At 43.7% G+C, this 70421-nt stretch overlaps 1 protein-coding gene across 2 annotated transcripts; it reads left to right on the forward strand.

Annotated features, from left to right (window-relative positions):
* Positions 1-20689: 20689 nt before the first annotated feature.
* On the forward strand, positions 20690-60312 carry asl (argininosuccinate lyase). Of its 2 annotated transcripts, XM_073053547.1 has the most exons (17): positions 20690-20866; positions 20961-21050; positions 23371-23565; positions 26816-26899; positions 28349-28405; positions 29282-29379; positions 33297-33374; positions 35384-35461; positions 35723-35775; positions 38136-38198; positions 39455-39569; positions 43481-43565; positions 46544-46603; positions 49875-49958; positions 54868-54948; positions 55816-55922; positions 59870-60312. In XM_073053547.1, exons 2-17 carry the CDS (start codon positions 21036-21038, stop codon positions 60015-60017), a joined length of 1401 nt encoding a protein of 466 aa, XP_072909648.1. In that variant the 5' UTR covers positions 20690-20866; positions 20961-21035; the 3' UTR covers positions 60018-60312. The 2 variants fall into 2 exon arrangements, with proteins under 2 accessions (XP_072909648.1, XP_072909647.1); XM_073053546.1 differs by having other exon boundaries at positions 20690-21050.
* The last annotated feature ends 10109 nt before the right edge of the window (positions 60313-70421 follow it).

Here is a 70421-nt window from a genome sequence, read left to right on the forward strand (position 1 = left end):
AGCTAGAAGAGGAGAGAGAGTGAAGGTGGGATGGGGGAAGGGAGAGGGAGGGAATTACCAGAAGTTGGAGAATTCAATGTTCATACCAAGGGGCTGGAGACTACCCAGACGGTATATGAGGTGTTGCTCCTCTACATCGGCAAGTCCCGATGCAGATTGGGGGACCGCTTCGTCGAGCACCTCCGCTCCGTCTGCCACAACAGACAGGATCTCCCGGTTGCCACTCACTTCAACTCTGCTTCACATTCCCATTCAGATATGTCCATACCTGGCCTCCTCTACTGCCATGATGAGGCCAAACTCAGGTTGGAGGAGCAACACCTCATCTACCGTCTGGGTAGTCTCCAGCCCCTTAGCGTGAACATTGAATTCTCCACCTTCCAGTAATTCCCTCCCTCTCCCTTCCCCCATCCCAGTTTCACTCTGCCCCCTCCTCCAGCTGCCTATCACCTCCCTCATGGTTCCGCCTCCTTCTACTACCCACAGTGCTTTCCCCTTACATTCCTTCTTCACCTTTCCTGTCTATCCCCTCCCCTACCCCTTGATCTTTCCTCTTACTGGTTTTTCACCTGGCACCTACCAGCCTTCTCCTTCCCACCCCCCCCCCACCTTCTTTATAGGGCCCCTGCCCCCTCCCTCTTCAGTCCTGACGAAGGGTCTCGGCCCGAAATGTTGACTGCTCGTTTCCACGGATGCTGCCCGACCTGCTGAGTTCCTCCAGCTTGTTGTATGTGTCAATGTGTTTACTGATTTCTTTCTTCACTCCAATTTAACCTCATCTGCCTGGCCTCTGTTTCCTGCTTCACCAAGAAGCAAAAATGGAAAAGAAGCTTAAATGGTAAAAAGAATAAATCGCCTTCCAATGCTTCTCTCTGAAGCGCAGATGGAACCCACGATGACACTTGGAACAAAGTGATGGCATCGAAACAAAAAGTTGTGGAACACGGTGTTACTTAATTTCAAAATTAAATCTAGGTGCTTTCAATTCTCCACTCGTTTTCACAGTGCTTAGCAATTCATCTCACACCCCTGTGATCATGGACGGAAAAAGACCAGACAGGAGCGAAGGAAACTGGTCGGTGTGATATCACGGCTCGTTTGCAAGCGCTGGCCTAAAAATGGACTCCAGCTTTTATTGAGCAGAAGAGGGGGCAAGGTGGTAAATCCCCAGCATTGCACATCACCGCCTCACCTAGTCCTGGCACTTGCTTGATTAACGCCTTTAACACTTGGCTCCTCGGCCGTAAATTAAGCAATGCTCTATCTACTGGTTTTCACAGAGAAGATGGCTAACTTCCATTCAAAGTCTCTGTGAAGCCTCAGTAAGTAGCCAGGGGACATGAAATCCAGGTAGCTTATGCTGTAGTCACGGGATGACACAGTGACGTGGTGTTTAGTGCAAAGCTACTCCAGCGCCAGTGAACCGGGTTCAATTCCTACGACTGCCGGCAGGGAGCTTGTATCTTCTTCATGTGGCCACATGAGATTCCCCTAGTTTCCTTCCACACTCCAATGACGTAGAGGTTACCAGGTTATTTAGTCACGTGGATGTAATTTGGCAGTGGGGGCTCGTCACACCAAAAGGGCCTGTTACTATCCTGTATCTCTAAATAAATAAAAAATAAAATAAAATAGTCAAGTCCCATGATTTAGACAATGTCCAAGTCTGGTCCTGCCCTATGGTCACATCTATCTGTTTTTGATTGGGTAATTGATCGGTACACAACTCAACCAGCTTGAGGCGATCAGGGGCCGTGATCCATCAACACAATAGACCAAAAGCTGAGAAGTTGAATTTGTCGGGGCTTGTTTCCAGGTGAAACTGCAGATAAAAACTATCTTTCCCAGGGTAGATCGCGTCAGGGATCAGCTCTGGATGAAACTGCAGCAAATGGCAAATTGGCCTGGGATCTCCCATGCACAACGTGTCTCAGTGTAAAAGGCGCCATTCCCTCAGCATCATTCTCGTACCAAACGTCACCACACATTGTCCCCCAACACCAGCAGAAGCTGCACTTTTCTGGGCCAGTCTGTAATCTTTGTTGTACACTCAAAGAGAAAAAAAAACAAGAGAGGCACTGTGGAAAATATTGAGGGTGCTTTACCAGAAAATAATGAAGAGGGCAAAAAGGGCGCACAAGAAGTCCTGGCAGGCAAGATCAAGGAATATTTCAAATCTTTTATGAATAGGTTATGGGCAGGAGTTGGACACTTTATGGACTAAAGGGGTAGTCACAGTTTTAGTGCAAATGGAAATGGGTAAGATCCATCTTCTTGGCATCAATCAGGGCTGAGATGAGAGCATCTGCCTAACTGTAGCCAAGTGTGGCCCACAGCTATACACAGCTCCAAAAGGGTAAATCATTCCTGTCAGATTACACTCTGGGGCCACAGTGGCAGCCTTGTAACATCTCAGACAATGAGCTTCTGTGCTAATGTTTACATAAACTAAGAAAATGAAACAAAAAATTATACCGCAGCTTGATCTAATTACAATCTGCTTCAATTATCCGAAACCAGATTATTCGATAGCAGAACCGTGCCGCGCATTCTTCAGCTTCAGCTCCCATCCCTCAGCTCCAGCTGAAGCAAAGTCTCATTAAAGCCATTTTGTCACATGTTCTGATTGCTTACTGTTTATAGGAGGAAATCAGACGAGTAAAAATGCTGTTGAGTACTTATCCCTGTGGCTTTGACCAAGAAGGTTATATTTTCACAATGCGGGGCACCGTGGGCCACAGTGCTAGCACAGAATAGCTATGACACAGCCACCTAACCAAGAATGCTTTCTGTGGAGACGCTGTGAACTTAGCAAGCCTCAGGCAGTGGTAAGGCCACAGCACTCTCACACGCTGTTCTCATGAAGCGCTGGAATCCCCAGAGCCAAAGTGGCTTTTGGCAGATGCCAGCGGAGCGAGCAGCATCATTCTCACAGTGACGCACACCTCTGGTGCAGGAGGCCTGTGGGGTGTCGGCCTTCGTCAGTCGGGGAGGAGACTGACTTCAAGAGTGGCGAGGCATTGCTGCAGCCCGATAAATCTCTAGTTAGACCCCACTTGGAGTATTGCGTTCAGTTCCGGTCGCCTCATTATAGGGAGGATGTGGAATCTTGCGAGAGGGTACAGATGGAGATTTACCTGGACTAGACAACATGAGGAAAAGCTGAGTAAGCTAGGGCTTCTCTCTATGAAGCGAAGGAGGATGGAAGGTAACTGGGCTCAACATCGAGGGCCAGAGGGCCTGCACTGTGTTATAAGCACCATGTTATATGAAGCCAGATGACAACAGGAGCGCAGCTTGTCGAGCTGCTGCCTCAGAACTCCAGTGACTCAGGGTCAATCCTGACCTCTGGAGCTGTGCGCATGAAGGTTTCCTCCGGCTGTTTCCGTTTCCTCCCACATCCCAGGGTTCGGGAAGCTGCACCCTGGCACTCCAAGGATGCATAGGTTGGAAGCCACTGTTAGTTGCATGGATGGGTGGTAGAATACTAGGGGAGCTGACAGGAATATGGGAAGAATACACTCCATAAGACCTTAAGATATAGGAGCAGAATTAGGCCATTTCATCACGGCTGATCCATTTTCCCTCTCTGCAACAATCTCCTGCCTTCTCTCCGTATCCCTTCATGCCCTGACTAATCAATCTCTGCCTTAAATATACCCAGTGACTTGGCCTCCACAGCCACCTGTGGCAACAAATTCCACAGATTCACAACTCTGGCTAAAGAAACTTCTCCTCATCTCCGTTCTAAATGGATGTCCCTCTAATCTTAGCTAAGAGGCCCAGAACTGCTCACAATACTCCAAGTGGGGCCTCACCAGTGCTTTATAAAGCCTCAACATTACATCCTTGATTTTATATTCTAGTCCTCTCGAAATGGATGCTAACATTGCATTTTCCTTCCTCACCACCATCTCAGCCTGCAAATTAACCTTTAGCGAATCCTGCACAAGGACTCACAAGTCCCCCTGCACCTTAAATTTTTGAATTTTCTCTCCAGTCAGAAAGTAGTCAACTCCTTTACTTCCTCTACCAAAGTGCATGATCATACACGTCCCGACAATGTATTCCCTGAGGCAGTGTCTTAGACTCCCCGACCATCACCTCCGCGTCCACTCCGTTGAGGCCTTTCGACGGGCTTCAGTGAGATCCCCAGTCATTCTTCTGAGTTCCAGTGAGTACAGGCCCAGAGCCATTGAGCGCTCCTCAGCCAATTGGCCTTTCGATCCCAGAATCACTTTCATGAAGCTTCCCTGAACACTCTCCATGCAGCACACCCTTCCTTAAACAAGAGGCCCAAAGCTGCTCTCAAGATGACATTTGTGAGGAGTTAATGAGAATGGATGTGTTGTGGTCAACTTTCCGACTCGGGTGACAAAGGGAGGGAGAACACGAGTGAGTGTTCTGAATCCAGGTGGTTATTGATCTCAGCAGCTTTGCCCCCACTTTTTATCTAAGCTTTGACTGGAAGAGAGTTAAGTAAATGAAGCATTGTCCCAGCGACAGAAGATTTAGGTTTTGATGACTTTTAAATTGTCGGGAAACGAACTGCTGGTAAGAGTCAGAATGCAGTACATCTGAAGTTCCCTTACAGAATGAGTTGGTAGGAGTTGGACCAAGCTGACTTTTTGGAAATGAAATTATTCCACACCCACGCAAGGATCGGATGCGAAGTCTGTTCTGGGTTTCATTGTCCCTGAGCTCAGGAATGTGATTATGTTTGCGGCCATCAAACTTTAGAACTCCTCCCTGGGAGTGTCAGACACCCTGTGCCAATAGTCTGGTCCTGGACTTATTTCCACTTGGAATAACTTACTTATTATTATTTAATTATTTATGATTTTATATTGCTATATTTCTACACTGATCTTGGTTGGTGCGACTGTAACGAAACCCAATTTCCCTCGGGATCAATAAAGTATGTCGTGTCTGTCTGTCTATGAGAAAGCCTCGAAGAGAACAACCCCACCTCCCGGAATCGGCCAAAAAGATCGACAGGCTTTGCCAGCTGCGAGCGCGGTAACCAAGGTGAGAGGCCTGACTTGCAGATACTTCTGAAAACTGATGGACTGTTCAGAAAGTTCTCATCCTGATCCAGATGCGAGGAGTATCAGGAGCGAGGGTGGCGAACTTAGACCACGGGATCAGTACGTGAAACTATAACGTTGTGGCCATTACAGAGACTGGGCTTTCACAAGGGCAGGAATAGCTGCTGGATGTTTCGGGGTTTAGATGTTTCAAGAGGGACTGGGAGGGAGGCAAAAGAGCTGTGGGAGTGGTATTGCTAATCAGGGTTAGCAGAAAGGGAGGACATTGCGGAGGGATTGTCCACTGAGTCAGTGTGGGTAGAAGCTAGAAACGGGAATGTAAGCTATCACTCTACTGGGAGTATTCTATAGACTCCAGAAAGCAACAGAGACACGGAGGATGCAGATTCTGGAAAGGTGCAAAAATAACGGAATCGTTGTCATGGGTGACTTCAACTTCCCTAATATTCATTGGCACCTCCTTAGTGCAAAAGATTTGTTAGGAGCAGAATTTGTTCGGTGTGTCCAGAAATGACTAATATGAGGGTGGTAATTTTAAGCCGATTTGAGGGAAGTATAGGGGCATTGTAAGAGGTAGGTCTTCAACACAGAGAATGGTGGTTGCGTGGGAAGCACGGGCGGGGGTGGTGGCGGACGCAGAAATATTGGGGACACTTAAGAGACCCTTAGACAGGCACATAGATGAAAGAAAAATGAAGGACTATTGGGGACGGAAGGATTAGATTGGTCTTAGAGTAGGTTAAAAGATTGTGAGCTGAACGGCCTGTACTGCGTTTTGTCGTTCTACGTTTTATGTTTTAAATCTTTTTGACAGGAAATGTGAACTAGATTACATAAAGCATCTGCCATATAATAAAGCAAAGTTTTAAACTAAAGCTAAATAATTTTTGAAAGTAATATACCTATTAATCAAAATCACTGGAGTCCCGGACAAGGTGAACTCTGCTGTAAAACTAAGGAATTCCAGCAAAGACTGGGACAACATTTGATTTTAATTGGGTGCCTGGAGTTCACTTTTACACTGGAAGTAACCACCAGCACTATCTGACCGTGCATTAGAGAAGACACCATAGAACCATAGAACACTACAGCACAGTACAGGCCCTTCAGCCCTCCATGTTGTGCCGACCCATATAATCCTTAAAAAAAAGTACTAAACCCACACTACCCCATAACCCTCCATTTTTCTTTCATCCATGTGCCTGTCCAAGAGGCTCTTAAATACCCCTAATGTTTTAGCCTCCACCACCACCCCTGGCAAGTCATTCCAGGCACTCACAACCCTCTGTGTAAAAAAACTTACACCAGACCCATGGCTGCCCAGGAAACAAAATGTAGGAGATCGTAGCTTCACAATGCACCCCCTTTAATAATCATGTTGATATTGGCAGAGGAGAAGAAGGCAATTGGCAAACCACTTCTGTCGGAAAATTTGCCAAGCGCAATCATGGGCATGGGCCCACATCGTGCCACACGGCACATTACGAACGAGCGATGGGCAGAGAGAAGTATTGGACAGATATCCTTTTGGGGAATGAAATGCTTGCGAATAAAAATGGGTCATCACAGTCCTGTGCAAGTGTTCTTTAGATTGCCAATGACCATTGGAAAACCTCTTTAAATGAATGAGTCGTGTTCCCTTTAGGTCTTAAAATAACTACATGATAAAATGCTGGGTCCTTCTGCAGTCAGCCGCAGTTATTTCCAGTACAAGAAGGACAACGCTGCCCCCATGTGCTGGAATGTGGGATTGCAGGCAGATGAATACAAACTGAGACCAGTGGCGTGCCTGCCCTCACCAATTATTTACAGCTCAGCAAATCTGATTGTAACCTCAATTCCACAATTGCATCTACTTGAGTTAACGTTTCGCGCCATTGCCTGTCTTCCCTTGCTTATCTGTCCACCTTCTGCTTCCATCACCCTTTAAGTTAGTAACACAAGAGATTCTTTCAACTGCCTGTAAGGAGTTTGCACGTTATCCCTGCGACCATGTGGACTTCCTCTGGGCGCTCCGGGTTCCTCCCGCAGTCCAAAGACGTACTGGTTAACCTATCCCATGATTAGGCTCAGATTAAATGGGGAATTTGCTGGCGGTGAGGCTGGAAGGGCCTATCCCACACTGTACCTCGATAAATAAACAAACGATAGATAGATAGAGAGAGAGAGAGATAAATATTCTGTAGATGTTGTAAATCCAGAGTAACACGAGTAACACATACAACACACACAAAATGCTGGTGGAACACAGCAGGCCAGGCAGCATCTATAAGGAGAAGCACTGTCGACGTTTCGGGCCGAGACCCTTCGTCAGGACTCCTGCGTAAATAAGTTTACTTTGACTTTTAACATAAGGCTGTCAAGTTGAAAATAGATACATACACCAGGCTCCCCACCAATGAAGCTTGAGAGGAAAGTCCTAAATTTAGTTTATCTTTCAGGAATATTGGAATCAAAATTTCCTCTCTATAACTTCTACCATTGCACATTTTAAAAACAGAAATAACTCTTCAGGGGTGATTAATGAGTTTGTGGCCTAAGGTAGAAGGAGATGAGTTATTAACTTCAGACTTTCTGCATCATCACTCAAAGAGTTTACCTGCATGTGCATGTAATGAGAGCTGTATAACTCATCTCCTTCTACATTAGGCCACGAACTTATCAATCACCCCTGCTGTGAACACTTTCTGGAGGTCCAAGATCCGTATTCTCCACGACAGCTGGACTAAGTGTGTAAATGTAGGAGGGGACTATGTTGAAAAATAAATGTGCTAGGTTTTCTAAAATTGACTCCTTCTACCTTAGGCTACGAACTTATCAATCACCCCTCGTATTGTGCAACATGTTAAGGCAGTGAAATGAAAGTGTATTAGATATTAATAGTGTAACATCAGTAATCCGGAAAATCAAGTTGTCTGGTATTGTCAAAGTAACAAGTCTGAAGGATTGTTGGAATTTTACTGCAATGTGCTTTCGGCTGACAACAGGGTGGAACATCTGACCTGCACAAACTGCTTGCAGCTGGCCAAGGCCTTGGTTTACCTGCTGACCACCTTTGGAGTTTGGCAGTTTCTCGCTCAGCTACACTGAGACCAAAGCCCAAGAAAGGAAAACGCTAGAGAGTGTGGTGGGTACAGCCCGTCGGTCTCAGGCAAAGCCCTCCCAGACGTTGAGGACTTTTACATGGAGCACTGCCACAAGACAGTGGCATCCGTCGTCAAAGGCCCTCCACCATATGATAGCCGTGCTCTCTGCTCACTGCGACCGTCCCGTCCCGCTGGAGATACTGAAGCCTTAGGTTCAGGGACACTTATTACCCTACAAACTTCCTGCTCCTGAACAGGCATAGATAACTGCAATCTCCACTACTCTGATCTGATTCTACAACCTACAGACCTACTTTCAAAAACTTTTTACAACTTCTGTTCTCAGTGTTAATTTTATTTGCAATTTGTCTTCTTTTATACTTCGGTTGTTAGTCAATTTTTGTTTATGTATAGTTTTTTTTTTGTAAAATTGTATTACACATATTTCTTTCCCCGGTGAATGTCTGCAACAAAATGTATTGCAAGGTGGTATATGGTAATATATATGTACCTTTACAATAAATTTACTTTGACTTTTAACATAAGGCTGTCATGTTGAAAATAGATACATACACCAGGCTCCCCACCAATGAAGCTTGAGAGGAAAGTCCTAAATTTAGTTTATCTTTTAGGAATATTGGAATCAAAATTTCCTCTCTATAACTTCTATCATTGCACATTTGAAAAACATAGAAAAAATGTAAATTTTAAACATTATGCACAGAATGTCACTCTACAAGTTTAAGCCCCACCTTCTAATGGCTCAAGTTTAAACAATTTTAATGAGTTTTTCTGCACAATAGTTTCTGCTTTTTTGATAATGATAGTTTGCTGACTATTTCACAGGTGCTGCATTTTTCTGAAAAGACCATGCCAAATACGCTCTACATTCTGTGTCTGCAGCTGTTAATCCTGCAGGTTTGAAACCCCTATGGCGTTTCATTGTACAATGAATACACACCCACACACACACACACACACACTCACTCACTCACTCCCACCCCCCCCCCCCCCAATCAGTTTCAATACTAGGCAGAGACTGAAACCCTTGTCCCAAAATGCTCTTTCCTGGGGTCCCATCTCACACCATCACCCGTCTAAACCGTTAATGACCAGGCTGAGTTCCTCAGTTCTCCCTGACCATCCAGCTAACCCACTCTTGTGAAACCCTCAATAATCTCTTTCCCAAGCTCCCTCTTTGCCCCACAGTAAATAAAATGCTGCTCTCCTTGCTGGAGTAGTAATTGTGTCCCATTGCCCCTGTGCTTGTCATGTTGGATTTACAAAAAGGAGCTGAGACATGCAACCATGCCATCCAAGTTTATCTCTACTTCAGCAGAAACTTTGGGAAACTATCAGATTGGCCCGAACTATCAGTTTTTTCCCCTCGAATTGTTGCACCTGATGAAACTGCAAGGCACCCTACAGGCAAAGCCGAGTTGTGTCTGAAGTGACCGTCCCACGAACTTCAGTGGAACCTACATCTTTCTGAGTTCTCCCTTCCAGAGGTGTAACACGCACGCCCTGGTATTCCGGAGCGTAATTGTTCTAGAGTCGAAATTCAGTCGTTTGTTTTTGAGTCAGAAGAAATTTTGTGTTTTCTTTGGTTTGGGAAATTACTGGAAGTCAGAAGAATATCAGCAAAGGGACAATTGGTTTCTTCTTGTTTTATTTTTCAAGTTGCAACATTTATACGTTCATTCCTCATATTCAAGGCTTTTGAGTTTTGTTTCCTCCTTCCACCCTCACCTCGACTCACTCACTCAGTGTACTTATAATCACACAACTCTCTCATCTTCTCTTGTTGGGATTATGTGGTGAAGTTACTAGAGAGGACTCTGAGGAACAGGATCTACCAACATGAGGATAGATGAGTCCCATTGGGAAGGGTCAGCATGACTTTATACATGGAAGATTATGCTTGACGAACCCTCTACAGTCTTTTGAGGAGGACTTCTAACCAAAAGATTAGAAGAGGGTAGGGCAGTGGGTGTTGTCTGTCTGAACTCCAGCAAGGCTTTCGACAAAGTGGTCTGGTCCGGAAGATTGGATCCAGAGAGAGCTAGTTAGGTGGATGTAAATTTGGCTCAGAGGTAGCAAGCAGAGACTGTGTGCCCAGAGACCCGAGTTCTTTGGGCGCACTGCGAAGCATCGTAAATCAGCGAGTTGTTTTGTTATGTCTCCCCTCTCGCTGTGAAACGGTGACACCTCTTTTTCCCTTATTAGGGAGAGAGAGAGCCTGTGGTATGTCAACTACCGGGTGAACGAGTAGTCTTTGAGGTACTACTTCTTTATTGATGCTTTGCTGCATGGTGGGGGGGGGTTGTTGCCGATGCTTTTTTGCTGGGAGGGGAACATTGCTATGCATGGGAGGGGGGAGCTGGGGGGGGCTTTGGGGTTCTAACATTTAACTGTCATTCATTCCTTGGGGCACTCCTCTGTTTTCATGGGTGGTTGTGAAGAATAAGAATTTCAGGATGTATATTGTATACATTTCTGTGACATGAAATGTACCTTTGAAACCCCTGAAAGTTGCTTCTGGAAATGGAGGCCAGTGAGCTGCAGGGCTCAGTGTTGATTTAGATAGAAATGATCTGTAAGTTTGCGGATGACACAAAATTGGGAGATGTTGATAGCGATGAAGGTTACTGTAGAGTAGGCGGTGGTACATTACACTCAGAGGCCACGTTATTATGTACCTCCTGTACGCAATCAAGTGGCTACTGTGTATATATTCATGGTCTACTGCTGCTGGAGCCCATCCACGTCAAGTTTCGATGTGTTGTGCGTTCCGAGTTGCCTTTCTGCACACCACTGTTATGAAGCGAGATTTATTTGAGTTACTGTCACTTTCCTGTCAGCTTGAACCAGTCTGTCTTTCTCCTCAGACCTCTCCCATTAACAAGGAGTTGTTGTTTTTCACGCCATTCTCTGTAAACTCTAGAGACTGTTGTGCGTGAAAATCCCAGGAGATCAGCAGTATCTGGGATACACAAACCACCCTGTCTGGCACCAACAATTATTCCACGTTCAAAGATATTTGGATCACATTTCGTCCCATTTTGATATTTGCTATTTTCCATTCACTTACTTCCTCTGTCCATTACTGTTTTAATGATGCTGGTTAATGTTTCTTCTCTTCTGTTATGATAGACAAGTGACGTGACCTTCATAGCTGCAACAGGTTCTAACGTGAGGGGTTAACTTACCTGCCAGCTGAATGCTGCTTCCGCCATGCCGGCTTCTGATTGGCCTGTTTGATATGGGAACTCTCTCTCATTGGCTGGCTTTCACACCACGGCACCGGCTTCTGAATTTGGGCAACCTAGGGGTATAAAAGTAGTGCTTGCGATACCCTGTGTCACTTTTCACTAGGGGCTCCCCTTCAGACCGGGTCGTGACCCGGGGTTGAAGAGTCATTGTGTAAGCGTGCAGTAGGGTGAAGGGTCAGCATGCTCACTTCGATCAATACATGCTTGTTGAATGTTTAGTGCTGCAGTTGTGTAACTTGGGGCCTGTTAACAAAGTTCTTGTTTGAGTTAGAAGTGTTACTGAATGCTCAGTGATGTCGTTTTGTAACTTAGGGGAGCAGAGGTAAGCATTTGTTTAACTTAGATGTCGGTTGAAAGTTTCACTGTTTGCAAATAAATAGCTAATGTGCTTGCTCGCAGTCAGTGTCTTCTGTCCCACTTACCGGATTCGCAAATCTGCTTCTGTGCAACACACATTGCACGTACTTTGGTTCCCTTTTGACCTAATCAACTCACTCGACCACAGGATAACCGCAAATCCACAATATTGGTCTCACTCTATCACAGATATTACTTTGGTCACAAGAACACGGGGGGGGGGGGTGGAGTAGGACTCTCACCCCTACAAACCTGATCCACCGTGAGATATGCTCATGGCAGATCTTCCCCAGGAGTTAACCCTTCTCTGTGTCCATCCGGCATATTCCCCAGTTCCCCTGTATCTGCCTTTCCTTTAAATAATTCCAGTGATCTAAAGTCTACAGCCCTCTGGGGAGGCGAATTCCAGTGATCTAAAGTCTACAGCCCTCTGGGGAGGCAAATTCCAGTGATCTAAAGTCTACAGCCCTCTGGGGAGTCAAATTCCAGTGATCCAGCATCTCAGATTTTTAATGGATATATAAAGCTTGCATTCCTACATAAAACTCCTAAATATCTGTAACCATGAATCTTTCATGCTGCTCTGGACAAAATACTGCAAGGTGTAAGTCACTGTTCTTGAAATCAAAGGGATTATTAATGGCCACAAGCATCAAGGAAGAATACCCATTTCAAGGAAGGAAGTCCTCAGGCAGCTACACAAATAAGGTCAAAGGTTACAAAGGTACAATTTAAGGTCAGAGAAATGTATACAATATACATCCTGAGATTCTTTTCCTTCACGACCATCCGTGAAAACAGAGGAGTGCCGCCAAGAATGAATGACAGTTAAACGTTAGAACCCCAAAGTCCCCCCCCAACTCCCCTCCCTCCCGCATGTAAGTGGCAGCGAGCAACAATCCCCCCCCCCACCGGCGAAAATGAAGTGCACCCGCTACCAGCACTCAAGCGTGAGCAAAGCAATAGCAAAGGCACACAGACTTGCTGTTACCCCAGAGACTACATCGTTCACCCGATAATTCGACATGCTGCCGGTTCGAATTATACTGGGATATACTGAAAAGTTCAAAGAAAGCAAGTGCATGTTCAGACAGGAGAAAATAGCGGACCCCGCTGAACGTGCCCCTCTCTCCGCTGCCAGCCTCATTTCTCCTCCGATTCCTTTCCTGTGGTCTCTCAGGGTGGAGTGAACGAAGGGAAGACATTTGGAGACACGGGCCCCGACCCACAACATCGCTGCTTTTGACACTCGTTACTACAAACCTGCCATTGCAAGCCCTGGGGTGTAACAATGCTCTCATTGTTTAAACTACCACTGTAGTCAGCTCACCAGTAACAGTTTGTTGCTTTGCGATATCCACCTCCTTCCTGCTTCATCAGCTCCGGCCTCGACATCACTTTGAAGTACAGTGGATTCCGGTTCATTGGAGTTAATGGATTAATCGGGGCTGCCGTGTATTTGCGACAACTCTTAAAGAACAAAAGCTAAATCAAGAAAATAGCCGGGATTCCCCTTGTTTGTTTGGAGTCAGAATCAGGTTTAATATCACTGGCATATGTCGTGAAATTTGTTGTTTTAGGTGGCAGTATGTTACAATACATAATATTAAAAGCTATAAGTTACCAGAAATGTATATTATATAAAGCTTAAATTAAACAAGCAGTGCAAAAAGAGAGCAAAATATACTGAGGTAGTGTCCATGGGTCCATTGTCCATTCAGAAATCTGATGGTGGAGAGGAAGAAGCTGTTTCTGAAACATTGTGTGTGTGTGTGTGTGAGGCTCCTGTACCTCCTCCCTGATGGTAGCAATGAGAAGTGGGCACGTCCTGGGCGATGGAGGTCCTTAATGAAGGATGCCACCTTTTACAGGCATCGCTCCTTGAAGATGTCCTGGATGCGAGGGAGGAGAGTGCCTATCATGGAGCTGACTAAGTTTACAACTTTCTGCAGCTTACTTTGACCCTGTGTGGTGTCCCCCACCCACTCAATACCAGCTGGCAACACAGCCAGTTAGAATCCTCTCCATGGTACATCTGTAGAAACTTGCAAGTGTCTTTGGTGACATACCAAGTCTCCTCAAAGAGAGTAGAGCAGCGGGCTAAGCAGAGTAGAGAGCCAGTGAGATCGCATCTGCTGTGGACCTATTGTAGCGACAGGCAAATTGCAGTGGGTCCAGGTCCTTGCTTTGGCAGGAATTGATTTTGCCATTACCAATCTCTCAAAGCACTTCATCACAGTAGATGTGAGTGCCACTTGCCGATAGTGAGAGCTCACCATTCTCTTCTTGAGCACCCTTTTGAGGCAGGTAGGAAACTCCGACTACAGCAGTGAGAGATTCAAGATGTCCTTGAACACTCCCACCAGCTGGTTGGCATGGATTTTCAGAGCTCTACCAGGTACACCAGCAGGGCCTGACGCCTTGCGAGGGAGGGTTCACCCTCCCGAAGGATGTTCTGACGTCGGCCTCTGAGACAGAGATCGCAGGGTCACCAATGCTGCAGGAATTCACACAGGTGCCGTTTTCCTCTTCCTTTTAAAGCGCATGTAAAACATGTTGAGCTCATCTGGGAGTGAAGCATCGCAACCATTCATGATGTTAGGCTTCACGTTGTGAAACCCTGCCAGAGCTGACGTGCATCCATTTCCATCGCCAACCTCAATCAGAACTGGTTTTCACCCTTGAAAAGTCATACCTGAACTTCTTATGTCATTCTGGATCTCTGGTCTTGAATGCCACAAGTCTAACCCTCAGCAGACTACGAATCTCCTGGTTCATCCACGAACTTTGGTATGTTCCTGAAGGCACACACTCATCTACACAGGTCTTGATGAAGCCAGTAATGACGATGCCTCTTAACTGGTGCAGGAAAATGCTGCCAGACAAGTTCTAACTAGCTTCAGTCGCGTGCACTTGCGTGGCCGTCGGACACTACACTGTGCTTAGAGCGGGCAGTTTTTAAACAGCCGTGTGTGTTTGTGTTCAAAAACCGGTGATCTTTGTCACTGATAGCTGGCAAGCAATAAGCAGTAAGACAATTCAGAACTGCTTTGCTCATCATGGTTCCAAGCATTCAGGCTTGGAGATGACAAAAATGGCAGGGAGTGAAAATGAAATGATTTTACTACTTCAATAGGCTAGAAATTATGAAGAATTTGAAGGTATGAACAATCATCTTGAATGTTACAATGAGAATGAAGATCTGGTGGATGTCACTGTCTAAAGCATTGTATGACGATTTCATTGCCTGCACTGGGTCTCTGCGTTGATTTTGTTCATTGCATACACTGGATCAACTCCTCCGTCAATAACTATTAGGAACTAATACACAGTTTTATAGTACTGTGGTAGTACTAGTAATGTTCTGATTTATTCTGTACTTCATTTAAATATATGATTTGCTACTCAGTTTGGCTTTTTTATACCTTTTTAACTATTTCCATGAAACTTCTGCTATTTGGGGGAGTTGCTTAATCGGGCTGAAATGTACTGGACTCGAAATGTCCCAATTAACCAGAATCCACTGTATACGTGGGTATGCACATGTTCCTTTTCTAATTTTGTGTAGTGAAGTAAAATGACGAAACACAGACAGCTCTTGGAACAGATGAACTTCTTCAAAAATGATCATTTAACTACATTGGGTATCTGTCAAACAGTTAGACAAAGAGTTGTTATGTACCCCTCGGGTTCACATATTCTGTGGACAATCACTGTAAAATGTCTGGAGAATGAGACTGGTTTTTGGACACTGTTTGAGCTGTTACAAAGAGAGAGAGGGAGGTGTCCAACGCAGTGAGAGAGAGAGAGACAGACAGACAGAAACTGCTCGAAAGATTGATGTTATGGTTTCTCTACAAGTTGTTTACCTTTCCACAAGGACACTTGCCTGCTTGTAAAACTCTTACAGAGAGAGGAGGGCAGAGCAGGTTGATGGACAGCTGGTGTCCAACATGTGGAGATAAAAACTAGGTCTGCTGTTACACAGACAGACACACAGTTTCGGACACTGAACGAGCTTTATTGCACCCACAGGCAGGTGTGGTTTTTGGAGGATCGATTCGGGGAAATCGATCAGTGGCTCCAGCAGTGTGAAAAGGTGCGACCGGTGGGGAATTATTTGTGCGTCCACCCTCGCCTGGATGGTAGTTCCACCACTGAAGAACGGTCGTACGTGTTATGGTCATAGTCGGTGACCACAACAGGATTTCGGAAGACAACGGGAAGATCGATGGCATCACCCCTCACCTCTCTCTCTCTCCAACATTACTCAACTAACTACCTCGAACTGAACTGAACTCTCTTCATCATCGTAAGACTGTATCCATTCACCCCTGGGTTTGAAAGAGCCTAGTTTTGTTCCTATTTCCACACTTATGTACATATATATCAGTGCTAACCCATTTAATATATTTGCATTTATAGTACTGTATTGCGTAGTTACTAATAAACACTATTAGTTTATAGCAATACCAGACTCTTATAGCAATTTCCATTTCTGTTGGTTCTTTAACCCGTCACAGGGTACGTGACACAGTGAATACAACACAATTGTGTAAACTGAATGTTCCATCCAGTTAATAGGTCAACAATACCCTTCCTCTCATTCCATGATCTACTGATGACGCAATATGATAACAAGCCAAGTTATTGGGTCTCCAGTACTGCTCTGGCTTCTCAGTGAGACCATGATTGGTGAGTATTCTTCCTTCATCTCTTTGCCTTTTCCCCCATATTGCTTAATTGATTGGGGTACTGAAATTGCATCAATCCCAAATTTAAAATTAGTTACTTGCATCTGGAAGAAAGCTCCTAATTCTTATCGCCCTCTGTATTTAGAAATCTTCCATCAGCACCTGACACTCAGCAATTGCTATGGTCCGTGACTGAAAGTAGCTCCTAGTCCCACACTCCACTTTGTATAAAATGTTCATAGACTCGTTCATTTCCCTTCATGGTTCCATGTAAAATTAACCATCTCTGCAAATCCCTTTAGAATAATGGCCTAGAGATTCTAATAGCTGCAGATGAGTACTGAGACGACAAGGTGGTAAGTGCTTTGAGTAAGAAGACACAGTCTGATTTTCAGTAGCACGAGGCTGTCGTCTGAGGATCATACACTGCTCTCAGGTGGGAGGCCGAAGTGAATGGCTGGTAGGAGGAAGGGAGCCAGTAAGAAGGACTAGGGTTTGGGAATGAAACCCCTCCACACTCATTAGAGATCTTCTAACCAATACCTTCCCAAAGGAATTGTCATCTTATTCTCGCTGATCTGATGATTGCAACCCAACTTTGACACCTCAATTCCATCCTTTGCCGCCGACCTTTCATCTCCTGCTCTGATCTCTTCCGAGTCTCTTCTCTCCGGTGATCTGCATGACCCTGATTTCATTTGTGTAGTCTCTAATAGTGGACTGGGCCTATTCCACAGCGTCAGTGGGTTAGGCTACTGTTCCCATTGAATCTTGCATCATCGACCTGAGGAAAAAATGCCTTTTCTTGACTCCCCACTCACTAGCGCTGCACTGTTCCAGGGCCATTCCATGTTAAAGCAGCTATTTTATACTCAACCTCCCACTTCAGCTGAACAGATCTCAGAGCACTGTTCAGGAAAGTCTACAAGCAAATCCCCCAACTGTCCCACTAATGCTGCCATCAGGAAGAAGGTACTGGAGACTTAGGTCCCACAACACCAGTTTTAGGAATAGTTATTACCCCTCAACCATCAGGCTCCTGAACCAGAGTGGGTAACTTCACTCAGCTCAACACTGAGCTGATTTCACAACCTATGGACTCACTTTCAAGTCTCTACAACATGTTTTCAATAGTATTTATATATTTGTTTGTTTTGATTATTTATTTATTTATTTATCTAGCTAATTAATTGATGTTTTCCTTTGTATTTGCACAGTTTGTCATCTTTTGCATATTGGTCGTTTGCCCGTCTCTCTCGTGTGCAGCTTTCATTGTATTTCTTTGTTCTTCTGTGAATGCCCACAAGAATATTTCATAGTGACAAGTACACACGTACTTCGATAGTAAATTTAGTTTGAACTTATTCCATAGCCAACGCTTGCAACAGATGTTTTCAAAACTATGTGAGAATTCTTGCTTTGTGCTCATTAGTGACCTAGGAAATATTTTAACATCATCTGAGAATGAAAGCTGCTATATAAATGCAGAAGGGCTTTTTCTGTTCTTCTTTGACCCATAATATCACTTCTTGGTCTCAGGTTTTCTTCGATTAACTTGTGAGGTTCTGTGGAATATTTTCCAATATTGAGGATGCAGGGTCACTGCAAGTTGTTCAGTAAACCATGTAAATAACTGATGCTATCGTAATTTCACAGTATCACAGGATAATTCTTATTTGCTATATTTTTTTAATTTAGAGATACAGTGCAGAACAGGCCCTTCCTGAACTCCAGGCCACAGCACCCAGCAACCCTTGATTTAACCCCAGCCTAATCACAGGACTATTTACATTGACCAATTAACCTACTAACCAGTACGTCCCTGGACTGTGGAAGGAAACCAGAGCCCTGGAGAAACTGGAGCCCACACATTCCACAGGAAGGTCATACAGACTCCTTAGAGAGCCCTGAACTCCGATGCCCCAAGCTGTAATGGCAGCATGCTAACTGCAACGTAACCATGGCGACCATACTCATAGAAACAGGCCCTTTGGCCCCAATGTTGACCATCAAGCACCCATTTACACTAATCCTACACTCATCCCATTTTTTCTCTTCACACTCCCATCAAACTCCGATAGGAACTTTTACTCTCAGCTATACAGTTGGGTCAGTTAATGGTGGGCAACTAACCTACCAACTCACATGTTTTTTAGGAAAGAGAGATGATTTTGCTCGGTCTCCCCGATTGTCACTGCTCTCTCCATGACACTGAGGTGATGAAGACAGCCCTAGCTGCTGTGCTCCATGCCCACTAATACAATGAACTGAAAAGTGAGGCTTTGGGCCTACTCCATGCTTCTCCGGGGTTCAGATCTGAGGCTTCTCTTTGGTTCAGAATGTTGTTGTCTACTTCAATTGCTTACATTTTCAGTGTTATTTTTTTCCTCTTGGGCATCGTGTATTGGTCTTTTATATTTTTTTCTTCAATTGGGTTCTTCCAGGTTTCTTGCTTTGTGGCTGCCTGTAAGCAAACAAATCTCAAGGTTGTACAACTTACACATTCCTTGATAACAAAAGTAGTTTAAAACACACACACACACACACACACACGCGCGCGCACGCACACACGCACGCACGCTCGCACACACACATGCACGCACATGCACACGCACGCGCACACACACACGCACACGCACGCGCACACGCACACGCACACGCGCACACACACGCACACGCACGCGCACATGCACACGCACACGCACACGCACACACGCACACGCACACGCACACACACACGCACGCATGCACGCACGCACGCTCGCACACACGCACACACACACACACACACACACACACACACACACACACACACACACGTACGTCACTGGAGCCTGAGGCAGCAGCTCCAGAGCTGCACTGTTGTGCTTTCCTCTTGCTCCGTGGTGATGGGGTTAGCAGGAAACAGATTAGCATGATGGCCAGAAGTACTGCCGACTGCAGTAGAAACAGGAGATGCAGGAAACCCTCAGTAAGTCTGATAACAGCTGTGGAATGCCAGAGTTAATGTTTCAGGTAGAATGTCCTTTCGCAAGACTGGAAAGAGAGTAAAAGGTAGTGTAGTGCGTAGTATTCCTGGAATTTACATCAATGCACTGTGCATGAACAGTAGGCACGGCTTTCCACTATACGTCATTACACGTGAGAATATTAAACCAACTCCAACTCCTGGCATTAAGTGTGGCCAGCTTTAGCGCCAGTCGGCTGTCCTGCGTGCAGCCCATGTTGCTACCGGCGCAGAGCTCAGTCAGCGCACACAGCACAAGAGCGCAAAGATACACATCCCACCTCTCCCCAAAGTTCCGGCAGTCTCCCGCATATTGATAGCGGCTCCCTAATGCCTGCAAATTATATTCAATATCCCAGACATTGATGAGGGAGAGGGAGAGGGAGAGGGAGAGGGAGAGGGAGAGGGGGAGAGAGAGAGAGAGAGAGAGAGAGAGAGAGAGAGAGAGAGAGAGAGAGAGAGAGAGAGAGAGAGAGAGAGAGAGAGAGAGAGAGAGAGAGAGAGAGAGAGAGAGAGAGAGAGAGAGAGAGAGAGAGAGAGAGAGAGAGAGAGAGTGATAGATGTAGCAAAAGAGTGACAGAGAGAGAATCCTGATTGGTCTCTCTTCGTGCTAAGTAGGCCTATCAGTTTTCTCTGTGGGCAGGCTTTACAGTCGACCTCTCTCTCTCTTTCATTGTCCATCAGTTCAGTTTAGTGTCCTGCAGCGCCATGGCAGAGTGTTCCAAAAAGTGAAAATATAAAACGTACTTCACCCCAGACTACACTAAAGTGTACCCCTGCCTAATAGGGGTCAAAAATAATGAGAGTGTTGCTCGCTGTACTGTTTGCAACAGTGACTTTTCTATTGCCCACAGTGGGTTAAAATGTTGAGGTGAGTTTAACAGGTGTCATTCGTTCATTAGCATAGCTAACGTTATTTAAACTAGCTGGCTGGCTGCTAAGGAGTTACTCTACAAGGAATATATATATATATATTCCGAACATCACCTGGAAGGGTTGTCTTAACTGTTGGGCGTTAACTGCACAGAGTGTCCGTGTCAGAATGTGTGTGTGTATATATAAATAGTTTTAATATGTGATCAAATAAATTGTTGAGTTCTTTCATAATCAATGTCCTGTGTACATACACCCTTGAAGGTCGACCCCGGGGGGGGGGATACGGGGGAGGGGCGGTGCTACCTCCCTGAAATGAGTTTTTGCAGGGTGGGATGTCTGCAAAGAGGTGCCGATTGGCAAGGGCACTTGCCCCGGCGGAGAGCGGGTAGAATCGAGTCAGTGCGTCCAGTCAGGACTACGAATCCCAGCAAGCTCTGTTGATGGTCGCTTGTTCCGCTTCCTGGCACTGCGACTTTCCAGGTTGAAATCGATCCAGCCGGAGCGGAGTGAGCTGCTATCGTACCTGGTACTAGTACTGTACTTGGCGAGAACCCGTCCGTCCAAAGATCGGCGAGGCTACTGAACCTTTCTGAGCGGTGTGTGATCTGTTTACTCCACAGGCAGGACGAGGATTCCTTCGGCTACCTTGAGGTCTACCTCCACCTCCCCGGACACCTTGAAGTTCTGCACGAGAAATGGCCACGCCAGAGGTGAAGTACTTTGCTAAACTGCTCAGTGTAAACAAAAACTTCAGCACGCGCAATAAGAATAATTCATGCTCTTTTGTTTTCTCCTCCCCCGCGCTCTGTCCCGGGACGGTACGGGCTGGTGGGGAGCTGTCCCGGCACGGCACAGGTGGGTGGGGTCCTGAAGAAGGGTCTCGGTCCCAAACGCCGACTGTTTAGATGCTGCCTGACCTGCTGAGTTCCTCCAGCGTTTTGTGTGCGTTATTCTGGGGACTGTGAACGGTGCAAGACAGGCTCCCCAGCGCAAACATCACCTGGAAGGGTTGTCTTAACTGCAAGTCTACCCATGGTGAACGCTCGTACTAATACCGTTTCTCTATTTTTATTCTTCGTCAAAGCTTGCATCATTGGCTTATGTCAGAATGGATCGCCTCCTGTGCCAAAGACGCGCTTACATTTTAAACTCTCTTGCTTTGTTCCGCGATAGTGTTTTTTTGACCCAGAGCAAAACAAATGCAAGTTGCACACAGGTTCCAGGATTGTGCTCTGTTTAAGTATTTTTGTTCCTGCCTCTCCCCGGCCGTTCAAGGATGTGAATGTTTCATACAATTACACCACGGAAGGGAATTGGGTAATGGGACATTCCAATATGTTGAAATGAGTGTTATTTTTTTTAAAGTTACCGAGAAGCTGCTGACTATTCTCAGACTGGGTGGTGAATACACCCTAGGAGCAGAGAGTTAACCACTTGGTCCCTTGACAATCTGCAGATGCTGGATTCCGAGCGCCACACACAAACCGCTGGAGGAAGTCAGCAGGCCAGGCAGCAGCTGTGGGGGGAAAAAGTACAGTCGACCTTTAGAGCTTGTTTAGTTGCACACCGAACACTGCAGTTGTGGAAACACACATAAAGCGCTGGAGGAACTCAGCGAGCCAGGCAGCGTCTATGGGGGGAAAAAAAGTACAGTACAGTTGACTTTTCCAGCCGGGGCCCTTCATCAGGACTGAGGGGAAAAAAGATGAGAAGTTAGAGGAAGGAAGTGGGGAGGGGGTGGAAGAAGTACAAGGTGGCAGGTGATAGGTGGAACCAGGAGGGGGAGGGGTGGAGTAAAGAGCTGGGAAGTTGATTGGCGAAAGAGATACAGGGCTGGAGAAGGGGGAGTCTGATAGGAGAGGGTGGAAGCCCATGGAAGAGAGGGAAGAGGGAGGAGTACTAGAACACGAACACACACACATACTCACTCACTCTTTCCAGCCAAGACCCTTTGGTCTTAAACTTCCTCTCTGCTTCCATGCTGTCAAGATCCACCGGGGTCTTGTAGTTTTTGGTCAAGTCACCTTTCGACTTCTTCTAAACTCCAACAAATACAAGCCTCACCGATCCACGCTTTAGCCAAGTGATGTTTGAATTTCTTCCAGGGCATGAACTAGGAGGACTGATGCTGTACGCAGCTTTGCAGATGTGGTCTTACCAATGCCCCATGTAACTGAATAAAGCCATTTATCCAACTATTACAGAATAATCAGTTATTTAATTAACTTATTTAGTGATACAGTTAAATACCTTCCTTATATGATAGGAGCGCTTATATGGGAGTGTAATATTGTAACATTAGAAATGATGATTTGAAATCATTAGAGAATGTTACTGAAAGTAATGAGTAAAGCCTAGACTCCTGATTCCCCGTTCTATATTTATGTACTTTTCTGTATGGTTCCAGTCCCATACATGTGAAGGAATGTTACTGCATAATACTAACTTTGCTTAATTCATGTGCAAGTTACGTATCTTCCACTGCAAAATATAGTTTTAGGCAAGAAAGAAGCAAAAGGTGTAACAGTGCCCAGTGACAGTCCAGTGGGCTGGTTGCAGGTTATTCTGTACCCCTTGTTTAAAATTTACCAGGGTGACAGAGGAATCGTGATCCCAATGTATCGTCTGCATTTACTCTGTAACGTGAATTGGAGAGCTGCACAACACGCACTTTGTGTAGATTCTGACTCCCCCCATAAGACACAATCGTGTAAACATGTTACCTTTTGATGCCTTGGGTTGTTCCAAAGTGGATCACGGCTAATAAAGTGTGTTTTTTTTTTAATAACTTAAAAAATGGCGATTCCAAATTATTTGACAGAGGTACTGAAAGTAATGGGAAAAGTGTAGACTTTCATTTCTAAAATAAGTGTAATAAGTTACTCATTTTAATCTGCCCCTTGTTGCAGTAATTAACTGGCATTCAGGCTTCAACTAAAGTGGTGGAAAAATCCATGACTTGGTTGGATTGGTCACTTAATTTGCTTATGTTTTGCAAGTGAATCGTAATAAAACATTTTGTATCTTTAGGGTACTAAACTATGGGGTGGAAGATTTGTAGGAAGCATTGATCCAATTATGGAGAAGTTTAATGCTTCTATTTCCTATGATCAACGAATGTGGGCTGCGGATATTCAAGGAAGCAAGGCTTATGCCAAGGCGTTGGAGAAGGCTGGGCTGCTCACAAAACCAGAACTGGATCAAATTCTAAGTGGAATGGACAAGGTAAAGGAGGTTTACCTACCTTCAGCTATATTCTGTATCCCAGTGACTGAACTAGTGCACAATAAAAAGGTCTAATGATTAAGCAATTCCATCATGGAGTTGGGTGGAATTTTGCTTTCTTCCAGCAATTCTTGGTTTAAATGGGTAGCAGAATCCTGGGACCCCACAGGTAGAAACCCTCCTTCGTTATCTGTCTGGGTTCTGTTTTAGCAATTCCCATTTCAAATAATATTTTACTTCCTGACATTATTCAGTGTGTAATACCTTGGTTTTAAAATGGGCAAACCATTGTCTGAGGGCTTAATCCTTGAGAAATGCCATGGGAGGTCAATGTAGTTCACAGCACAGTCTGTAGAAGGTAGGACAAACAGACATAGAATGTTACAGCACTGTGGAGGTCATCTGGCTCATAATGTTGTGCCAACCTTTTAACCAAGATCAACCTAACCCTTCCCTTCTACATAACCTTCCATTTTTCTATTATCTATGTGCCTATCTAAGAGTTCCTTGAATGCCCCTTGATGTATCTGCCTCTACCACCACCTCTGGTAGCATGTTCCACACCCCCACCACTCTGTATAAAACAAAACCTACCTCTGACATCCCCCTATACCTTCCTCCAATCACCTTAAAATTATGCCCCTGGTATTAGCCATTTCCCCCCCCCGGGGGGAGAAAAATCTCTGGCTAGCACTTTATCAATGCCTCATCCTCTTGCGTTGCTCTATCAGGTCACTTCTCATCCTCCTTTCCTCCAAGGAGAAACACTCTCGTTTGCTCAGCCTGTCTTCATAAGACTGCTCCCTGGTCCGGGCGGCAGACTGGTTCTGGTAAATGTTTAAAGGTTTAAACATTTTCTGTACTTCCATTACAGTTGTACAGCTTAAACCAAATGAGCTGTAAGTTTAATGTTGATTTTTCTTATGACCAGAGAATATGGACTATGGATTTCCAAGGAATGATGGTCTACAGTAAGGTCTTGGAGACTACACATTCTCAGACCAGGTCTGATGAAATACCCTGATATTCTATTTTACTGAGTTTGGGTCTCAAATCCAAAATGATTTTTGATCATTCTTTTATACATAGGCATCAACACTTGCATTTTTGTGCATGTTTGAGACGTCCTTATTGATACACAACTTCTGCACCAACTTTGGTTCTAATTCCAATCTTATTTGGTGAATCCCTTGTTCTATCTTTATCATTGATTAGAACATTTTATGAGTTTCGTTATGCTTACATCAAGACACAGGAGCAGGGATCCAATCACAGACCCAGTACTGTGCACACAGTGATAATAATTGAGTAACAAATCCTGAGGTGCAAACAAAGTTGGCATCAAAGTTCATGCAGAGATCAAAACATCCAGAGAAATCCGAAAACCAGAATCAGGAAACAGGCAGAGTCAATATTCAGACAGAGCACAGATACAAATGCTGAAAAGGCTCAGGAACACTCACTGGTACAATCTGGCAACAAACAGGTGGAAACAGGACTGAAATACACTGAGCAATAAACAGAGAGGCAGATGATAGGTGGAGCACAATGAGATACAGGTGGCAGCAATACAGGTAATAATGAGAAACAGATGAGAGATGGAGTACTCAGTAATACAGGGGCCGGAGTAGAGCAGGAGTGGGGACAGGAGCATGTGGCAATACGGGACCGCAGACTGACGGCTGGGGGAAAGCAGACAACAAGACAGAGTTCAACCGGAGGTACTGACAGCTTATCACTAACTGGTGCCATGAATCTTAATTAGTATTTATGTTAATTAATAATGTCAATTAGTTCATATTAATCAATTGACATTATTAGATGCGAGGAGGACTCTGCAGAGTGTCAAACCCCAAAAGGCTGCCAGGTTGAGTACCCAGGGTGTGTGCACACCAGCTCATTGACGTCATCACGGACATCTTCAACACTTCACTCATCCAGGCTACCATCACCACATGCTTCAGATCATCCCTGTACCAAAGAACTCTACACCTTCAGAACTAAATGACTATTGCCTGGTGGCACTGACGCCAATTGTCATGAAGTGCTTTGAGCAGCTGATGTTGGCACGTAATGAAAACTCCATTCCTGTCCAATGCGGGACACTCACCAATATGCTAACTGGCAGAACCACTGTACGACATCTGTCAGCAACCTGGCCCTGTCACACTTAGAAAACAAGGACGCTTATGTCAGAATGCTGCTTCTGGATTCAGCACTCTGGTCTCACAGACCTTAGTGAACAAACTCCTACTCCTCAGTGTGAACACAGCACTGTGCAGCTGGGGAAGATGTGCAAGCTCCTTACAGACAATGCCGGCACTCTTTTGTGTTTTTATTTTGCGCTGCATCGGATCCAGAGCAACAGTTATTTCATTCTCATTTACATTTGTGTACAGGAAATGACGTCAAACAATCCTGAGACTTGAATCTTAATGTTAATTAATAATTCACAGAAAGGTGTTAGCAAATAGCCATAGAATCATACCCCACAGGAATACCCCACTAAGCTTCTTTGGAAGAGCAAAACACTTAGTCCTTCCTGTTTTGTCCTGGACATTTTAATGTGTCCAAGTATATATTCAGTGCTCTTTGAAAGTTACCATTAAATCATCTTCCACCACTTACACAAGCAGCGTATCTCAGAGTTCTGCAATATACGGCTTTAAAAGGTTCTCCCTTCACTTATTCCAGTTACCTTAAATCTGTTTTCTCTGCTGATCATCTTTGTTATTGCAAACATTTTCTCATTTTGACTATTAACAACCTTCAAACGTCTGTCCGCCAGTACTGGATCCCCACTTAAGATCCAAGGAGAAAATCCCATCTTTTATGTTTAGAGGGGATGTTGGGGTTAAGTTTTTCCACACAGAGAGTGGTGGGTGTGTGGAATACACTGCTGGCGACAGTAGTAGAGGCGGATACAATGGGGTTTTGTAAGAGACTCTTGGATAGGTACATGGAGCTTAGGAAAATAGAGGGCTTTGCGGTAGGGAAATTCTAGGCAGTTTCTAGATAGATTAATGGTCAGCACAACATTGTGGGCCGAAGGGCCTGATTTCTATGTGCCTCGTTCTATGTTAAATTAGATACCACAGAACTGTTAAGTGCAGAATTTGTTTTCTTAAAAATAATAAGCACCATTATTACTGAAAGTCTCCCATTTTGACAAAGAGGAATGGGAATAATTTTGGTACAAATTGCACTTTATAATTTGTGCTTAAAACTTTTGATTTCAAACTATTTTCAGATTCATGAAGAATGGAGCAAAGGTGCTTTCCTTATTAAAGAAGGAGACGAGGACATTCATACTGCCCACGAGCGAAGACTGAAGGTAAGATGACCACAAAACTAATCTGTTCAAAGTTCAGTAATCCTTTTTTAAAAAAAAAGGATTCAATGAATTGATATTCACAGGACTATTTGGATATAATTTTGGGAGTGCAGCTAGAATTTACTTCTACTAATGTCCAGATTCTATCTGGTTCAACACCCACAGGCCACAGGAATCAGAAATCATTTTGGAGATGGTCAAACCAACCTACACAGCTCCAATTACAATCTCAGTATGGCAAAACCGTGATAGCTTTGCAGTGCAATGGACAAAATGGTAGAGAAACTCAAAACCACTTGGTTATCTAAGGATTTGTAAACAGTGCTGAACATAGAGCAGTAATCAGCGCACATACCTACTTCTGACCTTGTGAATGAAGGAGGATTATTGATGGAGCAGCTGAAGATAGTTGGGCCAAGGACACTGCCCTGAGGAACTCCTGTAGAGATTTTGAAGGAACTCTCCTAATGTCTTCAGGATCATGTGACCAAAACTGAGGATTTGTGATAACGAATCCAGAGTAATTCTCAAAACCCTTGGAGCCAGTCATGAAAAGTTAAAATAACCTTTGGCAAATGCGGATACTTGAATCAATGAGTTAAATTGTCACAGAAATGATGACTGTACTCAAAGGGAGATCTGGTAGCCATTTGGGAATCCTTCCACTTTAGATAACTTGCCTATGCCAGGTTACTTGTAACCATTGTGGATTTAATTCTGTATCTGGGAGGATTCCATGGAATTCCAAGCCAACATAAGAACTATGAATCCTGACTTGCTGAGCCTTTGCAAAATTTCCTGCCCTGAGTATCTGAGGAAATCCAGTTTTCCCAGTCTAATTACCAGGAACATTGGCCTCACCATTACATTGCTATCTATTGACTTGAACAAATGCCAACAAACTATTAAATATATTTCAATTCAATATATTAATAAGTTCATGTGTAAAATTAACTCTCTATTAGATCTTGTTGATTCAGCCTTCTTTTAACTGCTTGACCAACATCTGGGAGATTTATTTATTGAGATAACAGTGTGGAATTGGCCTTTTTGGCCCTTCGAGCCACGCCACTCAGCAATACCTCGATTTAACCCTAGCCTAATCATGGGACAACTTACAATGACCAATTAACCTACCAACCAATACCTTTTTGGTCTGTGGGAGGAAACTGGAGCACCTGGAGAAAACCCATGCGATTACGGGGAGAACATACAAACTCCTTACAGGTAGCAGCAGAAACTGAACCCGGGTCACCTGTACTGTAAAGTGTTGTGCTAACCACTACGCTACCATGACAGCCCAATAAGTGGTAAACTTGTAGCCAACATCCTGTAGATAATCTAATCTCTGACCATTATCCATTATGTAACTATAAAGTTATTGTCTGACTATCATCAGAAATGATGAGGGTTTTTAATATATTATTGAAATACAGTTTTTTATTTCAGGAACTGATCGGAGAACCAGCGGGCAAATTGCACACCGGTCGAAGCAGAAACGATCAGGCAAGTTCAACTCCTATGCTATACTGAGCAACTTCCAACTCGTAAGCTGGTTGTATTCTTGCCAATTACCTTCAGTATGTGTCATTTGATCAACTGGTGTGGTGTAGTCTCTTTGGTGTTGCTGCTTCTTCGAACAACAGTGATATGCCAGTATCTGACGCAACAGTGTATCAGAAATCACATGATGTACTTCTATGCTTTCATGCCCTGCAATGCCCACAGTATTTATTCAATCTAAACCTCACTAAGGAAAATAATCCCACTGTTTTTTTAAATCTATGGTCTGATTTTGTAGTAGAGCTGCACACTTTTGAAGACCCTTTTCCTAAAGGAATGTTGTGTAGAGCTTATTCCAGTGCTGATCCTGAGGCATAAACATGATTTATTCGAAACCTTGTCTTTCCATCCATATCCCAGGAGTTCTGAGATGATCTAAGGCACCTGAACTGAGCTAAGTTGATCTTACAAAGACCATGCTTCACGTTTGAAGACCATCTTGGTTTGTGTGGCTGACTTGTCTTCTACTAATTACTTAATTCACCAAATATTCATGGATTGAAGTGTACAAACTTGAGTTAATATTTTAAATTTCTCCGTGTACACATGCAAGCACTTTCTGACGTTTCTGACTTTTGTCGGTGAGTTCCCATGTCAGGCCGAGTTAACTATCTCTTGCTCACATGCCGAGGTACTTTTGGGAACAAAAGGACACTACGTTGCTGCAGCAGATCCCAATGTCCTCTAAAGACCAGCATTTGCTCACAATTGGTGTGTGTGGATTTCTGTACATCTGTGTATCAGAATCCTGCTTGATTTTGGGCAGTTTTGCAACTCTAAGCTGTAATTAACTGCATGCAATGAACCTTTTTTTTTTAGACGGTGACTGATTTGAGAATTTGGCTGCGAGATGAAATCTCTGCTCTGATGGGCCACCTGCACTTGCTGATTAAAACAATGGTGGAGAGGGCTGCTGTGTAAGTTCTTCACTCTGTCCAACACTGTTACAATCATTCAGAGACTCCATTAAATCATCTACAATGGGAGCTTATTTTATGCTGTGACATGTTAGACAGGATCTCTGCTGGGGTATTTCTTTACTCAGAGAGTGATAGCTGTGTGGAATGAGCTTCCTGTAGAAGTAGTAGAGGCCAGTTCAGTTGTGTCATTTAAGGTAAAATTGGATAGGTATATGGATAGGAAAGGAGTGGAGGGTTATGGGCTGAGTGCGGGTAGGTGGGACTAGGTGAGATTAAGAGTTCGGCACGGACTAGGAGGGCCGGAATGGCCTGTTTCCGTGCTGTGATTGTTATATGGTTATATGGTTCAGTATGGAAAATGTTAGTAATCCAAGTAAAATCTGGGATTTTCCTGCTGTTTTCTGCCTTTGCGTTGATTTTTCAGCAACATGCACAGAATGACATTGTACAGATCTGCTGTTATTAATTGCATATGTGCTTAGGATATGGACTTGCTCTCCTGTGCACTAATTAGAATCTGGTTCTACAAGTATAGACAGCCCTCCCTTTCCCCTCCGGCAGTTAGAGCGGAGATGCATTCCCTTTCCGATATGTCCATCCATGGCCTGTACTGACATGTTGAGGCCACACTTGGGTTGGAGGAACAACACCTTTATATTCCGTTTTGGCAGCCTCCAACCTGACGGCATGAACATCGATTTCCCAAACTTCCAGTGATGCCTTCCCCCTTCACCATTTCCCATCCCCTCGTCCCTCTCTCCTTGCCTGCCCATCACCTCCCTCTGGTGCTCCTCACCCCTCTTTTCCTTTCTTCCATGGCCTTCTGCCTCTTTCACCAATTAACTTCCCAGCCTCTTTGCTTCATCCCTCCACCTTCAAGTTTCACCTGTCCCCTGGCGTTTCTCCCTCCCCACCTTTCAAATCTGCTCCTCAGCTTTTTTTTCTCCGGTCCTGCTGAAGGGTTTCAGCCTGAAATATCAACTGTACTTTTTTTTTCCCCACGGATGCTGCCTGGCCTGCTGAGCTCCTCCAGTATTTAGTATGTGTCACTCTGATTTCTAGTGCCTGCAGATTTTCTCTTGTTTGTGAAGGAACTGGGAAAACATGGTCATGGAGTCAAAACAGCACAGACACAGACCCATCAGCTCAACTGGTCAATGCTAACCAAGACTCCCACCTAAGCTAGTCTCCTTTGCCGTGAAACCTTTCCTATCCATGTACTTGTCCAAGTATCTGCTGAATGTTGTTAAGGCCTTACACTTCCTCTGGCAACTCATTCCATATATTGAGCACCCTCATAGTGATAAACTTGTCCCTCAGGCTCCTGCTCAATCTTCCCTCTGATCTTAATCTCACGTCTCTTGTTCTTGATTTCCTAACGCTGGGGAAAAAGACTGTGCACATTCACCCTTATCTACTGTTCCCTCTAAGCTGTGTGGGTGCACAGCCGCACACTAACTGAAATGCTGCCAGGCACGCAGCCTTTGTTACCATGCAGCAGGAACTTTATAAATTATCAAAGTAATTTTGAAATCTGTGTTAATATAATTATGAAATACTCTGTGATTTACCCTGTAAATTATGTGTTTATGGATGTAATCCATACATTTTCTAAAGAGTAAATGTACCACAACTTTAAAACATTTTAGAGCTTCAACATATTTACATTATCGGTGTTTCAAGTCACAACACGGTTACAAATTGTAAGAATAAACACAGAATGGAAGTCAATAGCTGATTGTTAACAGCCTGCTGAACATCAACGTTGTCTACTCAAATCATTTTACTTTTACCATTGTGCCTAGTATTTGTTTTGACTGTCTAACGTCATTTATTAGAAACATAGAAAACATACAGTACAATACAGGCCCTTCAGCCCACAAAGCTGTTGTGAACATGTCCCTACCTTAGAACTACCTAGGCTTTACCCATAGCCCTCTATTTTTTTAAGCTCCGTGTAGCCATCCAGGAGTCTCTTAGAAGATCCTACGTTTCCGCCTCCACCACTGCCGCCGGCAGCCCATTCCACGCACTCACCACTCTCTGTGTAAAAAGAAAAAAAAACCTTAACCCTGACATCTTCCCTGTACCTACTTCCAAGCACCCTAAAACTATGCCCACTCATGCTAGCCATTTCAGCCCTGGGGGAAAAGCCTCTGCCTATCCACACCATCAATACCTCTCATTATCTTGTACACCTCTATCAAGTCACCTGGCAATTTGTGTTGTGAATTGCTGTTTGTGTTTGTTTGGTGTGCACATTACATAACAAAACTTTTAAAGTACCTCGCAGTTTCAGGCTGTGAAGTTTCCTGCTCAGAGCAATGGTTGTTCTACATAGCTGTTTTTTTTTTAAAAAGAGGGAAATTTGCCCCTATCTTTACCCCTCTTCGTTTTATACACCTCTGTAAGATCACCACTCATTCTCCTATGCTCCAATCAAAAAAAAGTCTCAACCTGCTCAACCTGTCTCTGGAACTCATGCCCCCGAGTCTGGGCAACATCCTCGTTAACCTCCTATGCATGCTTTCTGGTTTAATGGTTACGTTCCTATAGCAGGGTGACCAAAACCGAACACAATATTCCGAATGTGGCCTCACCAATGCCTTGTACAACTGCTACATAACACTCCAACCTCTAATATCAATGCTATGATTGATGAAGGCCAAAACCCTCTAAAGGTTTCACCCATGTCTTTCTGCAAATGTCTTTTAAATGTTGTGATTGTGATGGATAGAGATAGATTAAATGGATGTAAATTCTTCCTGTATGCTGGCTGATAGTATTCTCTGACACAACCCTGTGAGAAGAACTGCTGTCTTTTAAATCAGTGCTGGCAAATTCTTGATATCCTTTCCCTGGTGATAAAAAGACTGTATTAACCCTATGTATACCCCTCATACTTTTATACACCTCTATAAGGTCACCCCGCAAGTCTCCCACAATCCAAGTAATACAGTCCTAGACTGCCCAACCTCTCCCTTTGACTTAGGTCCTCAAGTCTTGGCAACGTTCTTGTAAACCTTCTTTGCATTCCTCCTTCATTTTCATACGGCAGCAAAAAAATACAGGAGAAGGTTTGGCTAAGATATGGGTCCACCTGACCCTCTGCACTGCCTCAGCACTGATCATTAATTTCAGGGGTGTTCTGTAACTTACTCAGATGACGGGCTGAATGGATTTCATGTCATAAGAAATTGGAGCAGGAGTGGGCCATCTGAGCCGTCAAGCCTGCTCCACCATTCAATAAGATCATGGCTGGTCTGGCCATGGACTCATCCCTCCTATCTGCTTTTTCTCCATAACCCTAATTCCCCTACTCTGCAGGCCTCTCAGCTTTATAATCAGCCATAGATTATAAAGTATGGCCTTGACCATGAATGTCCTTGGCAAATTTTTCTAGAGGGGTGCCTTCTTCTGGGCACTGCCTTTGCAAGACGGGTGATCCCAGTCAGAGGTTGTCATATAACCAGGAATTGTGATGTGCCCCAGCTGCTCATATGACCATCCACCACCTGCTTCCATGGCTTCCTCAGACCGTGATCGAGGGGGATAAGCAGGGGTTAGACATTTCCCGAGGGTGACCTGTAGGCTAGCAGAGGGAAGGGGTGCCTTACATCTCCTTTGGTAGAGATGTATCTCCACCCCACTTCCCTTAATTAAAAGTAGCTTTTTTAAAAAAAAAAACTAAGTCCACTTCCATGATTTTAAGTGTCTCTGGGAGCTGCATGGCCTCTGGATCAAATATCAAGATGTCTTGTGATCTACATCACTTTTGGACAACATGGTCAAATCATATTCTTTGTGAAAAGTATCATTAAATAAAATCTGTAACACAGATCTGTGACTCTTTTCCTGCATTACTAGAATACTTTCTGTTCCATGGTTGTAACTGTAAACCTGTTGTCTTCCAGAGAGATTGACATCCTATTTCCTGGTTATACTCACATGCAGAGGGCCCAACCAATCCGATGGAGTCACTGGCTGCTGAGGTGCTCCTGTTTTCATTCGTGTTAAATGGAGGTCACATGCTCTCTAATTTTTAGCAGGTTTTGTTTACTTGCAGAGATAAAGTCACAAAATTTACCACAGCTCTTTGCTTAATGGGCTTAGGCTTTTAAATATAATGTTGAAACGCTAACTTTTATCATGGGTTAATCAGAAGGTTTGCAGAGTAAGGTTTTGAAAGGTTTTAATTTACTGAAGGCAGTGATTTTTGAACCATAGTGTGCTAATTACTTTGATTTAAAAACTCTCATCCCTTTCCTTTATGGCCTTGCCTTCCCTTTCAAACATACTACAATGCTGGAAACCTACAGGAGTGTTGTTCACTTCCTGCTCCAGTCTCTGGTCCGTTTTCCTATTTCTGTTTTCAGAGGCATGAGACGCCCAGGCCCAAACCTCTGGAATTTGCTTCCTAAGCATCTCTGCAATTTTTTTTCAAACCTCCTTTATTTATTTAAGATGCTCCTTTGAAACTCTGATGTTGACCTTTCCCACCACCTTCTCTTAATATCTGTTTTACTTTTGCTGATGTTCCTGTGAAGTACATTAGGATACATTACTTCATTGAAAGCACTATTTAAACGTATGATTCTCTATGTCAAAATATTAATAAGTGAGAATTAGTGATAAAGAAACCCAGTTTTTAATTTCCAATTTGGAAACTCTTTTGTGAGAAAATGTGTCATTTTCAGAATTAAAGTAAAAGACTAGACCAGGAAAAAAATAGAGATAAGCTTAAAGCAAAATTGTGGGGTGAAATTTTATTTTGACTTGTTAACACATCAGAATGAAGAACTCTAAATTTATCACACAATTTGCAAGTAACTGCTTTTTATTGGGATTATTTTCATGTTGATTTAAATTCTGGTCAGATTAAGTTTTTAACTAAAAACTGCACCACAACTGCAAAGGATCGCCAAGATGCAAGGCATATATGTCAAACTCGAGGCCCGCGGGCCAAATCCGGCCCGCGGTGGAATTATCTTTGGCCCGCGAGATAATATCTAATTACTATTAAAGCTGGCCCCAGTAATTGAAGCGCCTATGGCGTATGATATGGCTAATGCTGAGTTTATTCAGGTACCAGGTTTTCAGGGTTTTTAGTGTTTATTCGGCAGTCTTGCTTGGCAGTCTTCTTCATAAGAAACGGAATTTGTAAAGTGAAACACTTTGTAGTTATAGCAGAGACTGAGACACATGAGAGCAGGCTGAAAAAATGGAGGCAACGAAAGCTGCATTCGCACGCGTCCGACTGATCCAGTCTGTGACCTAAAATGAGTTTGACACCCCTGATGCAAGGTGCAATAATAAAAGTGGCTGGAACTTATGCGTGGTGGCAAGCTGACTATTAGAAACTTTGGCATTGAGTAGAGAGAGAAATGAATTGAAGGTCTTTCATCAAATCTGGCAAAAACCAAAGAGAAGACAAAAGTTAGGTTACTTAGAAAGAGAAAGTGGTGGGAAGAACAAATAAAGAATTCTTGGGTAGGGTAAAAGGCAGGAGATAGTAAATGTTAGAAGTGATGATGTTGCAAATTTAAAGCTGGGTCCAGAGGAACAATAAATGGAAAGTTCAGATCATGATCTGAAGTATTTTAAAGCTAAATTTAAAAAGCTCTGCTGTACTAGGTGGGGGGAGGGGGGCGGGAGAGAGAGAGAGTGTGGTTCATTAGATATAAATTCTTCATTTGTTCTGGTTGACAGTAATCTCTGAAACAATCCTTCTAGAAATAGATGAAAAGACCATCACCTGTTACTGAAGTGCTGCAGAAAGACAGTAGTAAAAAAAGATGCATTGGCTTTAAAGTGCTGTGAAATACCCCAAAAAATGTTGAAAATGCTTCAGTGGAAATTCTTTAATTCAATGCCAATATATTGACAGTTGTACTAAAATTCAAATAGTTATGAAATGATTCTGATTAATCATTGTTGAAAACTTGCAAGGTTAACCTGCTGCTGAACTTTGTTCACTAGAAATGTTTTCTATATTTTGTAGCCATGCCATTGCCTTGTCTCGTGACGCTGAAAGACTGGATGAAGTTAGGAGAAGAACTAATGTTCTACCATTGGGAAGGTGCTTTATCTTTTTATCTCCAGGGACCTTTTAGAGTAGTAAAACATCTTAATCATTTTGTGGGAGAGGAGGATTGGGTTGATCTTAGAGAAGGTTAAAGGGTTAAGCACAACATCTGTGGGCTGCACTGTTCAATGTTCTAATCCACCTATAGTATGTCAATTCACTGATCATCGCAGAATAAATTTGTGCATCAGTACTTTAGGATCAATTAAGAACCGAAAACTATTGATTCATTAGAATTGCTATTTTAATTCCTAGTGGTGCCATTGCTGGAAATCCTTTTCAGATTGACAGAGAATTTCTTTGTACAGGTAAGGTTTAAAAGTTGCAAAAATAAATACTGAAAACTTCCTAATCATTTTCAATACAAACTGCTTGATTCGCTAACCAATTAATTGGGGTCTGTGGCCAATGTTAGCATCCATTTCGAGGGGACTGGAAGATAAGAGCAAGGATGTGATGCTGAGGCTTTATAAGGCATTGGTCAGACTGCACTTGAAGTATTGGGAGCAGTTTTCAAGTTCATCTGATTGTACATGTATACAACCAAATGAACCATTGTTCCTCTGGACCACAGTGCACCTACAAAAACATGTATATAAATCAAAATATTACCATAAATAAGTTAATGAATTATAATTCAAAATGCCTGTAGTGCCCAGCAAATAGTAAACAGCTCGTTGTTCTAGTGCTGGGACATTGTTCCTGGGAAGGTCTGCACTAGTCTCACAGTCTGGCAGTCCAGGCTTCCTGATGGTAGTGGGCCAAAGAGATTGGGAGATGGGTGGTAGGGATCCTCACCAATGCTTTGGGCCCTTCAGGATCAGTGTTGGCAAACGTTGCGTATACGGGGAAGGGAGACCCCGATGGACCCTTCAGCAGTTTGACCGTCCTCTGTAGGGTCTTGCGATCTGATGCCTCGCAGCTTCCGTACCACGCAGTGACGTAGCCAGACAGGACACTCTCGATGGGGCTCCTGTGGAAAGTTGTTAGAAAGGGGGCGGGCACCCTTGCATGCCTCAAGTTCTTCAGAAAGTGCGGGCGCTGCTGTGCCTTATTGACTCCTCAGGAGATGTTACATAGAAAACCTACAGCACAATACAGCCCCTTTGGCCCACAAAGCTGTGCCGAACATGTCCTCACCTGCAAAATTACCTAGGGTTTCTCAAAGCCCTCTATTTTTCTGAGCTCCATGTTCCTGTCCAGGAGTCTCTTAAAAGACACTATCATATCCACCTCCACCACCATCGCCAGCAGCCCATTCCACACACTCACCACTCTCTGCGTTTTAAAAAAAAAAAACACTTACCCCTGACATCTCCTCTGTACCTACTTACAAGCACCTTAAAACTGTACCCTCTCATGTTAGCCATTTCAGCCCTGGGAAAAAGTCTCTGACTAAACACATGATCAATGCCTCTCATCATCTTATACACCTCTGTCAGGTCACCTCTCATCCTCCGTCACTCCAAGGAAAAAAGGCCACGTTCACTCAACCTATTCTCATAAGGCGTACTCCCCAATCCAGGCAACATCCTTGTAAATCTCCTCTGCACCCTTTCTATGGCTTCCACATCTTTCCTGTAGTGAGGTGACCGGAACTGAGCACAGTACTCCAAGTGAGGTCTGACCAGGGTCCTATATAGCTGTAACATTACCTCTCGGCTCCTAAGCTCAATCCTATGGTTGATGAAGGCCAATGCACCGTATGCCTTCTTAACCACAGTCAACCTGCGCAGCAGAAATTGTGGGATCAGGTTGGATCATACATTGTGTGCACACCAAGGAACTTTGGGCTTTTCACTCTCTCCACGGCAGAGCCATTGATGTGCAATGGGGAGTGGTCAACCGGTGCCTTCCTGAAGTCCACTGTCATCTCTTTTGTCTTGTCCACGTTGAGACTCAGGTTGTTGTTCTCACTCCATTTGACAAGCCTCTCTGCCTCCTCTCTGTGTGCCAGCTCATTGTTGTTGACGAGGCCATAATGGCCATTGGTATCATCAGCAAACTTGATGATGTGGTTTGAGCTGAATCTAGCAGGTTGCTTGAGCACACAGGCCTCTTATCCAAGAAAGGATGTGTTGGCATTGGAGAGCATCCAGACGTCCATGAGAATTATCCTGGGAATGAAAGGATTTACGTAAAAGGAGTTCTATGCCTGTATTCACTGTAATTAGAAGAATGAGTAGGGCCTCATTGAAACCTATTGAATATTAAAAGGCCAGGCAAAGGTTATAGGGGGAAGGCAGAAAATGGTGTTGAGAAGAATAATAAATGATTAAATGGCAAAGCAGGCTCGATGGGCTGAATGGCCCACTCCTACATTCTTTGGTCTTGTAGTCTATTTTGCAACAGTCGAATTTGTTAGAATTTCTAAATTGTGGTCTGAATCTTGCTGAGAGTGATAGTACCACTTTAATAATAATTCAGATTTTAAATTCTGGCGGATTTAAAAACCATCAGCTGTAACTTGGTCACAGTGGCAGAAAAGAAAGAAATCTTACTGATTCTGTTTTGAAAGAAACCTAATTAATTTATATTAACCTCAGAACAAATCCTTCAATGTAACTTCCCTATAACTTGAAATTTCTTAAAATGGGGATTTTTTGAAAAATCTGTCAAGAAGCGATTTGTCTTACACTGACTGTTGAGTTGCTTGTTTGATTTTCAGAGCTGCAGTTTGATGCGATTAGTTTGAACAGCATGGATGCGACCAGTGAGAGAGACTTTGTTGGCAAGTACTATTTATTTCATAAAATAAACCACCTCTACAGCAAACGCAGGTTTTGCAATTGTAGTATTTGTTCAGTGTGAACCCACTTAACTTTAAAGTTCAGAAGTCTGGTCCCTCCAAATATCACTGTGACCTCCACCCTCCCTGATTTTCTGACCCCCCCTCCAGAGGTAGAAGGTTCACCAGCCTGCAATTCTGGTGCCAAAGGATGTTCTACTTTCAGACACAACTTAAAACTCTGGAATTTACTCTACACATTTTCCTGTCCTCTCTACTTCTTACTTTCTTAAGACTCTCCTTAAAACACACTTCATCAGTCTTACCATCTTTCTTTCAGTCTTTTATGCTAAGTAGTGAAACTACTTAGAACATTTGACTATTTTGAAGTTTCTTCATTACTGAAGTTGTATTAAAGTATTTCATTCTTCAATATGTACCTCTGTGTGGTGTACCTTTCAAGGACAAACCTAAATCAGCTGTTACTCTTAGTAATATCGCTTTGCTGCTGGATGTTACTAACAAGAATAGGATTGGATCAGAGGGGTTTTGCCTAAGATTGCAGATGATGGGGAAAAGCTTTGATTTTGGACCAAGTAATAGTCTGTATAGAAGGGGGACTGGGTACAATAAGGACCAAGCCATACTGTGACCACTTCCATACATTAGCTAGATTGCAATAACAAAGAAAGCATTCAGAGGCATATTCAAGGTGATGAATGGATATTAATGATTATATTTCAAAGATTCTACTGCAAAAATAAACATGAAGTGAATAGACTGCTTGAAGTATTAAATGGAATGTTTTTAGGGAGCATTCCAATAAACATTGCTAATTCAAGGAGCAAGCATGATATGTAAAGGTTGCGTCTGTTGTGACTGGCCAGAGAATGTGGCTTCTGTCTGAGAAAAGGATGGTAACATAAAATCAAGCAACATTATGAGGTTAGGTTTAAGAAAGATAAAGGAAGAAACAAGTTGAGGTTGGTTGTGAGGAGGGGAAGCAAAGTTCCTTGGAATCTCGTATGAGAAGGAAAGAAAGTGAGCACGTCTCAGGGGTAAGTTGGTAGAATGCAGACCAAAGATGAATCTTCAACCTAAACCACAGGGCAGTGATGGGTTCAAGTTAGCAAGCTTGAACAGATGATCATCCTTCAACCAAATTATCATCCTATAATTAAAATCCAGCAGAGTGTTTGAATGTGTGAACAGCCATTACATTCGTTCTTGCTCTTAACAAATATTTGTTTTCTTTAAAGCTGAGATTCTGTTCTGGTGCTCCTTGTGCCAGATACATCTTAGTAAGATGTCTGAGGATCTAATCATTTACAGCACAAAAGAATTTGGATTTATAACACTGTCCGATGCCTACAGGTATGTCAATAATCAGTGATTTAGCTATTCTTTCATTATGTAGCCACAAAGTCAGTATGTTATTTGTTCGGGTGAAATGTGTTTTGTCGTGAATTAACTGCGTACATTTTCTGAGTTTGATGGGAGGCGTAGTTTGCAACTGAAATCCGTGAACGGCGAGATTTAATGGTGGAAACCTGCATCTCAAACCACCTCCTGAAGCAGCAGCCCAAGAGCCAGAACTGAACAATGCTGTTGAATCGTTCAGGATAAAGAGTTTTCCATACGTTTTTGTTTCTAACCTGTGCGAATAAATATTGAGTTTCATTCATATGATCCCTGTGATTGCTGTGAGGTTTTCTGACTGTGTGCAGGAGTTCATGTGCCTGTGAGACAGTTTTCTTTCCACACGAGATGAAATGTCACTTTGCTCTAAAATGGTCGTAGAAGAGCACTGGGAGTTAACTTTCTGAAAATATATATATATCTCAGTAGCCCACGTCAGAATAGTTGGTAGATTGGCATGTTTGTGTTAGGATTGACAGAGGTTTGGAAATTGTAATTGAAACTGGGCCAATTGTTAATAACTAATCTGTGGTTGATAAGAGGAAAGGGCAGGTATGGGGAGTGAGATTACAATTCAATCACAACTTTACTGAATGACACAATAGGCTTGACACCAAAAGGCCTCTGTCTGTTCCAATGACTTTTGGTAAGGAAAACTTGAGTTCTCCTTCTTATACAGTCTGTTTGGATTGAAAGTGACTCATTTTCACTGTGGTCCCATGGAGTATGATTTGGCTGATGAGGCCAATGTTGAACTGGTGGAGCAAGGGATGCCTGGTGTAGGGAGAGGGGTGATAGGAAGGGGTTAGTTTGCGAGGTGGGAGTTTCCTGCACTCTCTGCATTTGCCTTCCTTGTGCTCCTAGCAACTGGACTTCCCAGATGCTCTTTCTCTGCTCTGGTTGATCACGTATCAGGGATCTTGCAAGTTGGGTACAATGTTTTATTTCGTTAAGCAAACATTGAGCATGTCTAGAATCCTTTCCTAGTAAATGTTTTTCTTGAGAGAGCTTGGAGTAGAATGCCTGTGTCGGGAACCTAGTTTCAACCAACCCTTCTGAGCTGGGAAAAATGTAACTGGAACCTGAGTACTGGGATATTGGACTGTGAATGTGGGCTTGGAGGATTCTGCTGTGCTAGCGTGGGTGGTATCTCTCCAGCACTTGGTCCATATGCAGGACAATAGACTTCATGGCCAGACTAGAGATTCTGCAGATGCTGGAAATCTTGAGCAACACACATAAAATACCAGAGGAAACTGGTAGGTCAGGCAGCATCTATGGGTTGAGGTTTTAGGCTGAAACCATTCATTAGGACCAGAAGTGAAGGTGGTAGAGGCCTGAATAAGAAGGTGGATGAAGAGGGAGACCAGTAAGAGGGGAGCCTTCGTGGCTGGATGGTAGGCTTTGAGCTTTTCATTGGTTTTAAACCCTTGGCCTTCAAACACTTCCCACCCCCCCCCCCCCCCCCACTCAGTCAGCCAAACCCTGGTTCACAGGAGGAATTGGTGAATTTCATCTTTCACACCTGGTTGGTTTTGCTGAGCGGCGTCTCCAAAAGCTGGAAAATGGTTGAGAGTCTCACCGTGGACTTTTATCATCAGAAGGGCTGTTCGGGAAGATGCCACTCTTGCAGATGTTTAGTTAATACACATGTTCCTGCCAGTCACTTCATTGAGCGTGTAGACCATGGGGTGGAATTCTGTTCATCCTTTAGACTGGCTGCTGTCCAGGGGAAGGACATGTTGTGCTGAGGACCTTGTGATTCTGCATAGATCGAGTGACTGGGTGAAAATCTAACAAGTGGAGTTTATGTGGGGAAGTGTCGGGCAATGCACTTGGGTAAGAGGAGTCGAAGACTGGATTATTATCCACATGAAAATGAGTGAAGTTCACTCATGAAGGTGCTTTGAGTCCATGAATCACAAAAACTTAGCAGGTGTGACGGGTAAGGAGGCGAACAATATTTTGGCTTTCACTGTGAAGGGGTTGGAGTTTAAGAATAGGGAGCTTTCGTATAGTTGTACAGGATGTTTGTTACTGAGCCCACACCTGGAATACTGCACAGGCTTTAGATCTTTTTTTAAAAAGGTCATGGGAACATTGGAAACTGTCCAAAGGAAATTTACCAGGCTGATTCCTGAGACGTGAGGGTGTCCTTTTAAAGGACACTGGACTGTGCCAATCTATATTCCTGGCAGCTTAGTAGTAAGAGGGGTGATCTTATTGAAGCATGTGAGACCCTAAAGGATTTTGACAGGGTAGATTTTTTTTTATTTTAGATTTCCTGTGTCTACAGTATATTTTTTTCAAAGGTACCTTTAATGCCAGAGAAATGTATATAATATACATACTGAAATGCTTTTTCTTCGCATCCATCCCCAAAACCAGAGGAGTGCCCCAAAGAATGAATGTTAGAACCCCAAAGTTGCCCCCAGCTCCCCTCCCTCCCACACCTAAGTGGCAGCAAGTAATGATCCCCCCTTCCCCCCACTGGCAAAGAAAACGCATTGGCACCAGCCACCGAGCATTCAAGCGTGCAGCAAAGCATCAGCAAAGACACAGACTTGCAATACTCCAAAGAGTACACTTTCACCCGGTATTCGACATACCACAGGTTCTCTCTCTCCTAATAAGGAAAAAAGAGATGTCTGTTTCACAGTGAGAAGGGAGACATAGCAAACCACTCTCTGGTTTATGATGTTGAAGGTCCGTTGCGTCGCTTTTTCTGAGCTCTGTGCCCAAAGATCTCGGGTCTCTGGGCCACAGCCAGAGATCTTCTGACTCCCACTACACAGCGGTCTGTCAGGACACTGACCTTCAATCCGCCCTTCTCCAGAGCCCTGAGATCCTAGGCCTCCAAAGGCAAGCTGAACTCTTAGGCCGCACCCTTGGCGGGTCGGATAACGGGCAGTCATAAAATCCCAGGAATGAGTCCCATTCCTGCAAGAACCAAAGTCAGTGTGTAACTCCAGGTCAGGGTCTTCAAAAGAACCCTGAAAGGGAAAAATAGAGATATTAAAGATGAAAATAGAGCTGTATTCCAAGATGCATGGTAAATATTGAGAGGTTCCCATTGGTGGGCAAGTTACCATACAAGGGGATGCAGCTACAAATAAAGAGTTAGTCATTTAAAACTGATTTGTGTCACAATTCCTTCTCTCACTGGGCTGTGAACCTCTGGAATTCTTTGCCCTATGGGGATGGTGCAGACCAGATCATGAGATAGATAAATATTTGAGAGATCAAGGAATTGAGGGCTATGGGGAGCTGGGACAGAAGAGTTGAGGCCGGTGTAGCTTTGCCACCATCATATTGAATGGCAGGGCAGGGTTGAGGGGCCCGGTAATCTGCTGTGCCTATTCTCTTTTGTTCTCTCATGAGCAGCTTGTTGAAGATGGGTACAATATTGCCGAGTTACCATTAGGACTATGGACGGGCACTCCAGTTCTTCATTTGATATTTGCATTTGAAAGTCATTTATATTTCTGCTTTCTTGGTCTTCCACTGAACGTGAAGCGTACTGAAATAGGTCATTTTAGTCAAGCTTCTTGTGGTGAAGGAGTTGATATGTCGGCAGGCTGCGATTCCACCGTTATCATGCCAAGGAGTTGCTTTGGAATGCAGAGACCTTGGAGAGCTGATTCCTCAAGCAGGAACTAGCTGCTTATTCTGCCATATTGCCATGCATTTGGCTGAGAGATGTGTGCATGCATGGTGGGGTGTGGGGGGTGTGGGCATGAATGTGAGAAGTCTTGGGGGGGGGGTGTGTGAGTGTGTGTGAGTGTGTGAGATGGGGTGGGTGGTATGCAGCAGGATACCTGCTATTTGGGTGATGGACAACACAATGAGTTTCCTTGTTCTTCCAGCACGGGGAGTAGCCTGATGCCCCAGAAGAAGAATGCCGACAGTTTGGAGCTGATTCGAAGCAAAGCTGGCCGTGTTTTTGGGCGGGTAAGGATATTGTGTGACAGTGTTACTGAGTCATGCCCTCCCTTAAAATCAGACAAATGAAACTAACCTGAAAACTTAACCAAGAAATTAGAAGGTTAATGTATTTTGCCAGAATTGCAGGATCTGTCCTGGGAGTGTTCAATCTTAATGTCACTCACTCACACACGCACGCACGCATGCACGCACGCACGCACGCACACACACACACACACGCACGCACACACACACACACACACACTCTCCCTCTCCCCCTCTCCCCCTCTCTCTTTTATAAGCACTTGGATATGCATTCACTCACGTCTAACTGAGAATTATTCACAAAGGAAAGTGAAGTCGCCTCAGTAGTTTGCAATTTCTTGATCCTTTGTGTTTGCATGAGATGGAAATAACATTTCCTCCCCCCGATTCTCTCTGCTCTTTTTGCTGAAACAAAGGTTCTCTGAGGCCCTCGCTTCCAGTGTTTCCCCAAGTATCTTATTTTGTTTATTGCAAGATTCTTCAGAATCCGAACTTGTATGATGAAATTGATCACATTGTGGCCAAGCTTGTGGATTAGACAAAGGTGGGTGAAGGGCTGGTAGTCCGCAGAAGGATTTAGACAGATTGGGAGAATGGGCAAAGAAGTGGCAGATGGAATATTGTGTAGGCAAGTGTATCATCATTTACTTTGGTAGAAGGAATAGGGGTTCGGTCTATTTTCTAAATGGGGAAAAAAATTCAAAACTCAGAAGTGCAGGACTTGGGAGTCTTTGTGCAGGATTCCTTAAAGGTTAACTTGCAGGTTGAGACAGTGGTAAGGAAGACAAATGCAATCTTTGCATTCATCTCCAGAAGATTAGAATTTAAGAGCAAGGATGTAATACATTGGTCAGACCACACTTGGAGTATTGTGAGTAGCTTTAGGCCCCTTATCTAAGAAAAGATATGGTGGCATTGGATTGAGCCCAGAGGAGATTCACAAGAATTATTCCAGAAATGCAAGGGTTAATGTATGTGGACCATTTTAATGCATTAGTCAGGCCACTCTTGGAGTAGTGGCAGTAGTTTTGGGCCCCTTATCTAAGAAAAGGTGTACTGGCATTGGACCAAGCCAAGAGAAGATTCATAAGAATTATTCCAGAAATGCAGGGGTTAATGTATGAGGAGCATTTGATGGCTCTGGGCCTGTACTTGAGTTTAGAAGAATGAGGTGGGTATCTCATTGACACATGGCAAATATTAAAAGGCCTAGAGAGAATGGATGTGGAGAGGATGTTTCCTATAGTTGGTGAGCCCAGGACCAGAGTGCACAGCCACAGAATAGAGGGATGCCTATTTAGATCAGAGCCGTGGAAGAATTTCTCTAGCCAGAGGGTGGCAGATCTGTGGAATTCATTGCCACAGACAGCTGTGGAGGTCAAGCCATTGAGTACATTTAAAGCAGGGGTTGATAGCTTCTTGATCAGTCAGGATGTCAAAGGGAGAAGGCAGAGAGTGGGGTTGAGAGGGATAATAAATCAGCCATGATGGAGTGGCAGAATAGACTCGATTGGCTGAATGGCCTAATTCTGCTCCTATGTCATGGTTTTATACGACATGAGATTTATTGTTTAGTGGCAGCAGTACCATGTAATAAAGATCACTGAAAATTACAGAATATAGTGTAAAATAAATCGGAATAGCAAGACATTATTAAATGGGTTAATGGACCTTTCAGAAATCTGATGGTGTAGAAGAAGCTGTTCTTAACTCTTTGAGTGTGGGTCTTCAGGCTCCTTTATCTCCTCCCTGATGACAGCGATAAGAAGAGGGCACGCCCTGGTTGATAGTATCCTTGGTGATGGATGCTGCCTTCTTGAAGCACTAAAGATGTCTTCAACCCTGAGATTTGTCTTCCCACAGACAGCCACGAAACAAAGAACCACCAAGGAACCTGTTCAAAGAAAACATCAAGCACCCAACATGCAAAAAAAAAAAAACAAATCATGCAAACAGCGGGGAAAAAAAAACAGTATAAAACAGTAAACCACTAAGTCGTTGAAACAGTACAGGAATGTTCATTCTAGGAGTTGTGCCCGAGATGGAGCTGGTTGAGTCTACTACTTCCAGCAGCCTCTTGCGGTCCTGTGCTTTGGAGATTCCGTACCAGGTGCTGATGCAACGAGTTGGAATCAGGAGCTGGAGACAATATGATGCTATGTAACATGGACGACTGTGGATGGGAAGGGAGAGGGTGTAAAGGCTAACAGGAAGGGAGGGAGGAAACAAGGAATTCAGGGACAGACAGTATATGTGAGGGTGGAAAGTGATGTAGTGAGCAAGGGCTCCCATTTCCGTGCACGTGTGTGTGTATGCGTGAGAGAAGGAGAAGTGAAATCACTGTTGCACAATTTTCTTTTGTAGAAGTATTATCATTTTATTCTACATACTTTGGTTTATAGTTACACAAATTTTTTTTGTCACACAGGTTAATCTGTAAATTTCCATCATTAAGAATCAGTAAGGAATTTGTTAGGTTAATAGATCGTGGGGGCTGTCACATTTAAAAGTTTTGTTTTAAAAGGGATGAAAGGCGATCCCATTGCAACGCTATAGGATGGATGTAGTGATGTTTCCCCGGTTGTTGTGTCTAGAGCCACAGGCTTGTAATAAGAGCTAAGATGAAGCAAAACTTTTTACCCCGAGGGTAATTAATCTGTAGAATTCTGTAACCAAGAAGGGGCTCAGCCTGTTTGTCTATTGAAGACAGTACCTGATGGATTTTTTTGGATATTAAGGGAATAAATGAATATAGTTTTGGTACTGTAAAGTGGCGTTGAACTAAAAGCTCACCCATGAGCTTATTGAATAGTAGAACAGGCATAAGAGGCCAACTGGCCTAATCCTGCTTCTATTTCTTTGTTTTCTTATGTTCTAAAGTACCAGGAGATAAATGACATTGTAAAAATTGTTTTTTTAATAAGTCTTTAATTAAAATATTTTCTTCTTCCCTTTTACAGTGCTCTGGATTTTTAATGACATTGAAGGGACTGCCAAGCACGTACAATAAGGATTTGCAGGTAGATGGTGCCGGTTTTCCCAATGTGTGTCTCTCTGTCCTTCAGCAGTGAAGTTTCGAAAGTTCAAGTTTTTTTTTTGGTTTTCTGTTTTGTGTCTTTTAAAAAAAAGGGAAGCAGCCTGGAAATTCAGCAGTCCTAGGTCCTGGCTGAGCAGTTGGTCGGTGTGGGATTGGACCCGTGTCGTGTGTGGGTTGGGTTCCTGAAGGAGTGGGTCAAGTAATGGAATGAAACTGAGTGGGGTTGTAGCTTGGAGTGAAAAATGAACTGTACTTGTCACATGTGGGTCAAAACGTTGAAACACAGAGGGAAGTGCATTGATTACGTCAATAATCGACAGAGTCCAAGGATGTGCTGAGGAATGTGGGAGGAAACCGGAGGTCACGGGGAGAATGTACACAGACTCCTTACAGACAGTGGTGGGAGTTGAACCCAGGTCGCCACCCCATCACACTACCATGCTGCCAACCTTGGTTTACTGTGATAAAAACCTGATTGTTCCACTAATGACCAGCAGTGGATTCTTCCCACAATAGAATTTATTTATTTATTGAGATGCAGTGGGCTTTTGAGTCGCGCCGCCCAGCAATCTCCCAATTTAACCCCGACCTAACTGTGGGACAGCTTACAATGACCGTTGAATTTACCAACTGGTACGTCTTTGGACCGTGGGAGGAAACTGGAGCACGCGGAGGAAACTTACGCGGTCATGGGGAGAACTTACAAATGATTTGCAGGCAGCGGTGGGGATTGAACCTGGGCTACTTGTACTGTAAACACTGTGCCAACCACTACGCTACTGTACCGCCCTCAGATCCATTCGTCTCCAGGCAATTCTCCAGACTAATCAGAACTGGAAGCTTCTGCTTTGAACTTCCTGAGTGCTGCAGTACGACTGAAGTGATCACACTTTCATTTCTTTAAATGCTGCTGAAGGGACTGTGCTATGCAGCTGAAGGGACTGTGCTATGCAGCTGAAGGGACTGTGCTATGCAGCTGAAGGGACTGTGCTATGCTGCTGAAGGGACTGTGCTATGCTGCTGAAGGGACTGTGCTATGCTGCTGAAGGGACTGTGCTATGCTGCTGAAGGGACTGTGCTATGCAGCTGAATTGCCCACCAGGAGACCACAAAAAAAAATTCCAATAACTTTTGACAATATCTTAAACGTTTCACTAACCTAAAGACATGACTGTTGGCAGTAAAGTGTCCACGAATACCCCAAACCTAGCGTTTCAAGATTAACCTGTAACTTGTCTAGTTCCTGCTTATGGGAGCGTGCTGTGTGCAATGTGGCGGCTGCTTTTACCGAGGCGACCAGTCAAAGGTCACCTGTTGGAAGGCAAAAACCATGAATATTCAGAGATGTGGTCAGTGACCCGATAAATCCATTCATCATAAGGTCCATAAATACTTCATTGTCCTTGCTTCAGATGATCTCTTTTGGACATGCCACAATTGTGTTTTTACTGAATTCTAGTGAAAAGGGAATAAAAACCTTGCACATATGAGGATTATAAAAGCACCCCTATAAATTACTCATGAAGATGAATTGAGTTGAGCCCAGCAGTAAGATTTGATAATGGACATATCGCTATGTTTATTTAGATGGAAGATGGTCACCATGAGGGGCACTACATACATCACGCTGCTCCTGGGTGTTTATAAGCAGATTTGTGGACAGGAATTTACAATCATCACATTTGCAGACTGTAATCAGGAGTTTGACTCTAGTACAGTGATTGACATATTAGCCTCTGCTTGACTTCACTGACCTTCCAGACTGTGGGCTATTTAATATCCCAAACACGAGAATATGTGCGGATGCTGGAAATCCAGAGCAACACACACAAAATGCTGGAGGAACTCAGCAGGCCAGGCAGCATCTATGGAAAAGAGTGAACAGTCGACATTTCGAGCCAAGACCTTTCATCAGGACTGGAAAGGAAGAGGAGAAGTCAGAGTTAGAAGGTGGGAGGAGGGGAGGAAGAAGTACAAGGTGGCAGGTGATGGGCAAAACCAGGAGAGGGGGAGGGGTGAAGTAAAGAGCTGGGACGTAGATAGGTGAAGGAGATAAAGGACTGGAGAAGGGGGAATCTGATAGGAGAGGACAGAAGACCATGGAAGATAGGGAAGGGGAGGAGCACCAGAGGGAGGCAATGGGCAGGTAAGGAGATAAGGTGAGAGAGGAAAACAGGAGTAGGGAATGGTGGGGGGGGGTGCATTACCGGAAGTTCAAGAAATCGATGTTCATGCCATCAGGCTGGAGGTTATCCAGATGGAATATAAGGTGTTGCTCCTCCAGCCTCACCTTTGTGTTGGATTTGATTTCTTGTCCTGTAGCTATGTAGTATCAAGCGACTAAATTATTATTGTTCACAGTACTCTGACCTTGATGCTGCAGAGGTAACCAACGTTATTGCTAGTTGTTCAAGTATTTTTGGAATGGAAAGGGGTGATTGTCCGATATTGCTCATCCAACCCACCTACAGTAAAATCCAACAAGTGATAGTTTCAAAATGCTGATAGCCCAGCGTTTGACTCGGTCATTAGTCCACGTATAAGCCATGTTCCTGACGGCGGGCTGGTTGTGTGGCTGAGACCGCCACTGGGCCACAGAACAGCAGGAGTCAGGAACTGGGGTCAAGCAGCGGCCAGAGCCGGGGTCAGGGGTGCTTGTTATTTCTTGCTCCCTTTAAGCTCACCGGGTTTGCTGTGAGATTTATTAAACTATCATGTAACGTGTTAAAAAAAAAGTGAAATAGAAGTGTTTGGATGTTAATAGGTGAAACATCTGATACTCCTGTCATTTTAACTTGTGCTTTTTCCCCGATGAATGCTGCTTACCTGATGCCTGTGATGGTGCTGCAGGTAGGTTATTCACCGCACCTGTGCGGACAAGTACTCGTGCAGGTGACAATACATTCGACCTTGACTTTCGGTTTGAAGTCTGTCACTGTGGCACCATCAAAGTGGAGTTTCCCATGCACAGCTCAGGTCAGAATGGGAGTTGATGCATTGTTCACAATTCTACTGTGTCAAGAACATGGCTGAGGAGAGTGGCCAGTCCAGACACAGTCCATTCAGCCCATCTGTGTCGGAACTATGCAGAGCCTATTCCTGCCTCCTCCCGGGAGCTGCTCTGCAGTATATCCATCAAAAAATGATCATTTTGGGAGGGAAACTTACGAAGTTGTGGAAATGGGGGGGAAAATGGAAGAAAAGACAGAATTGTTTGCTGGCATTGACGATGACAATTTGTTGCATTTACTTAGGAAGATAAAGAAGGTTTGTTTGAAAGCATCGACACTCTGACTGCGGTTCTGCAGGTGGCAATGGGCGTAATCTCCACACTAAAGGTAATACTTTATGATCTAAATTTTGTTTCAAGCTGTGACATTGTTTGGTGGCGGTGGACTTTTAACTGCCAACTGCCTGGGAGGACAGAATCAAACCAGGAGGTCATCAGGCCGAGCTGGTTTCATCAGCAGGAAGACTTGCTGTATTAGCATTTCCATAGCAACTCAACAAAACTTCATTAAGTTTTAACCCATGGTCTTGGCCACCCATAACAATAATTAATGATAAATTTGCAAAAATTTGTTTCATTCCTAAGAAAATATTTAATCCCTGCAAAAAAAGGTTAAATTGCCGCATTAATCATGTTATTGAACATCTAGCAGCTAGTCAGCTAAAGTTGGTCTTTAGATCAGCCATTTGTGACATTGAAAGATGAAAAGGAACAAACTGTAAAATGTTTTAAATATTGCTTTTTAAAACAAAACAGCTTTTGTGATTAATCTTTTGCCACTTATCTAAATGTGGAGGTGTTTATATTAAACTCTAAATTCTGATTTACTATATAATATTTTTTAATATATAGTATTCGTTTTTTGCACAATTTTTAATCTATCCAATATAAGTATGCTGTGATTTATTTATTTATTATTATTATTATGTATTTTTGTTTGTTTTTCTTCGATATTATGTATTGCATTGAACTGCTGCTGCTAAGTTAACAAATTTCACGTCACATGCCGGTGATAACAAACCTGATTCTGATTCTGGTTAAATATTTGTGGGACTCAGGAAAAATGATAAACTGCATATTTGAGATAATGTTAGTAACTGTAATATATGTTACCCATGTTATGCATGAACAGAGAAAGCTGATAATAAGACCGCAAGGCCATATGGAAGAGAAATTAGGTCATTCAGCCCATCAAGTCTATTCTGCCACACCATCATGCTTCAACCCCATTCTACGGCCTTCTACCTGTAAACCTTTAGTTCCACACAAAGCTCCTCAGAGACTGAGACAGTCAGAGCCTCAATACAAGGAAACCTACCTGAATGCATGTAGACAACAGTCATGCACAGGGTAACATATGGAACAGCATGTGTGCTCCACAAGTGGCAGGAAATAGTCATCTTCAACAAGAACGCTATTCAAATGTCAGTGACAATTCTCTGCCCACCACTTGTGATGTAATTATGGGCCAGAGAGAGCTGCATATTGTCTATCAAAGAAAGGCTGAGGGGTCTTATATCCCCCACAATCGAAGAGCAGATGACGTACTTCCTGACTCGCGCAAGCGTCAGCAGCCTGCCTTGCATGCATGGAGAGACAACAATATATTTCTGATGAACAACCTTCAGTCAGAACTGAGAAAAGCTCAGCAAATGTAACACTGGCTGTAGATGATATCGTGTGACCGACTAGTCTCTATAAAGCCACAATAAGAATACTTCATGATACTTAAGCTTTTATTTAATGAAGTACATTGGTTAGTTTGAAATACCGTAAGTTTCTAAGTGGAAGAAAATACTGAGATGTGGTGTGGGAAACACTGGCTGATACAACTATAAAATTTGTTTCGAATTGAGAATACCAAAGGTTCGACAAGACCCTTTCCGCCTCAGTTAACATATGAATGTGCGTTGAGGGACCGCAGACAGATGCAGTTCAGTTGTGAAAGGGCAGGGATGGGAAAGTAGAAGAACAAGTTTACCCTGCACATTGAGCTGCAATGGCGGCTAGACCAGAGCACATGGGAGGTAAGGGTGTTGTTGCATCTGACTGGTCACAAGGGGAGAGAATTGTCCCATCCCCGTGAATCTTCAAATGAGATGCTGGAGAATGTTGTTGGATATACCTAAAGCGGAGGTTGATGGGTTCTTGATTAGTAAACGCGTCAAAGGTTAGGGGAGAATGGGATTAAGACGGATAACAAATCAGCCATGGTGGAATGACAGAGCAGATTCATTGAGCTGAACGGCCTGTTTGTGTTCTTTTGTCTGATGGTTTAATGTATGAGGTGCACATTGCAACCCACCTAGAGATGAAACAACTGATTTCCTGATTCCTTAGCCAGAAGTAGGAGAAGCTTTGAATACATTTGTAATGGATTGTTAGCATTTTTGCAGAACTGATAGGTTTGTTCTTCAGAAATCATACCAGATCTGAGAGTACAGGTTCAAAGGACAGCTACTTTATAAAAACTCTGATTAGGCCGCATCTGGTCGCCCCACTATAGGACGGATGTTGAGGCTTTGGAGAGGGTGCAGAAGAGGTTTACCAGGGTGCTGCCGGGTTTAGAGGGCATGTTTCAGTTCAGTAGTTCAGTCTACTTTTTGTACTGTGTCATGGTCCTGAAAAAAACATCTCATTTTTACTACGTACTGTACCAGCAGTTATGGTTGAAATGACAATAAAAGTGACTTGACTTGACGGCTATCACGAGAGGGGTGGATAAACTTGGGTTGTTTTCTCTGGAACGATGGAGGCTGAGGGGAGATCTGATGGAGGTTTATAAGATTATGAGAGGCATAGATAGAGTGGACAAAGAGTATCTGTTTCTCAGGGTTGAAATGTCTAATACCAGAGGGCATGCATTGAAGGTCAAAGGGGGCAGGTTCAAAGGGGATGTGAGGGGTAAGACTTTTACTCAGAGACTGGTAGATGCCTGGAATGCGCTACCTGGTATGGTGGTAGAGGCAAAGATATTAGAGGCTTTTAAGAGATGTTTGGATGGGCACATGAATGCGAGGAACTTGGAGGGATATGGATATTGTGTAGGTGGGAGGGATTAGCGTTCGGGTGTTTTTGATTTGCTTTTTAGCTGGTTCAGCACAACATTGTGGGCTGAATGGCCTGTTCCTGTGCTGTACTCTTCTGTGTTCTACGTATTATGTGAAAAAGAGTTAACTTCAGGAAGGATTCCACTGCCATGCTAAGCAGAAGAACTATGTAGAACAAGGATAGGAATGTTGGATCCCCAAATGAAGGGAACCTGTACGGTAACGTGCAGAATGCAGAGAGTACAGCCTTGGTTACAGAGAAATGCCGTGGATAGCAATGCGAGTCTCTGAATAAGAAGTGCACAGTATATGGGAAAGAGTGTGTGCAGTGTGGACTGGATAATCATTTCTACCAAATAGTGCATAGTAAAGAGGACATTGAAAGTTCACAGTGTGGACAAGATGGAGTTATGCAGGGACAGAGCAAGCTGGATTCAGAGCACCAATCAACCTAGACCCAGACTGGATATCCGAGCAATCAGACTCACCAGCTGCATCAATGCCGAATTTTGGTGCAAGGTCAACCAGTGACATTTCAGCTGACTCCGGGCCAACATATAATATTCTCCAAAAGCAAATCATCAATCCTGGGGGGCGGGGGGGGGGGGCATTCAAAATGCAAGATCTTGAGTTGATTGACGGGTCTGCATGGGAAAGCGGCTCGGAGGCTCTCCCTGAAGTTGGTGAACTCGGAGAATCATGGAAGAGGATGTGGATTTTCTCATAGTAGACCAGAAGGATTTCACCTCTATATTTTGGAAGTAACGCAGAACAGCAGATGGGCCTGATATAGGCACACGATGACAGGGTTGTAAAGACTGTTCCAATACAAGCAAGCATTTCCGCTGCATAATTCTCAAATGAACACACAGCTATATGTCGAACATGGAAAGCAAATATCACCTGATCCAAGATGAAAGGACATAGTCAGTTGGGCAGTCACCAAGATGTGTTCTTGTAGGTGGAACTTAAAACTGCGGTGGCTCCACACACAGCACAACACAGGTCATGGTGGAGGACGGAATCCTTTATTAGAGTAACAAACGCCATCTTGGGAAGATCACTGGTGGAAACAAGCGTAGAGATACTTGGCACTTCACCTACCCAACAGAGTTGAGAACATCACCACGCATCACCGGAGTCACAAACAGCTGGGATCTGGAAGGACAGTCCATTGAGCCAAGTATCTGGAAGTCTTTGAGCCACAGACTAGGCAGTTACTTTAGAAGTTTGATTTTTTTTTAAATTGATTGTTATTACAGAAGAGAAAATAATTTAGTTTGTGAAATGTGTGATAATAATTGGCACCATTTTAAGAAATGCAACAAAGGGTTAATTTTACTGCCTCTGGAGGGGGGGGGGGGAAGCAGCACTTCATCTAAGTAATGAAAGACTACAGAACGCTGAGGGGAAAAAGGGATCTGAATGTTCTAGTACGCGCTTCACAAAAGACCAGAAGGTGAATTCAACATGAAATTGGAAAAGCTAACCAAATGTCCATTTTCTTTTGCCAGTTATACAGGGCATGTTGTTCCACATTTGGGGAACAATATGCAGTGTTGGACACTTTTTTAAGGAAAGATGTTAACTAAGAAGTATTTTGGAAGGAGTTTACTGTACTATTAACTGGAATGGGCAGAGAGTCTTACAAGGACAAGTTGTATATTCTTGGTTTATATCACCCAGAGTTTAGAGTAGTGAGATGGGTATTGACTGAAATACATAAGACCCTGATGGATCTTAGAAAGGAGGATTAAAGGGGTTGTTTCCTCCTGTGGGGGCATCTGGAATTAGAGGTCATTGTTTAAAAAGAAGTGGGCACTGAGTTAACACTGAGCTCAAGTGTTTTTTTTTGTCTTAAGGAGCCATGGGTTATTGGAACACTTCCTCAAAGGGTGAGGGTAGCAAGCTGTGTGAATATTTTTAAGATCGAGATAGGTAGAGTCTTGACAAAGACAGGAGTGAATGATTTCCACGGACAGACTAGAATGTGGAAGTGAACTTACGGGCAGAATCCTGCTGAGTGGCTTACTCCTATACCTAGCTCGAAACCTGATGTTTACACGCGATGCACGATTTCCTTCTAATGATATTTTATCAATATTATGATATTTTGTCTGAGTATTTTGTGCCCGTATTAGGAAAACCTGTTTGCTTAGCTGCATGTGATGTTCTTGTTCCCTGAAGGTTAATGAAACTGCCATGAAGAATGCCCTGAGTCCGGATATGCTGGCTACGGATCTAGCCTATTACTTGGTTCGAAAGAAGGTAAGCATTTGTTCAATGCAAACTTTGAAAACAGTCACAACCCCTGTCAAAGGGCTCATTGACCGGCAGACCAGAGCAACTTGGGGGCTTCCTGAGAGGCAGCTGCTGTAGATTAGCGAGGAACTTCCTGAACAAAAACGTTGTCTGTTAGAAGGTCGGCTACGACTGTTACTTGCACTGCTCAATTCCTGTTATTTCAGACCGACCGCTTCACTGGGGCTCGGACCATTGCACAATGGTACCGAGAGAAGCCCTGGTAACACAAACACTTGCTCAGGCAGATGTTCTGCTCTCTCCCCCCCCCCCCCCCATGGACAGCTGAGTTTGCTACTATCTCCTCTTGATAAGCCCCTAACTCGTATTTTGATGATAACGTTCAGGCAGGGGCCTGCGCAGGTAGAGAGCCTGCTTTTCAAAATGGCTCAGCTCCACAGCAGTGATAACAATAATCTTCCTTTACACAAAGTAATCCGTAGGAATATAAATGTAGATGTGATGTTGTTATAGCCAGTCATGTTTTGAGCAGTGATAAAAGATGAAAAGCCCTTCTTAGAGAACTGTAATCTTTTTTTTTGTACCATGATGCCCTGTTTTGTTAAAGCTTTCCAACATGGTATTAATAGCTTAACTTTCCCAGATGAGTGCCTTAATGTGAAATGCTCCAGTATGTGAAACACCCTCCCTCTAAGTAGCCTGCGCTGTTGAAGTTAGTCGTAGATGACCAACATCTTCATGTGACCAATGTCGGGAAATTTATGGTCAGAAGTTTCATTAGTAATATAGATTCAGCTGTGCCTTGGATGTTAGCTGTAATTTGAATAGTTTGTGATTATAAAGTGAATTCTTAACCAAATCTTCTCATTGCAGATGCCATTTAGAGAAGCCCACAGTGCTTCAGGAAGAGCTGTTTATTTGGCAGAGTCCAAGGGCATCGATATCAGTCAGCTCTCGCTGGACGAATTAAAAACTATTAGGCATGTATTGTGCACTGTGTTACTGATGCAGGTTGGGGTGGGTTGGTTAACGTGAAGTATGAATATAATGGAGTCAGGTTTATGGTTATGTGCACAGGTATGGTCAGGCATTGGTATGATGAAAGTCGTGCATGCAGCAGCGTCAAAGGCAAGTAGGTTCAGACGACACACAGAACAACATTTACATAAATTATACGGGACAGGCAGAAGGAAAAAAAACAAGACATTAGTGCAAAAGAGAACCCCTCAGTCAGGCACTACAAAGAGGGTGATTATGGTGTTCCACTGCGGAGGGAGCTTTAGGGTTGTGCCTGTCAGTTCATTACTGATGAACGTAGAACTTAGGACAGTGTGGCCCCTTCAGCCCCTGGCCAGTGTGCTGCCCTACATCTATGTACTCCATCATCAATCTAATCCTTCCCTCCTACACTGCCCATAACCCTCCATTTTTCTTACATGAGCGTGCCTAAGAGTCTCTCAAATGTCCACCACCACCCCGCAATGTGGTCCTGATAGTTGAAGAAAAGTAGCAGTTTCTGAACCACCCACCTACCTACCCCCTCACCGGTCTTCACCGATGGCCTTCCATCTTGTCCTTCTTCCTCACTCCCCCCCCCCTCCCTTTCTTATTCTGGCTTCTTACCCCCTTCCTTTCCTAGCCTGATGAAAGGTTTCGGCCCAAAACGTTGACTGTTCATTCCTCTCCATAGATGCTGCCTGACCTTTTGAGTTCCTCCAGCATTTTGTGTGTGTTACTCTGGATTTCCAACAACTGTAGAATCGCTTGTGTTTATATATCTGAACATGCTGGTGTGGGATTTTAGGCTTCTGTACAAGGAACTGGTTGAGACTTCAGGAGAGGAAAGCCAGAGGTCCATGAGCCAGTAATCATTGGCGGATCAGAGGTGGAGAGGGTCACTAACTCTGAATTCCTGCGTGTCACTATCTCAGAGGACCTGTCCACAACCCATCACCCTAATATTATTGTGAAGAAAGCACGACTGTACCTCTACTTCCTCAGGAGTCTGTGGAGGTTTGGCATGCCATCAAAATCCTTGGCAAACTTCTATAGATGTGTGGTGGTAAGCGTGCTGACTGGCCGCATTACGGCTGGCATGGGAACATCCTACGAAAGGGAGTGGCTTTTGAATGGAAAATCTTATAAAAGGTAGTGGATTCAGCCCAGTACGTCGTGGGTAAAACCCTCCCAATGATTGAGCACATCCACATGAAACGTTGCTGGAGAAAAGCAGCATCCATCATCAAAGATCCTCACCACCATGTTCTTTTCTCACTGCTCCCATCAGGTACAAGAGCCTCAGGACTCGCACCACCAGGTTCAAGAACAGTTACTCCCCCTCAACCATCAGGCTCTTGAACAAAAGGGGATAACTACACTCATTTTAGAAACACACACAAAATGCTGGTGGAATGCAGCAGGCCAGGCAGCATCTATAGGAAGAAGTACAGTTGACGTTTCGGGCCGAGACCCTTCGTCAGGACTCATTTAAGAACTCTGTTTTATTGTTGCTTCATGCTATTTATTTATATCTGCATTTGCACACCTTGTTTACAGTTCCTGATATTTACAGTTACTATTGTATAGATTTTCTCAGCACGCCCTCAGAAAAAATAACTCAAGGTTGTATGTGGTGACGTACATGTTCTCTGATAATAAATAGTACTTTGAACTTCTGTAGCTCCTGCTTGATAGCCGCAGTGAAAAGTGGAGATAGTGTGAACACTGAGAATCTTTAATGTAGGATGGTGCTTTCTTGATTATATTATTAAAAATTAAATTTAAATGCTTAAACATTTTACACTTAAAAATTAAACAACCCAAAGTAGGATAAAATGCACTGTTCTTGTGGAAGTGATGGAAAACCTTGAACTTGGTCCAGGTTTGGAGTTGTGTGCTCAGTCCACTGCTGTTCACTCTGCTGACCCACGACTGTGCTGCAACACACAGCTCGAACCATATCATCAAGTTCGCCGATGACACCACCATGGTGGGTCTTATCAGCAAGAACAACGAGTCAGCTTACAGAGAGGAGGTGCAGCGGCTAACAGACTGATGCAGAGCCAACAACCTGTCTCTTAATGTGATCAAAACAAAAGAGATGGTTGTTGACTTCAGGAGGGCACGGATCGACCACTCCCCGCTGAACATCGACGGCTCCTCAGTAGAGATCGTTAAGAGCACCAGATTTCTTGGTGTTCACCTGACGGAGAATCTCACCTGGTCCCTCAGCACCAGCTCCATAGCAAAGAAAGCCCAGCAGCGTCTCTACTTTTTGCGAAGGCTGAGGAAAGTCCATCTCCCACCCCCCATCCTCATCACATTCTACAGGGGTTGTATTGAGAGCATCCTGAGCAGCTGCATCACTGCCTGGTTCGGAAATTGTACCATCTCGGATCACAAGACCCTGCAGTGAATAGTGAGGTCAGCTGAGAAGATCATCGGGGTCTCTCTTCCTGCCATCACGGACATTTACACTACCCGCTGCATCCGCAAAGGAAACAGCATTATGAAGGACCCCATGCACCCCTCATACAATCTCTTCTCCCTCCTGCCGTCTGGGAAAAGGCTCCGAAGCATTCGGGCTCTTACAACCAGACTATATAACAGTTTCTTCCCCAAGCTATCAGACTCCTCAATACCCGAAGCCTGGACTGACACCTTGCCCTACTGTCCTGTTTATTATTTATTGTAATGCCAGTACTGTTTTTGTGCACTTTATGCAGTCCAGTGTAGGTCTGTAGTCTAGTATAGCTTTCTCTGTTTTTTTTTTCTATTACGTAGTTCAGTCTAGTTTTTGTACTGTGTCATGTAAACCATGGTCCTGAAAAACATTGTCTCATTTTTACTATGTACTGTACCAGCAGTTATGGTCGAAATGACAATAAAAGTGACTTGACTTGGAATGTGATGAATTAATGCGATCTGTAAGTTACTTGTTGGGTGAGACACTGCAGTACAGGGGAGGGGACAGACAGCAGTGGGCTGCAGGAAGACTGCTGAAGATGTATTTGTGAGGCCAGAGAGGAGACAAAGATGCTCAGTGGCTGACGAAGAGTCAGACAAGCTGTTTTCAATGTTAATTGGCAGCATTTAGACAATGCAATTAAATACCACAGTTGTACTCCTTTCTACTGTCACCCCAGGCAGCTCATTCCAGATACCTATCACTCTCCAGGTATAAAATCTTGCCCCACACAACTCTTTTAAACTTCGCCCTCTCATGCGGTGTTTTTGCTTGTTATATCTGATCCTAGTCAGTGTGACAGAATGCACTAAGGATTTATTTTAAAAGAATGCTTCACGGGTAAAGCCCTCCCCGCCTTTAAATGCATCTACGTGAAGTGGTTTTGCAAGAAAGCAGAATCCACCATCAGGGACACCCACCACCCAGCTCTCTTGTCACTGCTGCTGTCAGGAAGAAGGTCCAGGAGCCTCACGACTCACATCGCCAGGTTCAGGAACAGTTACTACCTCTCAACCGTCAGGCTCTTGAAACAAAGGGGATAGCTTCACTCAATTTCACTTGCCCCATGATTGAGATATTCCCACAGCCTATGGACTCACTTTCCAGGACTCATCACATGTTCTTGATATTCATTCCTTATTTATTTGGGTTTTTTTTTTGTATTTGCACAGTTTGTTGTCTTTGTACACTGGTTGAACGCCCAAGCTGGTGCGGTCTTTCATTGATTCTGTGATGGTTATTATTTTATTATGGACTTATAGAGCATGCCGGCAAGAAAATGAAGCAGGGTTTAGAAGGTGACGTGTATGTACTTTGAACTTTAATTCCATTAAATTGGTCAAGCAGCTATGAAGTGTTTACTGTGCGAGTGCCTGTTCTGCAGAGTATTGTAATAAACCTTCTGGGATTTAAATTTAAATTGAATCAAATTATTATTTTGTTTGTTTCCTTCACCGATAGTCCTCTGTTTGAGGGTGATGTGCTGAAGGTGTGGAACTATACAAACAGCGTGGAGCAGTATTCGGCGCCCGGAGGCACAGCTCGGAGCAGTGTGGCATTGCAAGTCGAGCAGCTGAGAGCCTGGCTGAAAAAACGGCAGAGCCATTAAGGCCGTCACCCTGCTGAACAGCCTCAATAGATCCCCCATCACCGGATCAGGTTACCATTTGGGAAAAGGTATCGTTCTACTGAATATCAATCGGTCTTTAATGAGTACCAAAATCTTCCTGGCAATTTTTAATGCAGTGACTGTTAAACAATGATCATTGGCATTTAAGTTGAGCTTAAATCCATATTTTTAGGGTAAATGGTTTGCTGCTTAGTAAGATTGTGTACCGAACTGCGTCAGCTGTAATTTACAATATGTCAATAACTTTTATCTGAAATAAACCTTGAAGAACTTGTTGGGCTGAGTCTCCTGGTATCCAAGCTTAATCCCTTCAGGAATGGGGAATGAACTCTTATACTGGGACAGGTACGTTCCAGTCTGTTTCTTGTAAGTTCTCATACAAGAGCTGTTTATTGAAACTGCTGTGCTGGAGTGATTATTTCAAAAAAAAAAGTGATTATTAGTGGGGGAGGAAGTGATGAAGAGTGATTATTGAAAAAAAATACATTGAAGAGGAAGAGAAGATGGACATCCCTAAGCACATTCACTTATTCACCTAAAATGGAACCAATTCACAGGATCTGTCCATACAGATGGAGCCACATACTCCAGGGATCTGTCTGTTTACTCAGGTGCAGTTTTCCTTAATTTTTTAAGTCTTAAAAAATTTCATCCAATTCAAGCTGAATGCCCTGTCAACCCAGTGCCTGAAGGCACAACTATTCTCATGCAAAATGGCTGAAAACTAATGTTGAATGTTATACAGTCGGCCCTCCTTATCCGCGGGTTCCGCATGCGCGGATTCAACCAACCGCGGATCGGGAAAACCCTTAAGTTCTCTCTCCAGCACACGTTGTTTGAGCATGTACAGGCTATTTTTTCTTGTCATTATTCCCTAAACAATACAGTATAACAACTATTTACATTGTATTAAGTATTATAAGTAATCTAGAGATGATTTTACAGTACAGGCAGCCCCCGGGTTATGAATGAGTTCCGTTCCTGAGTCCATCTTTAAGTCAGAAAAGGTACATCAGGAATTATTTAGCATTAGTTAATAAAACGTTTGTCTTTGTATATAGTATATATTTTACCTTTCTGTGCATATAAAACACTTAAGAAACGTATGTACTGTATTTCAATAATTAAACCACTGCGTTGCTTAGAAGAAATAATTGTAGCTTTCATCGGGGCAGGGCCAAATTGTTCCGATCGTTGACCGACTGTAGCCTAACGCTTTTCCAATGACCGATAGCGTTTCACCTCTTTCCAAACGCTTTATTACTTCCACTTTATTTTCAATTGTGATCGTGATTATTTTTGTGAACAGAAACAGTGCGGATTCAGAGCTGCGCCGGGCCCTAAAGTCCACCGCACTGAGACAGGTTAAATAATGTCTGGGGTTCCGCCAGGTCCTAAAGTCCACCGCACTGAGACAGGTTAAATAAGGTCTGGGGTTCCGCCAGGTCCTAAAGTCCACCGCACTGAGCCAGGTTAAATAATGTCTGGGGTTCCGCCAGGTCCTAAAGTCCACCGCACTGAGCCAGGTTAAATAAGGGACTTGAGCATCTGCGTTTTTTGGGTATCTGCGGGAGGTCCCGAAACCAATCCCTCGCGGATAAGGAGGGCCGACTGTACACACAGGATGCTGGAGGAACTCAGCAGGCCAGACAGCACCCATGGAAAAGAGTAAACAGTTGATGTTTTGGGCCAGGACCTTCTTGTGTCTGACCAAATGGCTTGCACCATGCAAGCTGCACTCCAAACAAACAGCTCCACAACAGAGGTTGGTGTCAAACAAGATGCTCCATCTTGGAACACCTTTTCACCACTGTTCACTTCCAAAACCACGTCCATCTAATTTATAGGACAAATGGGAAACCATTCACCCTCTTCCACCTCCAGTTCAGAATTACCCCAACCTTGGTACACAAACAACATTTCTCTTCCAGCCATCATCGATGCAGTCAAGGAATCATATCAGAGGCTGGGCCCTGCACCTAACTGGTTCTCTGACAACCTGTCCCTAATGCCCTCTGATAATAGGTCCATGACAGCTCCCAGGGAAACCTGGACTATGCTCCTACATTTCAGGAGACACTTTGTAAAACCACCTGCATCTGTGGTTGACTTATCGCTCACGATGAGTCCATGTGTAACATCAAAATGGATAACTTAAAAAGCAAGACCAGGACTTTCTTGTCACATTCTGTTGATAGATTAGTCTTGGACACACGGGCAGTTCTCTACATCTATTATCTCTAAGCAATCTGGAAAAAAAAGTGTTCACTGCATAGAAATTTCTTACCAGCAGTTGGTTGGAAGAGCTAGTGGAAAATTGTGTGTTGAGCAAATCAGGATTGATCACAAATAGAGACTGCAGATGCTAGAATCCGGAGCGACAAGCAGTCTGCTGGAAGAACCCAACGTGGGAGGAAAGCAACTGACAACACCTCCGCTTGTTAGCCTGCGTCAAGGCACTTAATACCGGGTTTCCTGCCACAGAGTTTGAACCCAAAACCTCAGCAATTCCTGTCCTCTCACAGATGCTGCTTGACCTGCCGAATTCTTCCAGCAGATTATTTGATGATCAAGGAAATGGAATGCTTGTTACCATCATGGGGTGGGAGATTATTTCATTAGCACCCATATTTTACATGAAAGCTGCACTTACAAGCATTTTAACCTCATTTAGATCACTATGGTAATCATCTACCTGATGAAATTTGGGCTGTTGGAAATTGACTCAGGCATATCTGAGCACCATTCTTCCATATTTCTCAGTATCAGTCAGTCACTTATTAATTGCACTTTCCTCCATTACAGAATAAATTGAAGTTTTTGCTGCAATATATGTACTTCAGTCACAAAATGTTAGTATTTATCTAGCGCTATAGCCAATATTCTGGCAACTGAAAGGTTTCTATTTTGACAGTAATGACTTCCGTGGCAGCTGTGGGCATTCATTTCAAATGCTCAGGGGTGTGTGAGACTTTCTTACGCAATGCACATCAGCGTATTGTGTTGCAATCTCCACCCCTCCCAAGCATATTGTAGCTCAGAGTGATACTCAATCAGGGCAGATGAGCGCATGCAAGGCCACACACACTTCATTGTTGTTTCAATCACCCTTGCCCCTAAAAGGTGCACAGCCTTTCCCGGTGATTCATGTGACAAAGGCATAACTAGACTCATAGAGTTAGACAGCATGAAAACAGACCCTTGGGCCTCTCACATCCATGCCAACCAAGTTGCCAACCAGAACCATTTGCCTGTGCATGGCCCATATCCACCTAGCTTTCCAGTGCAGGCACCTGTCAAACTGTCTTTTCGGTGCGTTTGGCAGCTTTTGATGCAGTTGTTATCAGGCTTTGTGCAGATCCCATTTTAGTGCATGGTTTTTGTTGAAAACCATCAAATTATGATTTTAATTTAATTTCGGCCAATTGCAGGACATCCAGTTGGAAATTTGCGCTGCAACGTAATATTTGGCACACCAAAGAGTGAAATTTCTAGTCAGTGCACCTTACACGCAAGAGCTGTCTAATTAGCTCCACTCTCATTCTTGTAAAAACTTGCATTTCAAGTGCAATTACCCAATTTTATTACAAAGCATTATTGAATCAGCTTTTACCTCCTCCTCTGGCTGAATTTCAGAATCCAACCACTACGTTCAGCCACTTTTGCCTTCAATACAATAATGGGTGTACTTTTTTTTTTTCAGAGCCATTTTTCTGTACTGAACTCATCCCATGTCCACTTTTGGCAAATATCCCTTTTGATAAAAGAGAACATTAATGACGTGCGCCTTAAATGTTGAAATCTAATTGTAGGCAATGAAGCACTTCAGCAACTCTTCTTTCAATTTAAATCCTCCTAGTTTGGGAAACTTCTTAAACATAGTATAATGAAGTTAAAACTGAAATAAATATTTAGTTCTATGGAAGACAGCTGTATAATATTAAACAGAGAAAGGACTTTGATAGACAATGATAGAAGTTGGTTCTCTCTCACACTGCTGAATGTCTGTGAAGAACAGCGTTCAGTCACTGCTTACACAGTCAGAAATTCTTTTCTCTCTCAGGGTAAGGGTGACCCAATCATACATTCATTTTCAGGAAAATAAACTTCTTGAGAACAATGTAATATTAACGTTTCAAGTTGTGATCTGAAGTAAGCACACTATGGAAATGTGACCAGTCACCCAGGTTTAAAAACTTAGTGATCCAAATATTTCTTTACTGTTCTTACTCCAAAATGGCAACTTGTCCACAGTGCTAATGCTTCTTTTGTATGTACTGGGAGACATCTACACACTGACTTTACAACACTTATAAAGTGTACTTTAAAATGTCTATTATTAAATCTTGTTGAATTGCTGAGTTTAATTGTAAAGCCTTCAGGTCATTTTCGCCCGATAAATCACTATTAGTTCATTACCCCATTAATGATAAACTCACTTTGCTGCCTTTCCATTAGGAACACAATGACTGTGCAAATTGAGTGTAGTTACTGCAAGCCCAGGGTGATTCACTGAACCTTTTCCTCTCAGCTTTATAAATCACATAAATGCACTGCAGTGTGAATTAATCTGCATGCATTCAAGGATAGTCAAGTCACCTTCCATGGTGAAATTTACATGGGACTTGTAAGCATGCACAAAGGCATTTTAAAAAAATATCATTATACATTACAAACCACTTCCTTTTCCAGAACGTGTGTGTAATCTTTCTGCTACCTGTCCCACACCTCTCCTGTGGCACTCCACCCTCGCCATTCCCAACACCCTTTGCCCCCGCCAGATTTATAAACTCATTCTCCACTCCATGTTAACAGATATAGAGTACTGTGTAAAAGTCCTAGGCACCCTATCTATATACAAGGGGTGATTTAAGTTCATGGCCTAAGGTGGAAGGAGATGAGTTATACAGCTCTCGTTACACGTACATGCAGTTCAACTCTTTGAGTGAAAATGCAGAAAGTTTGAGGTTATCAATCACCTCTGCTGTGGGCCACTTTTGGAGGTCCAAGACGCCGACTTCTACAAAGAAAGGATCCGTGTGCTCTACGACCGCTGGAGGAAGTGTGTAAATGTAGGAAAAATAAATGTGCTAGGTTTTCTAAAATTCTACCTTAAGCCATGAACTTATCAATCACCACTCATATGCCTAAGATTTATAGTACTGTATGATACATAGTACTGTACATTATAACTTAAACATACTTGATAATAAATTTAGACCAAAAGACATTAAGGCCATTCAGCCCATCAAGTCTGCTCACCATCATGGCTGATTTATTAACCCTCTTAAACCCATTCTCCTATTTTCTCCCTGTAACCTTTGACACCCTGACGAATCAAGAACCCATCAACCTCTGCTTTAACTATACTCAATGACTTGGCCTCCATAGCTACCTGAAGAAATAGGTTCCACAGACTCACTGTCATCTGGCTAAAGAAATTCCTCCTCATCTCTGTTCCACTTTGAGGCTGTACTTTCTGGTCCTAGACTCACCAACTGTAAGGAGCATCCTGCACATGCACGTGCACTTTATCCAGAACTTACAATATTCGATAGGTTTTCATGCGACCCCCGCCCCCCCCCCATTCTTGTGAACTACAGTGAGCACAGGCACAACAGCATCAAATGCTCCTAATGTGTGTTGGAAACCACTTTTTAAAAAAAAATAATACTTTTATAATATTTGTACTTTTTTAACAAACATGTATTTTTCACAGTATGTGATGGCTCATCCTCACTCACTGTCAGAAAACGGTATAGCGGCTAAACTAATGGTTTATCAGCTTCCTCGGTTTTCATTGGCTAAGTATTAGCATGGGCTGGCTGGTGGTGTAGTGGCATCAGCACTGGACTTCAAGTCAAATGGTCCTGAGTTCAAACCCAGCCAGGTCCAAACTTGGGCAGCAGCAGTATCTACATGGAAGAAAAGGTTAGCAATCTACTTCTATATCTTGCCATGAAAAACCCTATGGACCCAATGATGAGTTGCACAATGAGTTGGACTCAACTTCACAACAACAAGTCTTGTGTGAAAATGTGTGCCAAGAGTAATACTATAGTTCAGGGCTCCCCAACATTTTATTATGCCATGGACCTTTACCATTAACCGAGAGGTCCGTGGACTCCAGGCTGGGAAACTCTGCTGTAGTTTCTTATGTAACAATTGGGTTAATTAAAATTGGAGTCATGGTACTCAAGCCAGAATAAATATTTACAGAAATGATAACAAAACAGATGTGACGTTGATGTCTATGCAGAGATAATATAAATAATGGTGAGTAGTAAATCTGCACCACTCTGAAGGTAAATAGGTAACTAGTTATAACCCTCTGTACTATAGAGCTGCAACATTACCTCTCGGCTCTTAAACTCAATCCCACAAGTGATGAAGGCCAAACCACCATATGCCTTCTTAACCACAGAGTCAACTTGCATAGCAGCTTTGAGTGTCCTATGGACTCTTACCCAAGATCCCTCTGATCCTCAACACTGCCAAGAGTCTTACCATTAATACTATATTGTGCCATCATATTTGACCTACCAAAATGAGCCACTTCACACTTATCTGGGTTGAACTCCATCTGCCACTTCTCAGCCCAGTTTTGCATCCTATCAATATCCCACTGCAACCTCTGAAAGCCTTCCACACTATCCACAACACCGCCAACTTTTGGATCATCATCAAACTTACTAACCCATACCTCCACTTCCTCATCCAGGTCATTTATAAAAATCACAAAGAGCAGGGGTCCCAGAACAGATCCCTGAGGCACCCCACTGGTGACCAACCTCCATGTAGAATATGACCCATCTACAACCACTCTTTGCCTTCTGTGGGCAAGCCAGTTCTGGATCCACAAAGCAATGTCCCCTTGGATCCCATGTCTCCTTACTTTTTCAATAAGCCTTGCATGGTGTACCTTATGAAATGCCTTGCTGAAATCCATATACATTACATCTACTGCTCTACCTTCATCAACGTGTTTAGTCACATCCTCAAAAAATTCAATCAGGCTCCAAAGGCATGAACTGCCCTTGACAAAGCCATGCTGACAATTCCTAATCATCCCTCACCAAATGTTCATAAATCCTGCCCCTCAGGATCTTCTCCATCAACTTGCCAACCACTGACCAGCAAAGTGAGGACCATGAATTCAGAACCGGGGCAACCCAAGATGAGAGGACTATCGGGTGAGTCAATAAGGAATTGGATGGACTCATGGTGCTCTCCGATGCTCATGTGCACAGACTGTGTGCGTGATCTGAGCACCCCAGAACCCAAGCAGATGTCCACCAATGGCAGTGATGTGGAAAGGGTGAGAGATAGGCTCAGTAGGGAGTCTAAACTACACACACACACACACTCACTCACTCACTCTCCAGCCTAGAAAGTTGTCTGCCAGAATTCTCCAGAGTCTCTTGTGCACACAGAGCCATCAGGGTGTGGAGGAGGACAGAGAGAGAGATTTGGGCTGTGCTGCTGGAACGAGGGGCCAGGGAGAGCTTACCAAATAGGAGGTGCCTTGCCTCTGCCCGGTTGCACCATTTCCTGGATGCAGTGGGCATTTGATGTGTTGGTGACCGGCCGCTGCACAGTAAGCCTACAAGTTGTTTGTCCAACGACATCAATGCTCTTGGAGGGGATTGGATTTTAAGGGATCAGTCCCTCTCTCCCTAACTGCGTGGATTCTAGAGACATTGAAGTTGAGGATCCTGTAGTCCAAAATGGTTCTGGGAATGGAACTGGCATTCTGGCCAACGATGAAGACGTTTCTTCCATAAGGCAGTTGTCAATATGGAGGGCCAGGTGATGAGGCTTTTGAGGTCAGTGGGCATCTCCGATGTAGACAGCTCACCCTTCGAGAGTTCTGCTTTCCAGCCGCTTTCCGCCGCAAGGGTCCTGAAAGCCAACAACAGAGCTTGAGCCTTGATGCAGGTGAAGATCTGCTGCCGCCCTTCCACTTCCTGGATGGTCAAAAACCATAAGATCATAAGACATAGGAGCAAAACCTGGCCCATCGAGTCTGCTCAGCCATTCAATCATGGCTGATCCTTTTTTATCTCCTCCTCTACCCCATTTCCCGGCCTTCTCCCTGTAGCCTTTGATGCCATGTCCAATCAAGAACCTATCAATCTCTGCCTTAAATACACCCACATCTCAGCAGTAAAACCCTCGTACTTGTTGCAAAGGCTGGTTTTATTGCCCCAGTTTGTGGCGACCCAGGTCAGAGGTCGCCCAGTCAAGAGAGATGAGAAAGGCAATCTTGGCTTGGTCTGTAGAATACGGGGAGCCAGAGCGCGAGGTCTAAGACACGCTGGGACGGGAAGTTGCAGCATTGTGTTGGGGATCTGTTGAAGCATTCGGGCACTGCAATCGGGGGCTCAGAGGGAGGAGGCTGACTGGCACAGGGTTGCTATATCAAGATGGAGAAGTTGGATGGAAGTGGAATTGGAAGCCAATGGTTTCCTTCTGCCTCTGGATCGTGTGCTGGTGTTGACAGATGCCTTCCTTTAGGTGAGCACATTCTGCTGGGTTCACCCATCCTGTCAGGAAATGTCGAGGAAGCTTGACCCAAAAGCAGAGCTGTGTAGACGCCACTGCGGTGAGCGACAACTTCGATGATAGATAGCAAAATAACAAGCCACAAGAGGCCATAAAACAACAGGCAACAAGATAACTGAAGGCAACTGTTTGAGACCAGCTGGTTCTCTGTGTGAACAATGGACCGTGGATGAGAGCTGGGGTTAAATAGGCTGCAGGTGATGAGTTAGAAATGAGCGGCAGATGACTCCTATTAGCAGAGTGGAGAGTGGGAAGTGCTTGCTCATGCAGGCCTGATACTTAGTCGTTTAATTGGCATATATTAAAAGCACAATGTGGTAAATGACATAAAGGTTACTGGAACCTTTTATCCCCAGATTGTGTGTGATGTTAAAGGATCACATATCAAATTGGGGCCAACCAAATAGATTCACACCATATTTTCCTTTAGTTAAGTATGAGAATCAATGTTGCAACCTATTTAATCACTGTTCATGTACATTTGCACAGCATATTTAAAAAGAACTGAGATCTGGAAACAGCTTTGGCTTTTAATGTCATATAAGCTTTATGTTTTGGCAAATTAAAAATGCAACACTGCACTCAAAGAGGATTCATTTAAAATGTTCAATAATTATAATAAAATGTTTAGAAAAATTATTCTGCTGTAAATTGAATCACTTTCAAACATATAGAATGGCAGGAAAGTCCTGTAATTTGGGCTGCAGCCAATATTGTGGAATTATAATTTAAAAAACTTGCAGATGCTGGAAACCTGAATTAAATGAAGCAGAAAACATTGGGAAAAAACTCGGCAAGTCCGGTATCCTCTGTAGAAAGAGAAGCGGATAATGTTTCGGGTCCAGCACACTTCATCCAGCATTACCTGTTTTTATTGTGGATGATGTTTAATGATTCCAAAATCTTTCAGGACTTTGAGCATACCTTCCTAGTGCACATAGATCGCCCATGACTTCATATTCTTCAATCTGCCAATCTTATGTCTGACTTATTTTTCAGACTATCTCTGCCTCCCTAGTTCAAGTCTGCAGATATCCTAACAGTTCCCTTGTGGCCTAGGATACAATTTAACCCCTTCAACTTGGTATCAGCTAGACAGCATTTGACTACATCCCCATTACAAACAAAATACCATAATGTGGTCTGCTGTAACATTCATGGACTAGGGGACTTGGACTACTTTTTCTTCTGTGTGACTGTATTTTACTGCTATCGTATATAGACAATAGACAGTAGGTGCAGAATAGGTGCAAATGTGTTACATGTGCCTGGTCCTGTGTGTGACCGTTGGCCCTGTGTTGTGCACCATGGCCCCAGAGTAATGCTGCTTCTTCTGGCTGTATTTATGGGTTGGTTAAATGATAATAAAACACGAGCTTGAACTTGATCTCGATCTACCAAAATAAAATAAGGCCATAAGATATAGGAGCCATTCGGCCCATCGAGTCTGTTCCACCATTCAGTCGTGAGCTGATCCAATTCTTCAGGTCATCTCCACTTCCCTGCCTTCTCCCCATACAATTATCACTATCCCTCTGTCATCAGATTTCTGACAGTCCGTGAACAACACGGACTAATTAAATAAAACAGGGAAAAATATTTAATGTGAACCCTAAGTTCATCCCAGCTCAATAATCATAGGGATTTGATTGTTGCTCATCCTTTGATATGGTTTCCCAAATGTATCTTTTTCTCCCTTGGAGAACGGTCCCTAAGTGGAGCCCACATGATGAGAATTGGCAGTACGTCAGCATGCAGACCAGAAAGACTAATCCTTGTTTTCATTATGACCATCACCTTATTGCTCCAGATTGACGA

The sequence above is a fragment of the Hemitrygon akajei genome, chromosome 8, assembly GCF_048418815.1.
Source record: "Hemitrygon akajei chromosome 8, sHemAka1.3, whole genome shotgun sequence".
In the NCBI taxonomy this organism is placed as follows: domain Eukaryota; kingdom Metazoa; phylum Chordata; class Chondrichthyes; order Myliobatiformes; family Dasyatidae; genus Hemitrygon; species Hemitrygon akajei.

What these genes read in the sequence shown, in the direction of transcription:
- asl (XM_073053546.1), top strand. An exon ending in TGGAGTCACTGGCTGCTGAG is followed by an intron (nt 33,375 to 35,383) that starts GTGCTCCTGTTT and finishes TATATTTTGTAG; the next exon opens with CCATGCCATTGCCTTGTCTC. An exon ending in CAGTGAGAGAGACTTTGTTG is followed by an intron (nt 38,199 to 39,454) that starts GCAAGTACTATT and finishes TTTTCTTTAAAG; the next exon opens with CTGAGATTCTGTTCTGGTGC.